The following is a 72,089-nucleotide window of genomic DNA, read 5'->3' on the forward strand; positions in this document are numbered from 1 at the left end:
GCTTAGGGCTATGATAAGCCACCTGGGTAAGCTCACTCAGATGGGAGACCCCTCGGTCCACTTTATGGAGGTGGAACAGGCAGGGGATATTAACGGGTGAGATGATGCCCAATATCGCACGACTCCAACCTGCCTCAGCTCATCTGCTACTGAAACTCTCATCCATGCCTTTATTACCTCTGGACTTGACTATCCCAATGCATTCCTGGCCGTCCATCACGTTCTACGCTCTGTAAAATTAAGGTCATCCAAAGCTCTGCTGCCTATGTCCTAACTCGCACCACGTGCTGGAGGAGGAGAAGGAGAGCTCCTGTCATCACTGAAGGAGGTGGTCACCTGTCCTTATCGCACAGCGAGGATGTAACTAGTAGAGAAGACAAGGGAGAACCAGTGGATGTGGTGTATTTGGACTTTCAAAAGGCTTTTGGCAAGGTCCCACGCAAGAGATTGGTGTGCAAAATTAAAGTACATGGTATTGATGGTAATGTACTGACGTGGATAGAGAACTGGTTGGCAGACAGGAAGCAAAGAGTAGGAATAAACAGGTCCTTTTCAGAATGGCAGACAATGACTAGTGGGGTACCGCAAGGTTCAGTGCTGGGATCCCAGCTATTTACAATATACATTAATGATTTGGACGAGGGAATTGAATGTAATATCTCCAAGTTTGCAGATGACACTAAGCTAGGTGGCAGTGTGAGCTGTGAGGAGGATGCTAAGAGGCTGCAGGATGACTGGACAGGTTAAGTGAGTGGGCAAATACATGGCAGATGCGATATAATGTAGATAAATGTGAGGTTATCCACTTTGGTGGCAAAAACACAAAGGCAGAATATTATCTGAATGGTGACAGATTAGGAAAAGGGGAGGTGCAATGAGACCTGGGTGTCATGGTACATCAGTCATTGAAAGTTGGCATACAGGTACAGCAGGCGGTGAAGAAGGCAAATGGCATGTTGGCCTTCATAGCTAGGGGTTTTGAGTATAGGAGCAGGGAGGTCTTCCTGCAGTTGTACAGGGCCTTGGTGAATATTGTGTTCAGTTTTGGTCTCCTAATCTGAGGAAGGACATTCTTGCTATTGAGGGAGTGCAGCAAAGGTTCACCAGACTGATTCCCGGGATGGCAGGACTAACAGGATCCTAGACAGGATCGACTAGGCTTATATTCACTGGAATTTAGAAAAATGAGAGGGGATCTCATAGAAACATATAAAATTCTGACGGGATTGGACAGGTTAGATGCAGGAAGAATGTTCCTGATGTTGGGGAAGTCCAGAACCAGCGGTCACAGTCTAAGGATAAGGGGTAAGCCATTTAGGACCGAGATGAGGAGAAACTTCTTCACTCAGAGAATTATGAACCTGTGGAATTCTCTACCACAGAAAGTTGTTGAGGCTAGTTCATTAGATATATTGAAAAGGGAGTTAGATGTGGCCCTTACGGCTAAAGGGATCAAGGGTATGGAGAGAAAGCAGGAATAGGGTAATGAAGTTTCCTGATCAGTCGTGATCATATTGAATGGTGGTGCAAGCTCGAAGGGCCGAATGGCCTACTTCTGCATCTATTTACTATGTTTCTATGTTTGTATGTTTCCAGCACTGTCCCCAAGTCAGTGCAGCATTCGACCGCCTGAGAAAAACAATGTTTGAAGACCAGGCCCTCAAAACTGCCACCAAGCTCATGGTCTACAGGGCTGTAGTGATACCTGTCCTCCTGTATGGCTCAGAAACATGGACCATGTACAGTAGACACCTCAAGTCGCTGGAGAAATACCACCAACGATGTCTCCGCAAGATCCTACAAATCCCCTGGGAAGACAGACGCACCAACATTAGCGTCCTCGACCAGGCTAACATCCCCAGCATCGAAGCACTGACCACACTTGATCAGCTCTGCTGGGCAGGCCATGTTGTTCACATGCCAGACACGAGACTCCCAAAGCAAGCACTCTACTTGGATCTCCTTCACGGCAAATGAGCCAAAGATGGTCAACGGAAATGTTACAAGGACACGCTCAAAGCCTTGCTTGATAAAGTAACATCCCCACTAACACCTGGGAGACCCTGGCCAAAGACCTCCTTAATAGAAGAAAGCGCATCCAGGAGGGCGCTGAGCACCTCGTGTCTCATCGCCGAGAGTGTGCAGAAATCATGCGCAGGTAGCAGAAAGAGCTTGTGGCAACTCAGTCCCACCCACCCCTTCCCTCAGCAACTATCTGCCCCACCTGTGGCAGAGACTGTGGTTCTCATACTGGACTGTACAGCCACCTAAGAACTCATGTTAAGAGTGGAAGCAAGTCTTCCTCGATTCCGAGGGACTGCCTATGATGATGAACTCGCACCAAGGCCTGTTCACCCATCACCCTGTGCTCGCTGACTTAAATTGACTCCCGATTAAGCAATGCCTCGATTTTTAAATTCCCATCCTTGTTTTTAAATCCCTCCATGGTCTTGCCCCCTCCCTATCTCTGTAATCTCCTCCAGCCCCACTACCATCCGGGATATTGGAATTCCTCTAATTCTGGCCTCTTGTGCATCACTGATTTTAATCACTCCATCATTGGCTGCTGTGGCTCCAGCTGCCTTGTCATTAAGCTCTGAAATTTCCTCCCTAAACTTCTCCACCTCTCTACCTCTCTTTGATCAAGCTTTTGGACATCATCCCTAATATCTCCTTATGTGGCTCAGTGTAAAATTTTCCTTTTAACGGTCCTGTGAGATGCCATGGGATGTCCATTATTAAGGAAACAGTAGCGGTACATTTGGAAAAGCATAATTCAATCAAGCAGAGTCAGCAAGGTTTTATGAAAGGGTAAATCATGTTTGACAAGTTTGCTGGAGTTCTTTGAAGTAAGATGGATTAGGGGAAACCAGTGGATGTGGTGTATTTGGATTTCCAGAACGCATTCGATAAGGTGCCACATAAAAGGTTACTGCACAAGATAAAATTCATGGGGTTGGGGATAATATATTAGCATGGAGAGAAGATTGGCTAACGAATAGAAAACAGAGAGTCGGGATAAATGGGTCATTTTCCGGTTGGCAAACAGTAACTAGTGGGGTGCCGCAGGGATCGGTGCTGGGTCCTCAACTATTTACAATCTATATTTAATGACTTGGATGAAGGGACAGAGTGTAATGTAGCCAAGTTTGTTGATGATACAAAGATGGGTGGGAAAGCAAATTGTGAGGAGGACACAAAGAATCTGCAAAGGGATATAGACAGGCTAAGTGAGTGGGCAAAAATTTGGCAGATGCAGTATAATGTGGGAAAATGTGAGGTTAGTCACCTTGGCAGAAAAAATAGAAAAGCAAATTATAATTTAAATGGAGAAAAATTGCAAAGTGCTGCATTACAGAGGGACCGAGAGGTCCTTGTGTATGAAACACAAAAGGTTAGTATACAGGTACAGCAAGTAATCAGGAAGGCAAATGGAATGTTGGCCTTTATTGCAAGGGGGATAGAGAAGTCCTGCTACAACTGTATAGGGTATTGGTGAGGCCACACCTAGATACTGCATACAGTTTTGGTCTCCGTATTTAACAGGTGGCCATTTTGTGGCCATTAGCGCCAAAATTTTTTCGTGGCTGGCCCACCCCATATTCAGCTCCAAAAGTGAACAAATGGGTTCCAGCGCTAATGAACCTTTCCAAAGTGAATTTTTCAGCGGCTTGGCTGTCTTAATTTGAGCGTTATCACCACTGAGAAATTCAGCATGCAGGTAAGGGTTTCTAATGAGCCAGCTGCACCCTGGCCTTTTTGAAGACCATGGTTTGCAGCAAGGCCCTGAGGGGGGAAGAAGTTTGGACCCAGTCTAGAAGGATGGCTGGTGAAAGAGGTGCAAGGAGAGCCAACAGGTTCACTGATATGGAGCTGGAGACACTGATGAACGGTGTGGAGGGCAGAAGAAGAATACTGTTTCCTGACATGGAGAGATCTGGCAGACTGCCAGTACATAATGCATGGATAGAGATTGCAAGGGAGGTGTCGGTCACCTCCATATATTTGAGGACGCACCCTCCCAGGAGGGTACTGGCCATTCTGCACCCGGCCCTTCCAGGCCCAGAGGTGTTCCAGGGCATCCTAGAAGGATATCTTTAGGTCCCAAACAGCAACCACAGCAGTCTTCCCGGACCTATGATACAGGCACAGGGATGACAGTTAGGCATAGTGTTCGGGTCGTCACACGTAACAGGTGTTATAGTGAGATGCACAGGGGTAAAAAATGATAACAGTATTATTGTATTGTTCTTTATGGTCTGTTTTTGCTGTGATTTGGATAATTGGATAAATCTTTATTTTTGGTACATATATCTGGCCAGATGTTTCACCTGGGAGTGGGCAATTCTGCGTTAAAGCACTCAATGCGATGGCCATTGAAAATGGGAGTTGAAGGGTCATGTATGGATGGGATTATCTGAAGCGAGCAGCTATGAGACACAGCTGCATCTCCCTTCCAGGGTTGAGATGGGGATGATGCCTCCTAGTTCTGGGGTGACAGGGCTCCTCCTCCTCCTGCTCCTGCTGTGCCTCTTGCTCCTCCTCCTCTTTCTCCTCCTCCTCAGGTGGTACTGCTGGATCGACGTCCAGCGGCTGTCCCCTGATGATGGCCAGCATGCAGCAGACCACGATGATTATGGAGACCCACTGAGGCGAGTACTGCAAGGTGTCACCAGTGTGGTCCAGGCACTGGAACCTGGAACCTCTGCTTAAGGATGCCTATGCACTGCTCGATGATGCACCTGGGTGGCACAATGAGCGTCATTGTATGCATGCTCTGGCACTTTCCTGGGGTCCCGTAGTGGAGCGAGCAGCCAAGTAGACAGGAGATATCCCTTGTCCCCAAGCAGCCAACCGCATCCTGATTCAGGCCGGTGAAGACAACGGGCACACTGGTCTGGCACAGAATGAACGAATCATGGCTGCTGCCTGAGTACCTCCGCATCAACTGCCAGGATCTGACACTCGTGGTCACACACGAGCTGCACATTAGCAAGTGGAAGCCTTTGCGGTTAACAAAGATCTCTGGGTGATGATGTGGTGCTCTCAGCCCAACGTGTGTGCAGTCAATGGCACCCTGCACCAGGGAGCCTGCTGTTCAGGCAAATCTGGCCTGCCAGTCCACCTGTTTGTCCCTTGTCATCGGGAAGGAGATGTACTGGACCCTTCTCCTGTACAGTGCATCTGTGACCTGCCAGATGCACCGATGTGCCGAGAATTGGGAGATGCTGCCAACGTCTGCAGTGGCAGATTGGAAAGATCCCGTGGCATAAAAATTCACGGTGAGGGCAATCCTGAGGCATGTTTGATGAGACTGCAGATCTTCTCACAGGACAATGCAGAGCTCCCTCAGTACTTCCGTCCAAACAAAATCATAGCCTTCGCCGGCATTGCTCATCAGTGAGCTGGAGGAAGGAGAACTGAGGTCTGTAGACTCTTTGAGGGTATAGCCTCTGTTGTTTATGCAGATTATGGATGTACTCTCTGTGTAGTCACTGTGTGATTGCATAAGATGGAGACTGGTTTACCTGATGTACTATCAATAAGGTTTACACTGCGTACATACATGTTGGTACCACTAAAGGGTGCAACTGGTAGAGACCAGGGGTTTCCTGCCCTGGTGGCAGGGCCCTGTATAAAAGGCTGCACATCATGCTTGTACAGCACTCTGGAGTTCGAAATAAAGGACCAAGGTCACTACAGTTTGAGTACAACACATTGCCTCGTGGAATCATTCATAAGTACATTATAGACATAACAGCCTCCTTCCCCCACATTTGCATTGGCCACCTCCCCTGGCAGCTGCCTGCTGGCCATCTCCCTCGACCTCCTCATTCTTGGGCTCCTGTGGAGGCTCTTCTCCCAGTATTTGGAGGGGTGGCGGATGGGGGCAGCATCCCTCCCTCACCCTCCTCCTGATGCCGTCTCCCTCTTGGCCACCCTCTCTCGCTGCAGGTCTCCGCACATCTACATACCCTTCTCTCGGTTGTGCAGCCATGGCTGCTGCCTCCCTTGCGCGCTGCCTCTCTGCACAGTGCTGATGGCGACGCCTCCCCCTGCGTGACGCCCTGCTTCTGACCAGGTGTACGAGGTGTTGTCCTCCCAACACTCCTCCCATCTTCAGGGTGAACCCTGCCAAGCAGGTCTCTGCAGCCCATAATGAGGCCCACGGGCCTCCACTAAACAGTCAGAAGTGAAAGTTCTACAAAAGTCTGTCAAAACCTCTGAGCAGCACTCAGCAGGTTTAATGAAGCCACATCAATTACTACAACTTATTTCACTTTAAATTCAAATCAAAACTTTATGAAACTAATTTCTTACCAAAGGGCCCCAATCGCGGCAACACTCCAGCGGTGTCGCGTTCGAGCACCGACTCAAGTCTTAAATACCAGGCAGGACGCTGCCTGAAGAACTCCTACCTTTTTATAGGTGAAAATCCAGGTGGTGTCCATTTTCCAGTGGCCCGCCCACTGCTCCCCTCGCCGCACAAAACGTCTCCTTTACTCCGGCTTCACCGCACCGTTTCCGCCGGAAGTGAGACCGCTGAAACCCCCTCCCCCAAGCTGAATATGGCTCGGGGAGAGGAAAGTAGCCGACCGCGGCAGCCAATCAATTTGTTTGATCGGCCGCCCAAACCCAGTTGCAGCCATCTCTTTGGGGACGGTGAATTTCGGCCTTAGTATATGAGTAATTGGAGACATGACATGTGGCAAGCGTAGCAGGCTTGGGAGGAACAGGTTCCCAAAGCTTTCCACCACTGGAGGTTTTTCTCACCTCATGTCTGGGTCTGTTGTGCTTGAATGGGTAGAGATGAATTGCTATAATTAGTCAACAACTCAATTATCATTGCATCATGCAACTACTGGGATGGTAAAAGGCGAACTAGATGGACCTCCTGCAATTCCTATTTTCTGGTCATATTTTTCTTGTATAATAAACTTTGGAGCTGCAAGATTAGGATCACAGGTCACACAAGATTGCCCAAAGGGTCTTAGGAATTATAAGGCGTTTTACTAAGGAGCGGCCGTTATAAGCATAATCAGATACAACACGCGATTAAGATAGATATAGTAGAACATACAACCCGTGTCAGATGAGAACGATCTATGGCCCCAGGACAGATGGGCGGGCGGACATTGAGGCAGAATGGTAGTCTTGGAACGGCTTCTGAGCTGGGGGAGGTGTTAGGCCGAAGCCAGCATGAGGGGTCCACCTCAGAGGTTTGAGCTTGAACAAGGTGTTAGGCTGAAGCCAGTATAATATCCACCTCCGAGGAAACTCTCTGCTCAGTCTGCCTGTTCCTCTCTCGCGGCCGCCTGCTTTTATATTTAATTTTGATGGGCCGGTGGATACCTCCCGTCAATTATTTTTCCCAATCCATGGGCCAGTTACAGGGTTGTATCTATGACAGCCCCCTCTCATCCTCATGAGGTAATCGTCTTCGTTATCTCCATTCTAAATGCCTTGTTGCCCTTCCATGGACAGTTTATTCTACGGCTCCTTGCTACCTTCCTTATTACTTTAGTTGTGACTTGTTTTTCTTTTCTGATCTCGCAACTCAGCTCTCTGTACAACTCTTTTCCTGACATGATTGGAATCCTTCTGTGTCCTCAACTTCGGCAAACTGCTGAGCGAGGGAACCCATAACAGACTATTATTTCTTCCAATCCACGATTTCTTACAGAGCCCAAAACAAGTAGCAGTGAAATAGGATGCCTTACTCAAAACATCTGGAGCCCATTTACAATGAGAGATTCGGTATGTTCTTTTGTTTCTCATGAAAACAAGAATAATTTGTGTCTCTGATTCTCTCTCTCTCTCTCTCTCTCTCTCCCTCCCTCCCACTCTTCACAGGATACCATTTCAGTTATGCTCAATATTACGGGAATTCGCACTTGGAATTTTTGGGTTTCCAGATGCTGCCCAGGAACAATATCTCGATTCGATTCCAAACTTACAACTCACATGGAACACTCATCTACGTACAACAGAGCTATGGAGCAGCTGAACTTTTCTTCATTAAGCTCTTTATTGAGCGAAGCTTCTTGCAGGTACAGTGTAAAGTGATTGATTGTGATCCTTTCTGTCGCTTCTTTGAGTTCTGCCTCAAGTACACCTCAAGCTTCCTGTCTGTAATTAATTCTATTCATGTATGCCCACGTGGAAGGCTTTCCTGTACAGGTTGTGTAAAGTCCAGTGTCTGTTGCGAATGGGCACTTAAGATTTTGAAAAATAAAACGACAGTCAGATTTTTGATTTGATGGAATGGTTAAACAACGTCTGTGGGTCTCGTTTGAAGATCTGCATTGAGTTAGTCAATGTTAGAGGTGGTGGGGGGAGGGGGTGGCTAGGGTTCTGGGATGGGGGGGGGGGTTGCTGAGATATGAGGCAAGGCTTTGGAATTGGCCTTTCTGACCCTGGTCTAGTTACAGGGTAAATCAGTTCGGGTTAAGCTACTGCCTTTTGCTGAGTTCTAAACATCACAGGGAAATGGATCAAGATAAGTTGTTGGGGTTTATAAATACAACAACAACTTGCATTTATACAGTACCTTTAATGTAGTAAAAGTCCCAAGACGCTTCATAGGGGCGATTATACCTTCGTCTGGAAAGGGAAACCAGAAGATGAACTCCGCCTCCAAGGAGGCAGCTTCGCCATCAAAAACGAGCTGGTTGGCCACCTCAAAGACTCCCCCTGCGGGACTAACAAATGCCTCATGACTCTTCGACTCACCCTATCCCGGAACCAGTGCGCCACAGTCATCAGTGCATACGCCCCGACAATTAATGCAACTGATGAGGCCAAAGAGGGTTTTTACGCCAACCTCGAAAAATCCCTGTACTGCGTTCCCGCGGGCGACAAACTGATCCTCCTCGGTGATTTCAACGCCAGGGTCGGCAAGGACACAGACCTCTGGGGGGGGCGTGATTGGCAGAGAGCGGGCAGGGAAAGCCAACTCCAGTGGTACCCGACTCCTGACAAAATGCCTAGAGCATGAACTTGTCATCACCAACACCTTGTTCCGCCAGAGAGACAAATACAAGGCATCGTGGCAACATCCTCGCTCCAATCATTGGCACCTGCTCGACTATGTCATCGTCTGAGCCAGGGATCGCAAGGATAGGCGCATCACCTGTGCCATGACAGGAGCTGACGACTGCTGGATGGACCACCACCGAATCCGATCCATCATCGACATCAACATAGCCCCAAAGCAGAGTGGGCAGCAGAAGCAGTGCCATAAAAAAGTCAATTCCAGAGCACTTAAGGACCCAGGTAAGAGAGCCCAATACACCCAATGCCTCACAGCTAGCCTGGCATGCTTTGATGGCCCTGAGACGCAAAATGCCCACAGCGCTTGGTCTGCCCTCCAGGCCTCCATAACCAGTGCCTGCAAAGAGACACTCGGTTACTCAACCAGGAAACACCAGGACTGGTTTGATGAGAATGATCAGGAGATCCAAGAGCTAATAGATCGCAAGCGCAGGGCATTTCTGAGCCTTAAACAACAATCTAATGCGGGAACAGCAAAGCAGCATTACAGACGGCTCAAGGCTGAGGTCCAACAAAAAACCCAGCACCTAAAGAACAGGTAGTGGATGAAGAAAGCACAGGAGCTACAGCAGCTGGCCGACAACCATGATGTGTGAGGATTCTTCATCGCAGTCAAGGCCTATGGGCCAAACACCCAAGGTCCCACCCCACTGCTGGCCAAGAACGGGGAAACACTCATCAAGGACACCGAGGCAGTCAGGGCCCACTAGAAGGAGCACTTCGAAGATCTCCTCAATCGAGACTCTGCCTTTGACTCGAGTGTTCTCGACTCCATCCCGCAGCATGCTACCTGCCACCACCTCAGTGAGACCCCAACACTGCACGAGGTAGAAAAAGCCATAAGACAGTTAAAAAACAACAAGGCTACGGGTGCGGATGGAATCTCTGCTGAGGGATTGAAGTATGGCAGAGAGGCACTGCTGGCGCGAATACATGACCTCATCTCTCTCATCTGGAGGGAAGAGAGCATGCCACGGGATCTTAGAGATGTGGTAATCGTGACCATCTTCAAAAAAGGGGACAAGTCTGACTGCGGCAACTACAGAGGAATCTTCCTGTTATCAGCCACTGGGAAAGTCGTTGCTAGAGTCCTCCCCAACCGTCTTCTTCCCGTGGCCGAGGAGCTCCTCCTGGAGTCACAGTGCGGATTTCGTCCCCTACGGGGCACAACGGACATGATTTTTGCAGCGCGACAACTACAGGAAAAATGCAGAGTTCAGCGCCAGCCCTTATACATGGCCTTCTTCGACCTTACAAAAGCCTTTGACACTGTCAACCGAGAGGGTCTTCCTCCGTTTCAGATGCTCCAAAAGTTTGTCACCATCCTCCGCCTGCTCCACGACAACATGCAGGCCATGATCCTTACCAACGGATCCATTACAGACCCAATTCACGTCTGGACCAGGGTCAAACAGGGCTGCGTCATCGCCCCAACCCTCTTCTCAATTTTTCTCATCGCCATGCCCCACCTCACAGTCAACAAGCACCCCACTGGAGTGGAACTAAACTACAGAACCAGTGGGAACCTGTTCAATCTGCGCCGTCTCCAGGCCAGATCCAAGACCACCCCAACCTCTGTCGTCGAGCTACAGTACACGGACGACGCCTGCGTCTGCGCACATACAGAGGCCGCACTCCAGGACATAGTCGACATATTTACTGAGGCGTACGAAAGCATGGGCCTCACACTAAACATCCATAAGACAAAGGTCCTCCACCAGCCTGTCCTCACCGCACAGCACTGCCCCCCAGTCATCAAGATCCACAGCGCGGCCCTGGACACCGTGGACCACTTCCCATATCTCGGGAGCCTCCTATCAACAAGAACAAGCATCGACGACGAGATCCAACACCGCCTCCAGTGCGCCAATGCAGCCTTCGGCCACCTGAGGAAAAGAGTGTTTGAAGACCAGGCCCTCAAAACTGGCACCAAGCTCATGGTCTACAGGGCTGTAGTAATACCTGCCCTCCCGTATGGCTCAGAGACATGGACCATGTACCGTAGACACCTCAAGTTGCTGGAGAAATATCACCAACAATGTCTCCGCAAGATCCTCCAAATCCCCTGGGAGGACAGGCGCACTAACATCAGCGTCCTCACTTAGGCTAACATCCCCAGCATTGAAGCACTGACCACACTCGATCAGCTCCGCAGAGCAGGCCACATAGTCTGCATGCCAGACATGAGATTCCCAAAGCAAGTGCTCTATTTGGAGCTCCTTCATGGCAAACGAGCCAAAGGTGGGCAGTGGAAACGCTACAAGGACACCCTCAAAGCCTCCCTGATAAACTGCAACATCCCCACTGACACCTGGGAGTCCCTGGCCTAAGACCTCCCTAATTGGAGGAAGTGCATCCGAGAGGGCGTTGAGCACCTCGAGTCTCAAAGCCGAGAGCATGCAGAAATCAAGCGCAGGCAGCGGAAGGAGGGTGCGGCAAACCAGTCCCACCCTCCCTTTCCCTCAACGACTATCTGTCCCACCTGTGACAGGGACTGTGGCTCTCGTATTGGAGTGTTCAGCCACCTAAGAACTCACCTCAGGAGTGGAAGCAAGTCTTCCTCGATTCCGAGGGACTGCCTATGATGATGATGATGATCAAACAAAATGTGACAGTGAGCTACATGAGATATTAGGACAGGTGACCAAGAGGTAATTAAAAAATAATAAAGAGAGAGAAGATAGATTTTGAGACTAAACTAGCAAGAAATATAAAAACAGATAGTAAGAGTTTATACAGGTATATCAAAAGGAAGACAGTGGCTGAAGTAAATGTTGGTCCCTTAGAGGATGAGACTGGGGAATTAATAATGGGAAATAGAGAAATGGCAGAGATGTAGAACAAATATTTTGTATCGGTCTTCACGGTAGAAGACACTAAAAGTATCCCAATAATAATTAATCAAAGGGCTACAGGTAGGCGTAAAACCAATCACTTTCAGTAGAGAAAAAGTACTAGACAAACTAATGGGACTAAAGGTGGACCTGATGGCCTGCATCCTAGGGTTGTAAAAGAAGTAGCTGCAGAGATAGTGGATGCATTGGTTGTAATCTACCAAAATTCCCTGGATTCTGGAGAGGTCCCAGCGATTGGAAAATTGGAAATGTAATGCCCCTGTTCAACAAAGGAGGGAGACAGAAAGCAGGAAACTATAGACCAGTAAGCCTATCATTGGGAAAATACTAGAGTCCATTATTAAGGAAGCAGCAGCAGGACATTTCAAAAATCATAAAACAGTCAAGCAGAGTCAGCATGGTCTCATGAAAAGGAAGACATGTTTGACAAATTTGTTGGAGTTCTTTGAGGATGTAATGAGCAGGGTGGATAAAGGGGGAATCAGTGGATGTGGTGTATTTGGATTTCCAGAAGGCATTCGATAAGATGCCACATTAAAGGTTACTGCACAAGATAAGAGCTGACAGGGTTGGGGGTAATATATTAGCATGGATAGAGGATTGGCCAACAGAAAACAGAGAGTCGGGATAAATGGGTCCTTTTCAGGTTGGCAAACAGTAACTAGAGGGGTGCCACGATGATCAGCGCTGGTGCCTTAACGATTTACAATCTATATTAATGACTGGGATGAAGGAACCAAGTGTAATGTAGCCAAATTTGCTGATGATATTAAGATAGATGGGGAAGCGCATTGTGAGGAGAATACAAAGAATCCATAAAGGAATATAAATAGACTAAGTGAGTGGGCAAAAATTTTGCAGATGGAGTATAATGTGGGAAATTGTGAGGTTATCCACTTTGGTAGGAAAAATAAAAAAGCAAATTATTCTTTAAATGGAAAGATTACAAAATGCTGTGGTACAGCGAGATGTGAGGTTCTTGTGCATGAAACACAAAAGGTTAGCATGCAAGCACAGCAAGTAATGAGGAAGGTAAATGGAATGTTGGCCTTTATTGCAAGGGGGATGGAGTATAAAAGCAGAGAAGTCCTGCTACAACTGTACAGGGTATTGGTGAGACCACACCTGGAATACTGCGTACAGTTTTGGTCTCCTTATTTAAGGAGGGATGTACTTGCATTGGAGGCAGTTCAGAGAAAGTTCACTAGGTTGATTCCTGAGATGAATGAGTTGTCTTATAAAGAAAGGTTGAGTAGGTTGGGCCTATTCTCATTGGCATTTAGAAGAATGAGAGGTGATCTTATTGAAACATGCAAGATTCTGAAGGGGCTTGACAGAGTAGATGCAGAGAGGATGTTTCCCCTCATGGGGATATGTAGAACTAGGGGGCATCATTTCAGAATAAGGGGTCGCCCATTTAAAACGGAGATGAGGAGGAATTTCTTCTCTTAGAGGGTCATGAATCTTTGGAATTCTCTACCCAGATAGCTGTGGAGGCTGGGTCATTGAATATATTTAAGGCAGAGATAGACAGATTTTTCAACAATAATGGAGTCAAGGGTTATGGGGAGCGGGCTGGGAAGTGGAGTTGATGCCAAGATCAGATCAGCCGTGATCTTATTGAACGGCGGAGCAGGCTCGAGGGGACAAATGGCCTACTCCTGCTCCTATTTCTTATATTTTTATGTAGTGTTTAAGGAGCGTCTTAAAGGGAGGAGAGTAGTAGAGAGAAGGAGAGTTTTAAGGAGGGAATTCCAGAACTTAGGGCCGAGGCAGCTGAAGGCACGGCCACCAGTGGTGGAGCGATTAAAATCAGTGATGTGCGAGAGGCCAGAATTGGATGAGTACAGAGATCTCGGAGGATTGTAGGGCTGAAGGGGGTTACAAAGATAAGGAGGGGTGAGACCATGGTGGAATTTTAGGTCAAGGCTGAGAATTTTAAAATCGAGCCATTGTGGGACCGGGAGTCAATGTAGGTCAGCGCGCATGATGGGTAAACGGGATACCACGTTTGGTGGTGAGTGATATCCGCTCTGTTTCACGTTTTATTTCACGCTCTGCAGAATTGCTGTTGTAGCTATTCCAATCTATATTCAATAAAAGCCCCTGCTCTCATTTGTGTTTTTCTGACAACCTTGCACCTGTGCTTAGGACACTCATACGTATATTGGTTCGCATGGTGGGATTCAGTGAGGTCCTACAGTCAAATAAAAATGAAAATAAATTAGAAGGGGATCTGTTTGTCATGAACAATTGTGCTAATAAAATTATTTCTATTCAGTTCTCACTAAGGGAGTTCTAAATAACTGCAAATCTCCCTATCGGTCTGCAATTGAGATTTGCACTTTAAACTAAATTTCCAAACAATTGCACTACCTCCATCCGGCTAATTCGTTGGAAATCATCTCCCACTCATCTCTCTCCATCCCTCCCCTCTCCCTCCCCTCTCTCTCCCTCCCTCTCCCTCCTTCCCCTCTACTCTCTCCCTCTCTCCTCTCCCCTCTCCCCCTCTCTCTCCCCTCCCTCACCCTGTCCCTTCCTCATCCTCTCTCACTCCCTTTCTCTCCCTCCCCCCTCTTCCTCCCCCCTCTCCCTGCCCTCTCTCTTCCTCCTACTCTCCCTCCCACCCTTCTCGCCCCTCTTTCTCCCTCCCTCTCTCTATCTCCCTCCCCTCACTCTCCCTCCCTCCCCTCTCTATCTCCCCCTCTCTCTATTTCCCTCTCTCACCCCCTCCCCCTCTTTCTCTCCCCTGCCTCACTTTGTCCCTCCCTCACCCTCTCCCTCTCTCACCCTCTCACTCTCTCCTTCCCTCTCGCCCTCCCGTCTATCTCGCCCTCCCCTCTCTCTTGCCCTCCCCTCTCTCTCGCCCAACCCCTCTCTCGCTATGCCCTCCCTCCCTCTCCCTCTGTTCCCTCTCTTCCTCTCTCTCCCTCCCCTCTCTCTCTCCCTCGCTCCCTCCCTCCCCCCTCTCCCTCCCTCCCATCTTTCTCTCTCCCTCCCCTACCTCCCCTCTCTCCTTCCCCTACCTGCTTCTCTCCTCTCCTTTTCCCCCCGTTTCTCTCCTTCCCATCTCTCTCTCTCTCCCTCGCCTCCCTCTCTCCTTCCCCTCTCTCTCCCTCCCTCTCCTCTCCCTCCCCTCTCTTTCCCTCCCTCCCCTTTCCCTCCCTCCCCTCTCTCTCTCCCTCCCTCCCTCTCCCTCTCTCCCTCCCTTCCCTCTCTCTCCCTCCCTTCCCTCTCTCTCTCCCTCTCCCTTCCCTCTCCCTCGCCTCTCTCCTCCCTCCTCTCCCTCCCCTCTCTCCTTCCTTCACCCTCTCCCCATCTCTCTCTCTCCCTCCGTTCTCTCTCTTTCTCTATCTGTCTACCTCCACAACATCACATTCCTTCTTCTCCCCTAGGAAGGAGTCAAGTTCGACAATGGAATAAATGCTTCACAGTAGTTTTTCTCCACAATGTGGTCCTGGGAAAAGTTTTACTCTTTGAAACAAAAGTTGGATTTGACAAGTAGTGACCCACTTTACCAGCAAACACTCGATGTAACAAATAACATCCAATTGGGATATCATTTCACTGTTTTGTCTTTAGAATCGCATAAAAATAGATGTGATAAAACTAGCATGTAGCTTCCCTTTTTAACTGCGAGCATTTTGTTTGCATAGAAAGCGCCTGCACTCCCCAATGATATCACTCGGTCAATCCTTCTGAAGTGGAGGGCTTCTAATGGTTGTGAGTTAGCATTCTTGAAGGAATTGAACTGAAAGTATCAGGCTTTTAATGAGTCCATCAAGAGAGAGGCTGAGTGAAACACATCATCTTTCATTACACCAGAGACTTTTATTCAGTGCTGAGTTCCGTATATTTTCTAAAACGTTCACTGTAAGCCTGATCAACAACGTCATTCCAGTATTTAAAAACTCTCTCCGGGAGTTGTAGCTCAGCACTACTCTCAATTGTGTAACAGATCTGAGTTTTATAAACTTCGTAATCTTTTAACAACTTTGCAAGGGAACATGAGGTAATCACCCAGCGCCCCTAATAAGGACAATCCATTGCCCGGTGTAATACTTTGAAATGCCAAACAAGAAGGCAGGAGATTCAATACCGAGTCTATGAGGAGTAAGCTCGTGTAAGCTGGCAAGGCAGTTGGGTCATCATAATTACCTTCACAACCGCTGAATGGTCGGTGGATAGAAATGCTTAGTATTCTCACTACTATCCGTCACATTTCAGGATTTATTTCTTGGAGCATTGTTCCACAGAAAGGATTTGGGAGGGAGGTAAAAAAAGAGTTACCTTTAACTGTGCTCGCTGACCTACATTGGCTCATAGTCGGGCAACACCACAATTTAAAAAAAAATCATCCTTGTGTTCAAATCCCTCCATGGCCTTGCCCCTCCCTATCTCTGTAACTACCTCCAGCCCCACAACCCTCTGAGATCTCTGCGTTCCTCCACTTCTGACCTATTGCCCATCCCCAATGCAGGAGACTTGCAGGAGACAGGCAAGTGAGGCACTCGAGAGCTGTGAAATAAAGGCGCAGGTCCAGAGTGACCTTGACTTCAGCATGTGCCTCGTGTAAGTCTGTACTGCAGGGTCAGGACTTTACACCCTCCATAAACCTCGCCACCTCTCTTTCTCTCTCTCCTCCTTTATGGCCAGGGATGTGGCTCGGTGTCAAATTTTGTCTGATTACACGCCTGTGAGTTTTACCACATTAAGGGCATTAGATAAATGTAAGTTGTTATTGTTGTCAGGGTATTGAAGCAAATTGTCGTCACGGCACGTTTTTGAAAAAAATACTGGGATGAAAGACGGTAGTTTACTCATTGTCTCTCATAGGATAAACAGTAAGCACTCTTTAGCTTGACTTCAACAATGGAAAATAAACACCTCATAGCCATTGTGTTGGGAAATCTCTGCTCCTGGGAGCAGGTCATGGGCTGTATCACAAGCTTCTCCACAGGCCTTTCATTCGGGCTTTGAACACAGGAGATTTAAAAATCGAAGCGGAGACTCAGGTGGTCAGTCTGGCCCATCAAAGGCGACAAAGTCGGTCAGGCTTTTTCAAACAGAAATCTGTGAGAGCAAGCTTTGAACAGGCTCAGAAAGACAATTCAGGAGGCTAGTTAGGAGTTATTTTGTTCAAATTAAGCAAGGCAGCACAGTGATGTAGGAAAATATAAGGGCCGACATTGCCCATAAACTCCATAGCCGCCTCTATGAGGCAGGAATGGAGTGGAGAGGCCTTTCCGACTGGGGGCAGACGGGTGGGCTGACCCGACGGAAATTGCCCCCGGGCCGGAAGCGGCTGGAAGGGGTTACCGCACCGCCTGTTTTCCTGTCGTGTCAGGCACGTGCCGACTCCTTACCGACCGGCGGCGAACTGCTTTCTGACCCCTGCGGGAAATTGACTCACGGGGGCGGCACCTGCCACCAGTCGGTGCCACTGACGGCTTTCGCCAGCGGAGAGCTGTCTGTGGCTGGGTAGCGCGTCTGCCCTTAAAGGGGTGGTCGTGCTGCCGGCGACTCCATTTTATTTTGTATTGTCAGCCGGCTGCCCACGGGTTCGGCTGGGCCGCCAACAGGCAGCCTGGCATCCTCTCTTGGACGCCAGGCTGCTGGCCCGGCCAAAACCCTCCCTGGTGGCCCAGTGTTTGCCACTAAAGTGGCTGCAGAGGTCGCAGTGGCCCTCCCCTTTAACTGAAGGGGAGGAACTTTGTGACACGTCAGCGTGGCACTGATGACTTGCAGCGACGGCTGCTCTAACCCGCCCGCACTTCTGACCCGCACTGAAAAAACATTTGAAGTCCTAGATTGGGGTGGAGAAATACTTTAAAAAAAATGCTAGGTACACCCCGTTTGGGGCGGGGCTCAATTTTGGCCTTGTAGTATCTTTTTTAAATGTTATTAAGCAAAGGTAAGTGGCACTGATGTGAGTCTGATCATGACTATTGCTCTGTGTGTTCACTTATTGTGAAATAAAGCAGATGAACAAGTTATATCTGGCCTTATGTCACCAGCTTATATCTTGGAACGCCTTCAACAAGCTTGGGAGAAGCTTGTGAGGCCATGTGCAAAAGAGACAAATATACAACTGAAATGGTTGGGGTTGGTGCTCACGAGTTTGTAGTCAGGTTTAATGTTAGTGGATAGGATTAGGGTTGGTGGTTCAGTTAGGATAGGGTTAGGGTTATGGGTTAGGGCTAGTGTTACTAGTTAGGAGTTTGTGGTTAGGTTTAGTGTTAGTGGTTAGGGTTGGAGCTCGGATTAGTGAATGGGTTAGTGGTTAGGAATGGGGTTAGTGGCTAGTGTTGAGGGTTAGGGTTAGAGTTAGTAGATAAGAGATAGTAGTTAGGGTTAGAGCTAAAGTTAGAGGTTTGGAGTCTGTGGTTAGCTTTAATGTTTGTGGTTGGAGTTAGAGTTACTGGTTAGAAATAAGAACATAAGAACATAATAAATAGGAACAGGAGTAGGCCATATGGCCCCTCGAGCCTGCTCCACCATTCAATAAGATCATGGCTGATCTGATCATGGACTCAGCTCCACTTCCCACCCGCTCCCCATAACCCCTTATCGTTTACGAAACTGTCTATTTCTGTCTTAAATTTAGTCAATATCCCAGCTTCCACAGCTTTCTGAGGCAGCGAATTCCACAGATTTACAACCTTCTGAGAGAAGAAATTTCTCTTCATCTCTGTTTTAAATGGGCGGCCCCTTATTCTAAGATCAGGCCCTTAGTTCTAGTCTCCCCCATCAGTGGAAACATCCTCTCTGCATCCACCTTGTCAAGCCCCCTCATAATCTTATACGTTTTGAGAAGATCATCTCTCATTCTTCTGAATTCCAATGAGTAGAGGCCCAACCTACTCAACCTTTCCTCATAAGTCAACCCCCTCATCCCTGAAATCAACCTAGTGAACCTTCTCTGAACTGCCTCCAAAGCAAGTATATCCTTTCATAAATATGAAAACCAAAACTGTACACAGTATTCCAGGTGTGGCTTCACCAATAGCTTATATAGCTGTAGCAAGACTTCCCTGCTTTTATACTCCATCCCTTTGAAATAAAGATCAAGATACCATTGGCCTTTCTGATCACTTGCTGTACCTGCATACTATCCTTTTGTGTTTCATGCACAAGTACCCCCAGGTCCCGCTGTACTGCGGCACTTTGCAATCTTTCTCCATTTAAATAACAATGTGCTCTTTGATTTTTTCTGCCAAAGTGCATGACCTCACACTTTCGGACATTATACTCCATCTGCCAAATGTTTGCTCACTCATTTAGCCTGACTATGTCCTTTTGCAGATTTTTTGTGTCCTCCTCACACATTGTTTTTCCTCCCATCTTTGTATCATCAGCAAACTTGGCTACGTTACACTCAGTCCCTTCTTCCAAGTCATTAATATAGATTGTAAATAGTTGGGGACCCAGCACTGATCCCTGTGGCACCCCACTAGTTACTGGTTGCCAACCCGATAATGAATCATTTATCCCGACTCTCTGTTCTCTGTTAATTAGCCAATCCTCTATCCATGCTAATATATTACCCCCAACCCCGTGAATTTTTATCTTGTGGCACCTTTTATGTGGCACCTTGTCAAATACCTTCTTGAAGTCCACATCCACTGGTTCCCCTTCATCCACCCTGTTGTTACATCCTCAAAGAACTCCAGCAAATTTGTCAAACATGATTTCCCCTTCATAAATCCATGCTGACTCTGCCTGCACGAATTATGCTTTTCCAAATGTCCTGCTACTGCTTCTTTAATATTGGACTCCAACATTTTTCCCAACCACAGATGTTAGGCTAATTGGTCTATAGTTTCCTGCTTTTTGTCTGCTTCCTTTTTTAAATAGGGGCGTTACATTTGCAGTTTTCCAATCTGTGGGACCTTCCCAGAATCCAGGGAATTTTGGTAAATTACAACCAATGCATCCATAATCCCTGCTGCTATTTCTCTTGAGACCCTAGGATGCAAGCCATCAGGTCCAGGGGATTTATCTGCCTTTAGGGTTAGTGTAGCATTAAGGGTTAGCGGTAATGGCTAGCGTTAAGTGATACGCTCACAATAAATGGTCAGACCGAGTACTGTGTGTAATGAGCAAGTGTGACCTTAGCTCCCTTATTAAGGTACCAGAGTGTAGGTACTTCGTGCGTGGCCTGCTTATATACTGTGCTCCCAAGGGATGCTGGGATCCCTTGGGACTCCAACAGGTAGGCCCTCTGGTGGTCAGGTGTGATGCAGGTTACACAGGGTTAAATACATAACATCACTCCCCCGTGAAGTCAACAATACACTTATTTACAAGGTGAGATGATCTGGGGCTTTTCGTTCCCTTGTCGATCGTCTTGATACAAATGCTGGGGTGGTTGGGTTGGTCAGTTCTTCATTGAGCTGTTGGGCAACCGCCCTTGCCCGGCTGCTGGAGATGATTAGTTCGGTTTCCTGGTCAATTGTAATGTCAGTTGCCACTTGTGTGTGTGTGTTAGAAGGTCAAAGTTGCTGGTGTCCTTTTCAGGTTGTTCGTAGCTGTTGGTGAAACGCAATTTGATTTGGTCCCAGTGTTTTTTGTGCATTTGTCCATTGGTCAGTTTTACCTGAAATACCCTACTCCCCTCTTTGGCTGTGGCCGTGACAGCGAGTCATTTGGGACCATATCCATAATTGAGCACAAACACAGGATCATTGATCTCAATATCGCAAGACAAATTTGCGTGGTCATGGTACACACTTTGTTGATGCCGCTTGCTCGCCACATAATCATGTAGATCAGAGTGGACCAGAGAGAGCCTTGTTTTAAGTGCCCTTTTCATGAGCAGCTCAGCTAGGGGAATCTCGGTGAGTGAGTGGGGTCTGGAGCGATAGCTGAGCAGTACTCGGGACAACTGAGTCTGCAGGGAGCCTTCTGACATGCGTTTCAAGCTTTGCTTGATGGTCTGAACTGCCCGTTCTTCCTAGCCGTTGGATGCGGTCTTGAACGGGGCAGATGTGACACATTTGATCATGTTGCGGGTCATGAATTCTTTGAATTCAGCACTGGTGAAGCACGGCCCATTGTCGCTGACTAGGACATCAGGCAGGCCATGCGTGGCAAACATAGCTCATAGACTTTTAATGGTGGCCGTGGATGTGCTTACAGACATTATTGCACATTCAATCCACTTTGAGTCAGCATCCACGACAACCAAAAACATTTTGCCTAGGAATGGGCCCGCATAGTCTATATGGATTCTCGACCACGGTTTGGATGGTCAGGACCACTAACTTAGCAGTGCCTCTCTGGGTGCATTGCTCAACTGAGAGCAAGTGTTGCACTGGCGCACACATGACTCTAAATCTGAGTCGATGCCAGGCCACCACACGTGGGATCTGGCTATGGCTTTCATCATTATGATGCCTGGGTGGGTGCTGTGCAGTTCGCAAATGAATGTGTCTCTACCTTTCTTGGTCAAGACTACACGATTGCCCCACAAAAGACAGTCCATCTGCAGGGACAACTCATCTTTGCGTCTGTGGAACGGTTTAACCGTTTCCTGTATCTCCACTGGGACACTGGACCAGCTCCTATGAAGGACACAGTTTTTTTACCAGGGACAGTAAAGGATCCTGGCTGGTCCAGGTCCTGATCTGGTGGGCCGTAATGGAGGATTTCTCATTCTCAAATGTCTCCATGACCATGAGCAAGTCCGCTGGCTGTGCCATTTCCACCCCGGTGGTGGGCAATTGTAGCCGACTGAGAGCATCTGCGCAGTTCTCTGTGCCTGGTCTGTGGCAGATTACATAGTTGTATGCCGACAATGTGAGCGCCCATCTTTGGATGCGGGCAGAGGCAATATTATTAATCCCTTTGCTCTCCGAGAATAACGATATGAGCGGCTTGTGGTCAGTTTCAAGCTCGAACTTGAGGCCAAATAAGTACTGGTGCATTTTATACCCCGTAAACGCACGCCAGAGCCTCTTTTTCAACCGTGCTGTAGGCCCTTTCGGCCTTGGACAAACTCCTGGATGTATACACAAGTGGTTGCAAAATTCCCTATTCATTAGCCTGTTGTAACACTCACCCGACCCCGTATGACGATGCATCGCAAGCTAACACCAATCATTTACATGGGTTATACAGGGCAAGCAGTTTGTTGGAATACAATAAATTTCTGGCTTTCTTAAAGGCAGTCTCTTGTGAAATCTCCCATACCCAGTGGTCTCCCTTGCGCAGTAGCACATGCAGGGGTTCTAGCAGGGTGCTTAACCCAGGTAGGAAATTACCGAAGCAGTTAAGGAGTCCCAGGAATGACCGCATCTCCATCATGTTCTGTGGTCGCGGCATGTTCTAGATGACCTTCGCCTTGGCGCGGTGGGTCTGATGCCGTCTGCTGCGATTCTCCTTCCTAAGAATTCGATGCCCTGTGCCAGGAAAACACACTTCGAGCGTTTCAACCTGGGTCCCACGCGATCCAACCGACTAAGAACCTCCTCCGGATTCTTCAATTGCTCCATGGTGTCCTGACCTGCAACCAATATATCATCCTGGAAGACCACAGTGCAAGGAACCGACTTTAGCAGGCTCTCCATGTTCCGCTGGAAGATCGCTGCGGCCGACCGAATCCTGAACAGGCACCAGCTGTAGATAAACAGACCTTTGTGCGTGTTGATGCAGGTGAGGTCTTTCGAAGACTCCTCCAGTTCCTGCATCATTTAGGCCGAGGTCAGGTCCAGCTTGGTGAATGTCTTCCCTCCAGCCAGGGTCGCTAATAGGTCGTCTGCCTTGGGTTGCGGTTACTGGTCCTGTAGTGAAAAATGGTTAATCGTTACTTTATAGTCCCCGCAAATTCTAACCGTACCATCCTCCTTAAGTACTGGAACAATCGGACTGGCCTAGTTGTTGAATTCCACCGGCGCGATGATGCCTTCACGTTGCAGCCTGTCTAGCTTGATTTCCACTTTTTCACGTATCATTTACGGTACTGCCCATTCAACACAATCTCTCATCATAAGACAGCCCTCTCATCCCAGGAATCAATCTAGTGAACCTTTGTTGCACCGCCTCCAAGGCAAGTATATCCTTTCTTAGATAAGGAGACCAAAACTGTGCACAGTACTCCAGGTGTGGTCTCATCAAGGCCCTGTACAATTGTAGCAAGACTTCCTTGCTCTTATACTCCAACTCCCTTGCAATAAAGGACAACATGCCATTTGCTTTCCTTATTGCTTGCTGTACCTGCATGCTAGCTTTCTGTGTTTCTGGCACAAGGACACCCAAACCTCTCTGAACACCAACATTTAAAAGTTTCTCATAATTTTAAAAATATTCAGTTTTTTTACTCTTTCTACCAAAGTGAATAACCTCACATTTCCCCACATTGTACTCCATCTGCCACCTTACTGCCCATTCACTAAGTCTATCTATATCCCTTTGCAGATGCTTTGTGTTCTCCTCACAGCTTAGTCCCACCTAGCTTTGTATCGTCAGCAAGCTTAGATACATTACACTCGGTCCCTTCATCTAGGTCATTGATATAGATTGTAAATAGTTGAGGCCCTAGCACTGATCACTGTGACACGCCACTAGTTACCGTTTGCCAACCTGAAAAAGACCCATTTATCCCTACTCTCTGTTTTCTGTCCGTTAACCAATCCTCTATCCATGCTAATACATTACCTCCAATCCCATGAGCCCTTATCTTGTGTGGCATCTTATTGAATGTTTTTTGGGAATCCAAATATATTACATCTACTGGTTCCCCTTTATCTACCCTGCTAATTACATCCTTAAAAACTCCAATAAATTTGTCAAACATGATTTCCCTTTCATAAAACCATGTTGACTCTGCCTAATCATGTTATGATTATCTAAGTGCTCTGATACCACTTCCTTAATAATGGATTCCAAGAGATGGTGATTTGGAGTGTATTACTGACCTGCATTTCAAATGTAGGCTATCCATTATTTTTGCATTAAATGTTAGTGGTCAATTTGATTAAAGTTTAAAAAAATATATATGCTTTGTACTTTTTAAATTCTGAGACGGTGAGGTCCCGTCTGCCCTCCCGTGACACTATTCCGTAAAAAAGCAGGGGAGCTCTGACCAGTGTCCTGGCCAAAATTTATCCCGTAACCTACATCACTAAATCAGATTATCTGGCCATTGATTACATTGCTGTTCATTGGACCTAGCTGTGTGCAAATTAGCTGCTGCTTTTCTACATTACAAAAAATGTCCTACACTTCAAAAAATACTTCATTGGCTGAGGTTGTGAAAGGCGCTACATAAATGCAAGTTATTTCTTGTTTCTTCAGACCAAAGAGGCTCAAGTTTTCTTCTCACAGCAACAACTTACATTAATATAGCAGCTTTAATGTAGTAAAGCATACCAAGGCGCTTCACAGGAACATTAGGGAAAAAATGTTGACACCGAGCCACATAAAGAGATATTAGGACAAGGTGACCAAAAGCTTGGTCACAGAGGTTGGTTTTAAGGAGCGTCTTAAAAGAGGAGAGGGCTGTAGAGAGGAGGAGAGGCTCAGTGAGGGAATTCCAGAACTCTGGGCCTAGGCAGCTTAAGGCACGACCGCAATGGTGGGATATCAAAATTGGGGATGTGCGAGAGGCAAGAATTGGATGAGCACAGAGATCTAGGCCCCAAGTTTCCACATGATTTGCGCCTGATTTTTAGGAGCAACTGGTGGAGAACGGACTATCTTAGAAATCGCAATTCTCCACATTTTTTTTTCTGCAGTTCTAGTCAGTTAGAACAGTTTCACTTTGGAACAGAATTTTTTCTTCAAAAGGCCACTGACGCCTGATTTCAAAGTTTCCACAGTGAAAACGTACTCCAAACTAACTTAGAATGGAGCAAGTGAAGATTTTTCTAGAACTGAAAAAACCTGTTCTACACATTAAAAAATCAGGCGCAGGTTACACATTAGGCGTCCAGAACGAGGTGGGGGGGGAGGGGAAGGGAAGTCATTAAATTCTATAATAAATCCTTATTTATACTTATACAAATATTATACAAATAAATCCAACCTGAATAAAAATTTAGAAGCAAAGAAAAGATTAAATAAACCATCTTCCTACCTGTGTGAAAGTGCTTCAGCCAGGGAGAATGCTGCAGGAAGCCTCACAAGTTGAGGCAGCCGTTCCCGCGGGGTGGGCGGGGGGAGAGGGAGAGAGTGCGGGCCCGACCGACCGACCGAACGAACGCAGCGGGGGGGGAGGAAGCCGTTCCAGACGGCGGCGGGGGGGGGGGGGGGGGGGAAGGAGACAGTGAGAAGGCTGCAGGAAGCCTCACAAGTTCAACAGCCATTCCCGACGGCAGTGGGGGGAGGCCATCGGGAAACGGCTGCCTCAACTTTCTGAGGCTTCCTGCAGCCTTCTCAGTGCTGATGTGCTGATGGCAATGTGCTTTTATTAAAAAATGTTCAAAAATTAAACAGCTACAAAGAACTACAAAAATGGCCGAGTGCCAATGTTTCCTTCACACTGCGCGTGCGCGAACGCTCCAACGCGCACGCGCAGGGTTGCCGGCAGGAAAAAAACTAATTTAAATGGTACCCGCCCCCTCCCACTTACAAAATCGGCGCGAGTGATAGACTCCGCCCCCTGGGCGCCGCGCCAAGCAGACATGGAGCTGCAGGGCGCTCCAGAATCGCGCGGTTTTTTTTCGGCGCAGAAAACGGACGCCCAGCTCGGAGGGGCGCCCGTTTTGTAGCGTGTGGAAACTTGGGGCCATAGAAGGGTTGTAGGGCTGGAGGAGTTTACAGAGATAGGGAGGGCCAAGGTAATACAGGGATTTGAAAACAAGGACGAGAGTTTTAAATTTGAGGCATTGCCGGACCGGGAGACATTGTCGGCCAGTGAGCACAAGGGGTATTGGGTGAACAGAACTTGGTGTGAGTTAGGATACAGGCGGCAGCACTTTGGATGAGCTGTAGTTTACAGAGGGTTCCCGGGATGTCGGCCAGGAGAGCATTGGAATAGTCAAGGCTGGAGGTAAAAAGGCACGGATGAGGATTTCAGCAGCAGATAGGCTGAAGCAGGGGTGGAAATGATTCAGGCACATTCATTGGTCGGCAAATATATAATCAGTACCTATGTCACCTTTGTACAAAAGTAAAATACTACGGATGTTGGAAATCTGAAATAAAAACAGAAAATGCTGGAAATGCTCAGCAGGTCAGGCAGCATCTGTGGAGAGAGAATCAGAGTTAGTGTTTCAGGTTGATGACCTTTCGTCAGAACTGGAAAGTGTTAGCGATGTAACAGGTTTTTAAGTAAGTGCAAAGTCAGGGAAGGGAGGAAGGGAGGAAAGAAAACATGTGTCACCTTTATTTGTACTGATTCTTTATCATCTATTTATAACTTAATATAGATCCAATGAATATTGATTGAGCAATGCTGATTATTTAGACCATAGACTACATTTTGTTCTGTATGGCATCCTGGCTTTTATAAATGAAAAGTTATCCTCTACCCATGAGGGCTTTACGATGAAGTAAAATGCTCTCCACCATAACAACCGGAACACTTAAAAATCTTGGCATTTTTATGAAATTAATACTCAATGCATCACCTCTTGTCTGTGCTGAATCTACCTCCAGTTTTATTAACCTTTTCCCATACATATAATTCATCCCATCTTTTTAAACTTCTGTGTCTACACTTACTTAGTATTAACTAACATACATTGACACCAACGGGATAAGTGTTTCTCCAAAAGCTGGGCCCAAGCTATGATAGTTATAAATATATAGAAAGAAAGACTTCCATTTATATAGCACCATTCACAACCTCCAATGAAGTACCTTTTGAAGTGTAGTCACTGTTGTAATGTACGCAGCAAATTTGCGCTCAGCAAGTTCCTACAAACAACAATGTGATAAAGACCAGATAATCTGTTTTTTTTAGTGATGTTGATTGAGGTATAAATATTGGCCAGGACACAGGGGAGAACTCCCCTCCTCTTCTTCAAAATAGTGCCATGGGATATTTTATGTCCACCTGAGAGAGGAGACTGGCCTCAATTTAACATCTCATCTCACTGGAGTGTCAGCCGAGATTTTTGTGCTCAAGTCTCTGGAGTGGGACTTAAACCCGCAGCCTTCCGCGGAGCTCAGACGCAAGCGTGCTACCCACTGAGCCACAGCTGACATTACTATAAATTAGCTAGCAATGCTCAATCAATATTCATTGGTTCTATGTTTAATCATGAAATTAATTCATAAAATTCTGACTATATTATAAAGAATTGAGATAAGTACATGAGGGAGAAATTAATAGAAGGGTATGTTGATAGGGTCAGATGAAGAGGGGTGGGAGGAGGCTGGTGTGGAACATAAACACTGGCATAGACCAGTTAGGACGAATGGCCTGTTTCTGGGCTGTACATTCTATATAATTCTGTGTAATAGGACAATAGAATACCATGTTCTCTCTCTTGGTATTTGTGCACTCTGTCGCGTACATAGAAGGAATTTTAATGTCCTGACGTGCTGGGAGCGGGGGGGGGGTGGCCCCAGCCGCCCGTGGGAAATCCGGAAGGCTGGGTTTCCCCGGAAGCTGTGGAGGTTTAATTGCACAGCGTGTGTGTGACGTCACTGACAGGTTCCTGCCCGCACTCGACCATGTTGGCAGGCTGGCTTTCAGTCGGTCAGGGAACGTTGGGGAAGAGGCCTCAGTCACAGGTAGGTGTAGCCCTCGAGCCCGTGGGGACCGATCCCGGTGATGGCAGTTGTATGGTGGGGGTGGGGGGTGAGGGGGGGCGGGGGCAGGCGGTGCTGATGGTTTGATAGTTGGGGAGCTTAGGGGGCCGGAAGGAAGCCACTTGCTCCTCCCGGCCTAAAACCACTGCATCCCAAGGTTGCCTTCACCTCACTGCTGCCGCCAGGAATCCCACGGCCCGGGAATACTGGCCGGCTGCGGTTACACCGGAAAATCAGTATAAAACCGGAGGCTTCCAGCCTCTTTGTCAAATTTGAAGTGTTAACTTGCTTCCTAGGATCAGATTGACTACTTGTCCCTCCCTCTCCATCCCTCCCTCCCCCTCCCTCCCTCCCTCTCCCTCCCTCCCTCTCCCTCTCCCTTCCCCCCTCCCTCCCTCTCCCTTCCCCTCCCTCCTCCCTCCCTCCCTCTCCCTCCCTTCCTCTCCCTCTCCTCCCTCCCGCCCTCCCTCTCCCCCTCCCTCTCCTCCCTCCCTCCCTCTCCCTCCTTCCCTCTCCACCTCCCTCCCTCTCCCCCCCTCCCTCCCTCTCCCTTCCCCCCCTCCCTCCCTCTCCCTTCCCCCCTCCCTCCCTCTCTCTTCCCCTCCCCCTCCCTCCTCCCTCCCTCGCCCTCCCTCTCCCTCCCTCTCCCTCTCCCTTCCCCTCCCTCCCCCCTATCTCCCTCTCCCTCCTTCCCTCCCCCCCACCTCTTCCCTCTCCCTCCCTCTCACTCCCTCCCTTTCCTGCCCCTCCTCTCCCTCTTCGCCCGCCCCTCCCTCTCGCCCTCTGCCCCCTCCCCCCCCAGCTACCCACCCCTCCCTCTCCCTCTCCCCGCTCTCTCCCTCCCTCCCTCCCCCCGCTCACTATCCCGGCTACCTGCACCTCCCTCTTCCTCCCGCCCCTCTCTCCCCCCACTTCCCCCCCAAACCCGACCCAAACCCACCCATTTTTGGGGATTAAAATTCCTCCATAGTATGTCTTGCAGGTCCCAAATGTGTGTTAGAAATGTTAACATTTTCTGTTCATGATAAATAACCGCCGTTTCTTGCGAACTTCCCTTATCTTGTAGCATTGCTTCATTAAAAGTGGAAAATTATTCTTTCAACAGTTCCAGTTTTTATGTGCGTCTCCTGGAGAAGTCAACAATATTAACACCACAGTGAGAGTCGATGATGGGAGGATGTATGTTATTCATATCAGGTGAGAAGCTGCTCATTTCTGTTCGCCACTGTAGGCAGAATCGAAACCCATTCAAGTTAACTGCGAAGTGGTGCCCTGGGGATCATTGTTGTTGTAGCTCGGGAATTAGTTCTGGTTCCTTTCCCTCTCTTGCTCTCCCGCAGGGGTGCTGTGCTGCCTTCTTGGTGTCCATATCCACAGCGAGCAGTCTGCTTGGAAAATCTCCCCAACATGGACTAAATCCGCGAGGTCACCATGCAAGGACACCCCAAGGGGCGACCACTTGGGGGGCAGACCCGAGGGTAGCGCTCCTGCTCAGGATTGCGGCCCTCTACGTGACCTCCCTGTTCAACTGGGGGGGCCATGGGCAGATACTTGATCCAACGCGGTGCGATAACTAAGTCACTATGCAGCGCACGAGAGCAGCCTGAAGCGATGCTCTTCGGTCAGTCTGCCTCTTTGCGAGGAAGCCGTGTGTTGCTGCTTGTGGCCTTCCCAAAGTTGGCTGAGATCGCGAGTCACCGAGCGGGAATCATGATCACGAATCACCAGCCCTACCGCTGCCTGACATAGCATGTCTGAGCTCCGTGCCACCCTATGATTGCCGCACAGTATATCACAAGAACCTGTACAACATGTGCGTGTTACATAGGACCACAGAATCGCACAGCACACAAGCTGACCATTCATCCCATCGTGCCCGTGCTGGCTCTTTGAAAGAGCTATCCAATTAGTCCCACTCCCCCGCCACCGCCCCCGATCTTTCCCCTGAGCCCTGCAATTTTTTTCCTCCTCAAATATTTATCCAATTCCCTTTTGAAAATTACTAATGGCCATGAAGTTGCAGTTTGCACTTTAAAAATAAAATAAAATAATAGAAGCGCAGAACATAAATTCATGTTAATCTAACAAGTACCAATTATAAAAATATGAAGTGTCTCAAAATGCAGATTGTATTTGTTGAATTTGTAAATCCATGCTTGTTCCACAATATTATCATTGTTTCTGTGATCTGGATTGCAACAACAACTTGTATTTATATAACGCCTTAAGTGTAGTGAAACGTCCCAAGGCGCCTCACAGGAGTATTATGAGATAAACAATTTGACACCGAGCCGCCTAAGTAGAAATTAACGCAGGTGACCAAAAGCTTGGTCAAAGAGGTATGTTTTAAGAATCATAGAATCATAGAAATTTACAGCACGGAAGGAGGCCATTTCAGCCCATTGTGTCCGTGCCGGCCGACCAAGAGCTAGCCAGCCTAATCCCACTTTACAATTCTTGGTCCGTAGTCCTGTAATATACGGTACTTTAAGTGCACATCCAAGTATCTTTTAAATGTGGTGAGGGTTCCAGCCTCCACCACCCTTTCAGGCAGTTGGTTCCAGACCCCCACACCCTCTGGGTGAAGAAAGTTCCCCTCATATCACTTCTAAACCTCCCCTCAATTACTTTAAATCTGTGCCCCCTGGTTGTTAACCCCTCTGCCAAGGGAAACAGGTCCTTCCTATCCATTCTATCCAGGCCCCTCATAATGTTATATACCTCAATCAGGTCTCCCCTTGACCTCCTCTCTTCCAAAGAAAACAGACCCAGCATCTCCAATCTTTCCTCATAGCCAAAATTCTCCAGTCCAGGCAACATTCTTGTAAGTCTCCTCTGCACCCTTTCCAGTGCAATCACATATTTCCTGTAATATGGTGACCAGAACTGCACACAGTACTCCACTGTGGCCTAACCAGTGTTTTATATAGTTATAACATAACGTCCTTGCTCTTGTATTCCATGCCTCAACTAATAAAGGCAAGTATTCCATATGCTTTCTTAACCACCTTATCTACCTGGCCTGCTACCTTCAGGGATCTGTGGACCTGCACGGCAAGATTCCTTTGTTCCTCTACACTTTTCAGTGTCGTACCATTTAATGTGTAATATTACCATGTGTAATGTTTAAGGAGCGTCTTGAAGGAGGAAAGAGAGGTAGAGAGGCGGAGATGTTTAGGCAGGGAGTTCCAGAGCTTGGGGCATAGGCAACAGAAGGCATGGCCACCAATAGTTGAGCGATTATAATCAGAGATGCTTAGGAGGGCAGACTTAGAGAAACGCAGATATCTCAGGGGGTTGTGAGGCTGGAGGAGATTTAGAGATAGGGAGGGGTGAGGCCATAGAGGATTTGAAAATAAGGATGAGAATTTTGAAATCGAGGCGTTGCTTAGCCGGAAGCCAATATGGGTTAGCGAGCACAGGGGTGATGGGTGAGCAGGACTTGGTGCAAGTTAGGACACGGGCAGTCGAGCTTTGGATCACCTCTAGTTTAGGTAGGGTAGAATGTGGGAGGCCAGCCAGGAGTGCGTTGGAATAGTGAAGTCTAGAGGTAACAAAGACATGGATGAGGGCTTCAGCAGCGGATGAGCTGAGGCAAGGGCGGTGATGGGCGATGTTAGGGAGGTGGGAATAGTTATGCTGCGGATATGTGGTCGAAAGCTCATTTCAGGGTGAAATATGACACCAAGGTTGCGAACAGTCTGGTTCAGCCTCAGACAGAGGAGTTGGGGCGAGGGATGGAGTCAGTGGCTAGGGGATCAGAGTTTGTGGCGGGGACCGAAAACAATGGCTTCGGTCTTCCCAATATTCAATAGGAGAAAGTTTCTGCTCATTCAGAACTAGATGTCGGATAAGCAGTCTGACAATTTAGAAACAATGGCAGGGTTGAGAGAAGTGGTAGTGAGGTAGAGCTGGGTGTCATCAGCGCACATGTGGAAACTGATACTGTGCTTCCGGATGATGTCGCCAAGGGGCAGCATGTAGATGAGAAATAGGAGGGGACCACCAGAGGTAACAATGCGGCAGCGGGAAGAGAAGCAGGAGATTCTTTGTTTCCGATTAGATAGATAAGAAGAGGAAGTGAGAGCCACTGAGGATTGCAGCTCAAGTTGACGTTTGCCAAATGCATATCAAGATTCAAAAGGTAGTGCGAGGAGGGGTGAGAATGAATAGGGGACTAGAGTGTCCGCACTGCCTGAATGCAGAGGGCATGGCTGGTGTGATGTATGTAGCACACAAATCACTAACTCCACATGGTCTGGTGTTGATCTAACTGCTGTGACCTTAGTCCTTTATTGAACAGCTCCAGAGTGACTCTCAGGTGTGGTGGTCAGCCTTTTATACTGCCTCTTGCAGGTACTTTCAGGTCTCACACCACTGCGCTCTCTGTGGTGTACCATTGTGCTTATTATACATTTAAGGTACCAGGACGATACACACATCAATACATAACATCTCACTTCCCCCCCCCCCCCCCAGGACGCAGGATGATACACACATCGATACATAACAGCTGGTGAACTGAGCCTCCAGCTTTCAGGTGACTTCAACAACCCACACCATGGCCTGGAACACATAGAGAACGGGCAGCTTCATGAAAGACTTTACATTGCGTGAGACAGTGATCTTGCAACCATGGCAGGGGTGCATTAATGTAAAGGGCGCTCACCCCGACGACCCTCGTGAGGTCGTTAAACTTCTTGTGACATTGGGTAGCAGTTCGAGGCACTGTGTATGTCACTGAAATCTCCCTCCAAATCCCTCTGAAGACCCTCAGCACAGGCCTCCTTACTACAGTAAGATGCAGTGCAGGCCACCTCCGCTCTGTGGCCTGTATTAGTGCCTCAGCGGCTGTGGCTGAGAAGTGGCATGCTCTCTGGCATCCTTTCTGCTCCTCCATTTTCTCGCTCTGTTCAAAGTGCACAGGTGGATCTGCGCATGCGCAAAAGTATATTGCCGCACCCTAAACATTCGGCTGGTCTCGGGAACTATAGCGGGCCTCTGCGCACGTGGTAGTAAAGTTGCGATTTTTTGCACAGCGGTTTTTGGTTGGGGCATCCGAGCACAGGTGCATAACGCCTGATTTAGCGCCCCCACCGATCATTGCAGCTGAGATTGTGGTGAACTTCCCGGACAGAGGCGCAAACTTTTATAGGGTGTAAAATTTACCGCCACGCCACCGTTAGCGCCCTAAGAAGCCTCCAACCGAAAATCCAGTCCATTGACTTATCTGAAAGAACGATCTATATTGACTGCAGCCATGACTTTTGAAATGAATAAGTTCATCATTTTGTGAATAAAGTCAACATTTTTAACACTCGGATCTCTGGTGTGCAAACGTAATATCTCACACCTTTTAAAGTACAGTAAAGCTGTCGGTTGACTTTGAACTTAATTTTATTGACAGGTGCATTTTAAATATTGAAATGTATCACAATTTATGTTATAACTTTTCACGCAGGCAAGAGCTGGTACCTTGCGATGCTGTGGTCACGGTATTGGGGGTTACCACGGTGACCAGCACACCCAGCAATATCTGGTCTCGTCTCGTCAATCAAAGCACCGGACCGCTCTTTTTTGGCGGATTACCAACCACCTATAGGCCAAATCAGGTATGGCAACAGGTCTTCATGGAGATGTCATTGTTATTTCTTGTTTCCTTGAGGCGCGCTTCTAATTTACAATCGTAGAATCCTGCCGCACTGAAGGAGGCCATTTGGCCCGTAATCACTGCCGGCTCTTTCAAAGAGACATCCAATTAGTTCCACATCCCTGCTCTTCCTCCACAGCTTTGCAAATTTTACCTTTTCAAGTATCTGTCCAACACCCTTTTGAAAGTTACTATTGAATCTGCTTCCACCGCCCACTCAAGCAGTGCATTCCAGATCACAACAAAATGCTATTTCTTCTCATCTCCTCCCTGGTTCTTTTGCTGATTATTATAAATCTGTGTCTATTGGTTACCTGCTGGTGGAAACAGTTTCTCTCTATCTACTCAAACAAAACCCTTCATAACTTTGAACACTTCCATTAAATCTCCTCCTAAACTTCTCGGCTCTAAGGTGAAGGCAATGTATTTGCTTCTTGGGTTCTTTGCTTAAGAATTCATAGCAACACATTGCCATTAAGAACTAGTTGGTTTATTCGCAAAGGTTTAACAATCACACTAGACATTACCAGTTCATCCACCTGCCTCATCATGGATCCCCCGAACCCAACTGTCTGGGGTTTTATTGAATATTGTGAACATCATATGTCTGGCTAAGTCACTCCCAACTCAACAGCTCTACAACCTTGTGAGCATACTCACAGGTACATACATTAACAGAGAACAATCAACGATCCCAGTTTCTCGAGTCTCTTTGCATAACTGAACAACCTCATCCCTTTTTGCATTCCAGTAAATCACCATTGCTCCCTCTCAATGTCCTTGGCATCTTTCCTAAAGTGTGATGCCCAGAATTAGACATAATACTCCAGCTGAGGCCTAGCCAGTGGTTAATAAATAGCAGTGATTTGATACAGAATTAAATTTGAGGCTATGAAATACTTGGGTCGACTGTAAGAATGGGGGAACATTAGTTGTAAGGTTGTAATTGCAGGGTCCCCGCAGGCCGCTCGCTGGCTTTTGTATTGCGGATGGCGTTGCAGCGCGGAAGTTTGAATGGGGGGAGGCGGATCGCGCAGGGGGCGTTGTGGCTTACAGGGGAAATTGTCTGCCACCTGACATCAGTGAATGGAATTCAGAGGACGATTTTCTATGTAAAAGATGCCCTGTTGCTATTTCAAAGAAACATAGAAACATAGAACATAGGTGCAGGAGTAGGCCATTTGGCCCTTCTAGCCTGCACCGCCATTCAATGAGTTCATGGCTGAACATGCAACTTCAGTACCCCATTCCTGTCTTCTCACCTTACCCCTTGATCCCCCTAGTAGTAAGGATTAAATCTTACTCTTTTTTGAATATATTTAGTGAATTGGCCTCAACAACTTTCTGTGGTAGAGAATTCCGCAGGTTCACCACTCTCTGGTGAAGAAGTTCCTCCTTATCTCGGTCCTAAATGGCTTACCCCTTATCCTTAGACTGTGACCCCTGGTTCTGGACTTCCCCAACATTAGGAACATTCTTTCTGCATCTAACCTGTCTAAACCCATCAGAATTTTAAACGTTTCTATGAGGTCCCCTCTCATTCTTCTGAACTCCAGTGAATACAAGCCCAGTTGATCCAGTCTTTCTTGATAGGTCAGTCCCGCCATCCCGGGAATCAGTCTGGTGAACCTTCGCTGCACTCCCTCAATAGCAAGAATGTCCTTCCTCAGGTTAGGAGACCAAAACTGTACACAATACTCCAGGTGTGGCCTCACCAAGGCCCTGTACAACTGTAGCAACACCTCCCTGCCCCTGTACTCAAATCCCCTCGCTACGAAGGCCAACACGCCATTTGCTTTCTTAACCGCCTGCTGTACCTGCATGCCAACCTTCAATGACTGATGTATCATGACACCCAGGTCTCGTTGCACCTCCACTTTTCCTAATCTGTCACCATTCAGATAATAGTCTGTCTCTCTGTTTTTACCACCAAAGTGGATAACCTCACATTTATCCACATTATACTTCATCTGCCATGCATTTGCCCTCTCACCTAACCTATCCAAGTCGCTCTGCAGCCTCATAGCATTCTCCTCGCAGCTCACACTGCCACCTAACTTAGTGTCATCCGCAAATTTGGAGATACTACATTTAATCCCCTCGTCTAAATCATTAATGTACAATGTAAACAGCTGGGGCCCCAGCACAGAACCTTGCGGTACCCCACTAGTCACTGCCTGCCATTCTGAAAAGTACCCATTTACTCCTACTCTTTGCTTCCTGTCTGACAACCAGTTCTCAATCCATGTCAGCACACTACCCCCAATCCCATATGCTTTAACTTTGCACATTAATCTCTTGTGTGGGACCTTGTCGAAAGCCTTCTGAAAGTCCAAATATACCACATCAACTGGTTCTCCCTTGTCCATTCTACAAGAAACATCCTCAAAAAATTCCAGAAGATTTGTCAAGCATGATTTCCCTTTTACAAATCTATGCTGACTTGGACCTATCATGTCACCTCTTTCCAAATGCGCTGCTATGACATCCTTAATAATTGATTCCATCAGCTTACCCACTACCGATGTCAGGCTTACCTGTCTATAATTCCCTGTTTTCTCTCTCCCTCCTTTTTAAAAAGTGGGGTTACATTGGCTACCCTCACTCCATAGGAACTGACCCAGAGTCAATGAAATGTTGGAAAATGACTGTCAATGCATCCGCTATTTCCAAGGCCACCTCCTTAAGTACTCTGGGATGTATCAGGCCCTGGGGAATTATCGGCCTTCAATCCCATTAATTTTCCCAACACAATTTCCCGACTAGTAAGGATTTCCCTCAGTTTCTCCTCCTTACTGGACCCTCTGACCCCTCTTATATCCGGAAGGTTGTTAGTGTCCTCCTTAGTGAATACCGAACCAAAGTACTTGTTCAATTGGTCCGCTAATATGCCTCAAACAACATCACTAAAACAAATGATCTGCTCACTATCTCATTGCTGTCTGTGGGTGCCAGCCGTGGGAAAATTGGCTCCCGCTTTGTAACAGTGACTCCACTTCAAAATGTCTTCACTGGCTGTAAAGTGCTTTGGGATGTCCTGAGGACGTAAAAGGCCCTATATAAATGTAAGAAACACTGAAATGATACCTGATGACCGCATCGAGCACCTATGCTTGGATGCCTTGTCTGTTCCTCGGAATATAGGAACAGGAGGAGGCCATTCAGCCACTTAAGCCTGTTCCGCCATGCAATCATATCATGGCTGAGCTGCATCTTAACTCCATCTACCCACCTTGTTTCCGTAACCATTCATACTCTTGCCTAAAAAAAATCTATCAATCTCAATTTTGAAATTTCCAATTGATCCCCGGCCTCAACAGCCTTTTGGGGAAGAGAGTTCCAGATTTCCACTACCCTCTGTATGAAGAAGTGCTTCCTGACATCACCCTTGAATGACTTAGCTCTAATTTTAAGGTTTGCCCCCTTGTTGTGAATTCCCCCGCCAGAGGAAATAATTTCTCTCTATCTACCCTATCAAGTCCTTCAATCGTGTTGAACACCTCAATTAGATCATCCCTTAGTGTTTTATATTAAGGGAAATACAAGCCTCGTCTATGCAACCTGTCCTCATAATTTAACCTTCTAGCCCTGGTATTATTCTGGTGAATCTGTGCTGCAACCCCTCCAAGGAAAATATATCCTTCCTGAGGTGTGGTGCTCAGAACCAATCGCAGTATTCAAAATGGGGTCGAGACTCCAGGATGGCATGTTGCCTCCCTGGTGCAAGGATCAAGGATGTCTCGGAGCGGGTGCAGGACATTCTGAAATGGGAGGGAGAACAGCCAGTTGTCGTGGTGCACATTGGTACCAACGACATAGGTAAAAAAAGGGATGAGGTCCTACGAAAAGAATTTAAGGAGCTAGGAGCTAAATTAAAAAGTAGGACCTCAAAAGTAGTAATCTCGGGATTGCTACCAGTGCCACGTGCTAGTCAGAGTAGGAATCGCAGGATGGCGCAGATGAATACATGGCTTGAGCAGTGGTGCAGCAGGGAGGGATTCAAATTCTTGGGGCATTGGAACCGGTTCTGGGGGAGGTGGGACCAGTACAAACCGGACGGTCTGCACCTGGGCAGGACCGGAACCAATGTCCTAGGGGGAGTGTTTGCGAGTGCTGTTGGGGAGGAGTTAAACTAATATTGCAGGGGGATGGGAACCTATGCAGGGAGACAGAGGGAGACAAAAATGAGGCAAAAGCAAAAGACAGAAAGGAGATGAGGAAAAGTGGAGGGCAGAGAAACCCAAGGCAAAGAACAAAAAGGGCCACTGTACAGCAAAATTCTAAAAGGACAAAGGGTGTTAAAAAAGCAAGCCTGAAGGCTTTGTGTCTTAATGCAAGGAGTATCCGCAATAAGGTGGATGAATTAACTGTGCAAATAGATGTTAGCAAATATGATGTGATTGGGATTACGGAGACGTGGCTCCAAGATGATCAGGGCTGGGAACTCAACATCCAGGGGTATTCAACATTCAGGAAGGAGAGAATAAAAGGAAAAGGAGGTGAGGTAGCATTGCTGGATAAAGAGGAGATCAACGCAATAGTTAGGAAAGACATTAGCTTGGATGATGTGGAATCTATATGGGTAGAGCTGCAGAACACTAAAGGGCAAAAATCGTTCGTGGGAGTTGTGTACAGACCTCCAAACAGTAGTAGTGATGTTGGGAGGGCATCAAACAGGAAATTAGGAGTGCATGCAATAAAGGTGCAGCAGTTATAATGGGTGACTTTGATATGCACATAGATTGGGCTAGCCAAACTGGAAGCAATACGGTGGAGGAGGATTTCCTGGAGTGCATAAGGGATGGTTTTCTAGACCAATATGTCGAGGAACCAACTAGGGGGGAGGCCATCTTAGACTGGGTGTTGTGTAATGAGAGAGGATTAATTAGCAATCTCATTGTGCGAGGCCCCTTGGGGAAGAGTGACCATAATATGGTGGAATTCTGCATTAGGATGGAGAATGAAACAGTTAATTCAGAGACCATGGTCCAGAACTTAAAGAAGGGTAACTTTGAAGGTATGAGGCATGAATTGGCTAAGATAGATTGGCTAATGATACTTAAGGGGTTGACTGTGGATGGGCAATGGCAGACATTTTGAGATCACATGGATGAATTACAACAATTGTACATTCCTGTCTGGCGTAAAAATAAAAAAGGGAAGGTGGCTCAACCGTGGCTATCTAGGGAAATCAGGGATAGTATTAAAGCCAAGGAAATGGCATACAAATTGGCCAGAAATAGCAGCGAACCCGGGGACTGGGAGAAATTTAGAACTCAGCAGAGGAGGACAAAGGGTTTGATTAGGGCAGGGAAAATGGAGTACGAGAAGAAGCTTGCAGGGAACATTAAGGCGGATTGCAAAAGTTTCTATAGGTATGTAAAGAGAAAAAGGTTAGTTAGGACAAACGTAGGTCCCCTGCAGTCAGAATCAGGGGAAGTCATAACGGGGAACAAAGAAATGGCAGACCAATTGAACAAGTACTTTGGTTCAGTATTCACTAAGGAGGACACAAACAACCTTCCGGATATAAAAGGGGTCGGAGGGTCCAGTAAGGAGGAGGAACTGAGGGAAATCTTTATTAGTCGGGAAATTGTGTTGGGGAAATTGATGGGATTGAAGGCCGATAATTCCCCAGGGCCTGATGGACTACATCCCAGAGTACTTAAGGAGGTGGCCTTGGAAATAGCGGATGCATTGACAGTCATTTTCCAACATTCCATTGACTCTGGAGCAGTTCCTATTGAGTGGAGGGTAGCCAATGTAACCCCACTTTTTAAAAAAGGAGGGAGAGAGAAAGCAGGGAATTATAGACCGGTCAGCCTGACTCAGTAGTGGGTAAAATGATGGAATCAATTATTAAGGAAGTCATAGCAGCGCATTTGGAAAATGGTGACATGATAGGTCCAAGTCAGCATGGATTTGTGAAAGGGAGATCATGCTTGACAAATCTTCTGGAATTTTTTGAGGATGTTTCCAATAAAGTGGACAAGGGAGTACCAGTTGATGTGGTGTATTTGGACTTTCAGAAGGCTTTCGACAAGGTCCCACATAGGAGATTAATGTGCAAAGTTAAAGCACATGGGATTGGGGGTAGTGTGCTGACGTGGATTGAGAACTGGTTGTCAGACAGGAAGCAAAGAGTAGGAGTAAATGGGTACTTTTCGGAATGGCAGGCAGTGACTAGTGGGGTACCGCAGGGTTCTGTGCTGGGGCCCCAGCTGTTTACATTGTACATTAATGATTTAGATGAGGGGATTAAATGTAGTATCTCCAAATTTGCGGATGACACTAAGTTGGGTGGCAGTGTGAGCTGCGAGGAGGATGCTATGAGGCTGCAGAGTGACTTGGATAGGTTAGGTGAGTGGGCAAATGCGTGGCAGATGAAGTATAATGTGGATAAATGTGAGGTTATCCACTTTGGTGGTAAAAACAGAGAGACAGACTATTATCTGAATGGTGACAGATTAGGAAAAGGGAAGGTGCAACGAGACCTGGGTGTCATGGTACATCAGTCATTGAAGGTTGGCATGCAGGTACAGCAGGCGGTTAAGAAAGCAAATGGCATGTTGGCCTTCATAGCGAGGGGATTTGAGTACAGGGGCAGGGAGGTGTTGCTACAGTTGTACAGGTCACACCTGGAGTATTGTGTGCAGTTTTGGTCTCCTAACTTGAGGAAGGACATTCTTGCTATTGAGGGAGTGCAGCGAAGATTCACCAGACTGATTCCCGGGATGGTGGGACTGACCTATCAAGAAAGACTGGATCAACTGGGCTTGTAGTCACTGGAGTTCAGAAGAGTGAGAGGGGACCTCATAGAAACGTTTAAAATTCTGACGGGTTTGGACAGGTTGGATGCAAGAAGAATGTTCCCAATGTTGGGGAAGTCCAGAACCAGGGGTCACAGTCTAAGGATAAGGGGTAAGCCATTTAGGACCGAGATAAGGAGAAACTTCTTCACCCAGAGAGTAGTGAACCTGTGGAATTCTCTACCACAGTTGAGGCCAATTCACTAAATATATTCAAAAGGGAGTTAGATGAAGTCCTTACTACTCGGGGGATCAAGGGGTATGGCGTGAAAGCAGGAAGGGGGTACTGAAGTTTCATGTTCAGCCATGAACTCGTTGGATGGCGGTGCAGGCTGGAAGGGCTGAATGGCCTGCTCCTGCACCTATTTTCTATGTTTCTATGAACTAGTGGTGTGTACAGCTGTAACATAACTTCCACCCATTTTATTCCAGCTGCCATGCCATCCACAAAAAAAATGTGCCCTGCAACTTAAATGTTAACATATGCACCTTCAGCGTAATTCTGCAGCTGTGGAATGTTCCATGACCTCATCATTAGTTACTGTAACAAAGCATCAACATACAAAAGAAAAAAAGACTAGTATTTATATCACGCCTTTCACGACTTCAAGAGATCTCAAAGCCCTTTACAGCCATTTAAGTACTTTTGAAGCTTAGTTGCTGTTGCAATATGGGAAACGCGGCAGCCAATTTGCACACAGCAAGCTCCCACGAACAGCAATGTGATAATGACCAAATAATCTGTTTTTGTTACGTTGATTGAGGGATAAGTATTGGCCAGAACACTGGAGATAACTCCCCTGCTCTTTATCGAAATTGTGCCATGGGATTTTTTACATTCAACTGAGAGAGCAGGCTCTGTTTGGCATCTCAACCAACAGACAGCACCTCCAACAGTGCAGCGCTCCGTCAGTATTGCACTGAAGTGTCGGCCTGGATTTTTGTGCTCAAGTCTCTGGAGTGGGACTTAAACTCACAACCTTCGGACTACAGAGGCGAGAGTGCTACACACTGAGCCACGGCTGACATTCAATGCAGCAATCGCTTATTTTCTCCTCACATTTTTCGTTAGTTCAGCTATTTCTCAAGGGCTAGGACTCCTGAGAGCAGAACATGGGGCAAGTAATTTTAGATCCTGCTGCTGAGGCAATGCCAAAGTTGAGACAAGACTGGAAAAACTTACCCATTGTTAGCACTGCTAATTGGCCTATTAGTTCTTCATTTCTAAAGAAAAAAGATGCTGAAGTTTCATCAGTCACTGATGGATTTTAACTGGCTCTTGACATTTGGTAAAAACGCTGCAGCTGTATTTTAACAGTTACACAAAACCTTCCTTGAAGTCGTTCCCTTCCTATCATTTTGTCTAAAATTTTACAGTATTGAATCATTTACTTCACAATTCAGACTAAGTCTGAACTAACAGCTTTTCTTTGCAAGAAAGCTTCCCCCCCAGCCCCCCACCGCCCCCCCCCCCCACGACCTCCCCCACCCTCCCCCGATAGAACACCCAGACATTTCAAGGGCATTGTGCTGATCAGACGATGTGAAATCTAGTCATGTTTTGTGCTAAAAAAATTAAGAGCATCCTAAATGGCATTAGTCATGTCTTCATTATGAGGCGCTAATCTTGGAAGGAAGGGTTGGCAGAACTGTGAATATTAAATTGGTCGAAAGCTTGTTAGGCATGGCTACTAAATCTCGTAAACTGTCAGGGCAAAGGATGAGTTTTTAATAAAGTTGAAACCTACTACTTAGGATGCTGCAGTGGAAATAAAAAGATTTCCATTTATCAGGTCATCTCTATAATCAAAATTTAGATACATTGGAAATCAATTAGCTCGAGAAAAATGTCCCCTTTAAAGTAATGTCTTTATTAGCCGTACTCCTATTAACTAGTGTCAGCCATAATGTATTTGCATTGGATAATTAAAGTTTAAAGCTAATGGGGAAAACGTGAGAGCACCTTAACAAGCAGGTCTATTCTAACACTCTTCTGGTCGGCCGCCCATCTTCCACCCTCCGTAAATTTGAGCTCATCCAAAACTCTGCTGCCTGCATTCTAACTCACACCAAGTCCTGTTCACCCATCACCCCTGTGCTTACTGACCTACATTGGCTCCCGGTCAGGCAATGCATCAATTTAAAAATTCTCATCCTCGTCTTAAAATCCCTCTGTGGCCTCGCCCCTCCCTATCTTTGTAACCTCCTCCAGCCCTACAACCTGCCAAGATCTATGTGCTCCTCCAATTCTGGCCTATTGTCCCCGATTGTTATCATTCCACCATCGGCGGCAGAGCCTTCAGCTGCCTCGGCCCTAAGCTCTGGAATTCCAGACGGATTCCACTAAATTTCACTTAAGAAGGAGACGAGGAGGAATTTCTTCTCTCAGAGGGTTGTGAACCTTTGGAATTCGCTACCCCCAGAGAGCTGTGGCGGCTTGGTCATTGAATATATCGGGGAGTCAAGGGTTATGGGGACCAGGCAGGAAAGTGGGAGTTGAGGCCAAGATCAGATCAGCCATGAAAGGTGGAGCATGCTCGAGGGGCCGTTTAGCCTACCCCTGCTCCTATTTCTTATGTTTTTATGGTTTAACTCCCTCCCTAAACCTCTCCGCCACTCTACCTCTTTCTCCTCCTTTAAGACGCTGCTTAAAACCTACCTCTTTGTCCAAACTTTTGGTCGCCTGTCCTAATATCTCCTCATGTGGCAAAAATGTTGTTTGATAATCACTCCTGCGAAATGCCTAATCGCGACTTACTACATTAAAGACGCTATATAAATGCAAGTTATAGCCAAAAGTAGGATTAACTGAAAGAATAATATTGCAACTATTATGATAGTGCTGATTATCATTATTATTGCTATTATTTTACACGTTGCAACAATATCGCTGCTGTTTTTGCATCGGAAATGTTGCATAAATCATCTTTGTGGAATGGAGAAACCCAGCGAGTTTCTTTCTCTTACTGATGCACCATTTTGCTTCAGACACATATCTTCCTCCATACTCAATATCCTCTGCTTAGCAGAACATTTCTGCTCTGTTCGTGGATCTGAGCAGTAACCATTATGCCTGTTGCAAATAATAATCATTTAATACACAAAATTTCTGCCACAACCATGTCGTGTGGTGATCAGGAAGTCATGCTGCATCATTTCCTTCCCTGCCCAAATTCCCACCAAATTGCTAAAATTTGTTTTTGCAGGCAAGCATGAAAAATACAATTTAGAGATATAAAAGTACTGAACTTTGAGCTAAGAATATCCATAATGGAAGAGCATTCTGTTTTCAACCCTGAAATCCATCACCTTGATGAACAAATCTATTTATTTTAAAAATAGCTTTAGTTATCTTTTAAGTTGCAGCGATTCTGCAGATGGTGCAGTGAGGCTTTGCATCCAGTATGCTGTGTTATTGAGTGATAGAACCTGAATTCGTGCCTATAATTGCTTCTCACTGAGAGTTTCTGAGCAGGGACAGGGATGACTTCAGGTGCCTTTATGTCGGAGGACAGGGAAATCAGGGTGTTGGATGCTGCCCCATGCCCCTTAATGACTATGTGCAAAGACCAACAAAGTCAGGACAGACCCTAATTTCTATGTCCCCTCTCATTGAAAGAATGCTTGATTCGGGTGGACTTAGAGACAGGGAGAGAGGAAGAGGGAATAAATTTAAAATTGATAATAATGACTGAATACAAATTGTGACCTTTCGTTACTGCTGTGCTGACTCTACATTCCGCAACTTGAGAGAATCACAAAGCTGTGAAGGCCTGAGTTTGAAACTGCGGGTTGGAGTTTCCGCTTTGAGCACAATTGGGAAATTGCATCCAAAATGTGCTTGAAATTGCGCTGGTTAGGTTAGACTTTCATGTTTTCGCAAAATTCATTTGCATAATGACAAACGTAAATTCTTCAATGAAGCAGCGCAATTGGGCAGCATAATAGAATGTAATGGTTTCTGTTGTGTATGAAATGTTACAATGAACTCCGTACTGTGAGCCAGTGACCAGGTGTAAACTGGTCAGTCTTTAATGGCTTCCAGAAGTGACAATACAAAGGTGAAGTTCAGCCTATATACCGGGCCCAGCACGAGTGTACCTATGACCATCGGACATCTGACAGTAGTGCCCTCTGGTGGTGGGCAGACCTTATGTACATACATTACAGTTTCTTTTTCTTTTTTTCCCAGTAAAAGGTATTCCCTGATGTATTTAAGAGCGCCAACCTGATGCAGTTCTATTAATACAGCTGAAAATGGGTTTATCATCAAAATAAGCATTTTTAATAAGGCTGTTCAGTCCTCCATCTGAATGCAACCTGATTTAAAATCACTGAAAATGACTTAAACAAATTCTACTGAACTATTTACTAGTTTCATTGGTGTACACTGATCAGTTTCTTAGTAAATTAAATATTTTGGATCTGCAAAAACGTGCCAGCTAATGCCTTTGTGCCGAAGAAAATGATCGCAATTTGACGTGTCTTCCTGTACCAGCGCAGTGGTCGGAATTTCGCAGTTCCAATCTGAGAATGTGGCCGTAACTCAAGTTGAACGATCCCCGATCTTTTATGCTGGTTCGGCCCATTCTGCCCGGATTGCATGACTATAACTAGCGGAAACTCGACCATTGCAAGCCTGCCGTAGACCCAGGGACACAGGATCGGGAAGTAAAATGAAGCTTTCCCGCCTGCGACACCTGCATTGCATTTGGGCCAAAATGTCCATAACTGGCTTTGCAACTGCTTATTGTCACTCACAGTGCTCATTTAATCAATAGCCTGTGTGCCTGTAAGAGATACTAGTTCACGGGGAATTCGAAATTCATGGCATTTCCAAGAAAATTTGACGTAACTGAGCAGCAAATGTTAGACAACTTATTTTGAAGTGTTAATCCTTGTTTTGCAGATTGCTGAGCCTTTCAACAGTTTTACTGGCTGCCTGGAAGTAATGGAAATCAATGGCTTGGGCCCTTTAGTCCTTTCAAATGCTGTCGACAGACGCAATATTGACTACTGCAGGTAGAAAAAGATCACTTTGTATTTTGAAGCTGCAGTACATAACGCAAAAATCCTTTCATTTTTTTGTGTTCTGATTAAGAAGGGAAAAATCTCCTTTTCATTTACATAGAGAATTACATCAAGTGTACAGCACAGAAACAGGCCCAACTGGTCTATTGCTGATATTTATGCTCCACACAAGCCTCCTCTCACCCCTCTTTATCTCACCCTATCAGCATATCCTTCTATTCCTTTCTCCCTCATGTACTTATCCAGCTTCCCCTTAAATACCTCTAATACTGTTCAACTCAACGACTCCATGTGGTAGCAAGTTCCATATTCTAACCACTCTTTGGGTAAAGAAATTTCTCCACAATTCCCTATTGGATTTATTGGTGACTGTTTTATCGATTGATGGCCCCTAATTTTGGTCTCCGCCACAAGTGAAATCTACGTCTACCCTATCAAACCCTTTCATAATCTTAAAGACATCTGTCTATCAGGTCATCCCCTCAGCCTTCTCTTTTCTACAAAAGAACCTATTCAGTCTTCCCTGTTAAGTATATCCTCTCAGTTCTGCTATCATCCAATTATAAAAGTTCTTTCAAGCTTGAAAAATGCAACCACTTTTATGCCAACTTTCTGGAATATTCCTGAGGTGTATCTCAGTGTGAGTAAAAATACTGCGGTAGAGAATGCCGATTTTGTTTATTCATGGCCATGGGATTGTATAATGCTGTCTGGTTCACAAGATGAAGTGCATAGTTAGATTAAGTAGTTAATGAGTTGGAAAGCCAAGATTTCATAAAGTACTCTTCTCATCGCCATATCTCAAATATTCATTACGACATGTATCTTCGATTTTAATTGCACAATCTTGCCTGAGAATGATGGGGGCTGCATTGCAAGACACTGCTGTGAAACAAAAATTTAATCTCCATGTGTATGTTCCTTTCGTATGCAAATTAAGTAGAGATTTAAACAGCACGCTTTCATGAGAAGAAGATTGAAAACAAATAGGGGCCAAAAAAAAAATGAGAATAACATAAAATTCGGTGAATCCCCTGGTGCACAATGAGAGTTTTGCACTGTATTTGTTACGGCAATTTAAAAAAGAGTTAACAGCGAGAATAATGCTGTGATCCATCAGATCAAATGTTGAACAGATCAGTTTCCCTTTGGCGTTATTGTCAGCTATTTGCCAGTGTGTTCATGAAAAGAAAGATCAAGGGGCAGATCGAGCATCCCACCGTTCTGCTCCACTTCCTGTGCAAAAGGCAGCTCATCCCCCATCGGCTTCTGTGGCTTAAAAGGAATACAATTTGCAAGTTGAGAGGAAATGGCCTTTCTTCCCCACGAGCCCGCAGAATAAAATAAAATGCTGCAAAGCAGAAGTGCAACTTTTTAATTCTTTTTTAAAAGTTATTAATTTACGGGATGTTTGCGTCACTGGGAAGGCCAGCATTTGCCACCCTTTCCTACTTGCCCTTGTAAAGGTGGTGGTGAGCCGTCTTCTTGAACCACTGCAGTCGGTGAGGTGAAGGTCCTCCCACAGTGCTGTTAGGAAGGGGGCTCCAGGATTTTTTCCCAGTGATGATGAAGGAACGACGATGTATTTCCAGGGTGGTGTGTGACTTGGAGGAGAACTTGGGAGGTGATGGTGTTCCCACATGCCTGCTGCGCTTGTCCTTCTAGGTGTAGGCTTCGCGGGTTCAGGAGAAGCTGACGAAGAAGCCTTGGCGAGCTGCTGCAGTGCATCTTGTAGCTGGTACACACTGCAGCCACGATGCACTGGTGGAAGGAGTGACTGTTTAAGGTGGTGGATAGGCTGCTAATCAAGCGGACGATGGTAATGCAATTGAAGATCATGGGGAGGTGGTTCGACCCTGTCTTGTCTGGAAATGGTCATTGTATGCTACTTGTGTGGTGCCAATATTACTACATGCCATCAGAGGAATGGGCTGGAGCTTCCTGGAGAGGGGAATCTCACGGCATTAGTTAGGCCTTCTCCTGCATCCTATACCTCTCAATCTTTTTTACGCCGTAGCTTGCTGGGGATATGAGCTGATAACGACACACTGAGGGAAACGGCCATCAGTGACCTTAGTGAACAACGGGACCAACAGTCCATCTCCTCAAACATTGAGATTTAAAGATTCAGAAAGAAAAGCGGAACGGCAGAGAAGGAAATCGGGTCAATTAGTGTCAAATCTGGTGCAGAAAGAGAAATAAAGAGAGGGAAAGAAAGATTAAGAGAGAAAAAAAAATTCAGAAAGGATAAGTAAGAAAATGTAAACATTTTAAATATATCACCTGTAGCAATAAGAGTCCACAGTTTTAATTGTTCCCTTTCTGGGTTGGAGAGTTTGAGTGGTATTGCAGGAACATAAATCTCGTTATTATAAAGGTAGTTGTGCTGTTAGGTACCAGCTCTAACTTTCCACGACAAGTTTCATTGCTAGTTAATGCACAACTGCAGCAATTTCTTGAAACTCACAGGGAAGTTAAGGGCGAGCTGCCATTTTTGCAAGGCGACCGGCCACGCCGTGCAAATTGACCAGCAACCTGTAGCAATTCTCAACTCATGAGTGTAGGGGGTAGTGTGTGGGGTCAGGTTCACTTCTGATCTTCTGAGCAGTTCGAATCGCTTCCACTCCCTGGGCTCTAGACTTTGGATTTATTTGGGGGATGTGACAAAGTACAAGCGACAACTGGTTTGGTGCAAAGAACTTCAATTTTATTAAGGACAAGAAAATACCATGTCAAACTTAAAATCACTTGAATACAGAACACTATATCACACATTCAAAGGGGTTACAGAAATAATACACCTCCCACCTCCCAATGCCTAACTCTGACTAGGTTAAACTCCAGGGCAAACAGGGACTATGCTCACCGATCCTTCACTGGTAGTTGGCAGTGGTTCGCGGATTTCGGGGTTCGCTGGATTCTGTAGGTTCTGCTTGCCGTACCCCGAACGTCGTAGAAGACTTCTTACTGCGCAATCTTCAGTTGGGTGATGTCCGCTGATGCAGTAGGGCGCGTTTTGGACTTATGGGGTAAGTACCCACTTTCTTTCGTTAGAAATAGGTTTCAAAGTCTCTTTAGGTAATGTTTTCACCTGTTGGTAGTCAGGCCTAGATTGTAGAGTGGAAACTTTCGAATCTTCGGTTTCTTCTTTGAGGAGTTTTGTTTCGGAGTTGTTCGATCACGGTGTTTTCAATGGTACCACATTGGCTGTCGCGATGGTGATGTTCTTCCTTCCTTTTTGGTAGCAGGGTAATGTGGCCCCAGTAGTGTCGTTGAGGCTGGAGAGGCTTGTTACAACTGCTGCGGTGGTCTCTCTCTCCTCCTTGCTTGATGCTCTATGATGCTGATACTATGTTCTCAAGCAAAAGCAGTGTTCTGCTAAGCATACCTTCGTTAAAACAGGGCATCAGTTATACTTTTGGAGCTGCTCTAATCTTCGCACCAAATCAGCCCCGATTCTTTGTTTAATTTTTGGCGGGCTTGATATCCCTTTGTCATATTTTGACAGGCTCATTAAATGTTAACCTGTCTCAGATGTGTCGATCTTCTGAATCTGTTTCTTGATGGAAAAATTAGTTTTGGTATTTGCAATGGCTGCCTAGGTTTTGGTTTTTCATGTGGGCTGGATATGCCATTGTCATTATGCATGTGCTGGAATGGATTTTCTGCTCACGGTGGTGGCTGGCTATCTCTGGGTTGATTGTTGCTATGTTAATGTCTCCTGGGGAGAAAGGTTTTCGAGTTTACATAATTTCCCCAGACAATTTGTTTTAGCTTCAATACCCCAGATAGTTTCAATACTCAAACTGGTTTCTTTGAAGGATAGTTCTCCTTTAGTTCTTAGCCCTTCCCACATGGACCCAGTCTGCCTTGTAAAATCCCAAATTCCATTAAAACCCGTAGTTTCTTCCATGTGCACTTTAGGATCTCAAACTTTCTGATAGATAGTTCCAAATTAAATTTCCTTTCCAATGAGTCCAAACACTGGGGGGATTTTCCCACGAATTTTGCAACTCTACATGAGGTATCTCTTCCTCGCTACAAGTTGCTGGGTTATTTACAATCTCTAACAACAATTTACTACTTGCAGGAATGAGATTAAACAGTTTAAATTGTTCCCTTTCTGAGCCAGAGAGGTTGATTGGCCTTGCACTATTAACACTTTACTAAAAAGGACCTTACGCTCTTTATTACTAGACTTAACTTTCAGCGGCGAGTTTAAGGAACAAGTTCTTATCACGGGCAAATTGCGGGCGAGATGCTGGTTGTACATTGCAAATTGACCAGCAGGTTCTGGAGATTTGCAAATCAAGGCGTAGTTCTTAATCCCCTGAAGTTACCGGCCGATTTGTGCATTAATAAATGTGTGCATCATTAATACACCATTATTTTTCCAGCAAGATTTGACCCACTGTTTATTTCATTTTACTCCATTCAGAAGAAGTTAAGCAGCAATTTGTTTAACCTGCCCTCAAGAGTGCTGAGCCTAAAGTTTGCGTGTTTTGATTGACGGTGGATCATGTTCTGTGGGTTTCTTTTTCGAGAAGTTTGCACTTCCCTTTAGAATGAGACAGATGACCACAGGGAATGGGTGGGCGGTGATTGTGGTCAATTGGAGCCTTATTGATCCAATCATATCATCCCAGTAGCATTTTTTTCCCCTTTGATTGATTGATAACAAAATCCTATTCGACTAAGAAAATTCTGCCATTTTGGAGGAAGCTGTGCGTGAAGCATAACCCGGCTACAGATTGCTGCTGCAAACAGCAAAAGATAACATATTTTCCTTATCATAAAGGGACAGGCTCTCCACTCCAGAGACTTGAGCACATAATCCAGGCTGACACTCCAGTGCAGTACTATGGGAGTGCTGCACTGTCAGAGGAGCCATCTTTCAGACGAGATGTTAAACGGAGGCTCCGTCTGCCCTTACAGGTGGACTTAAACGATCCCACGGTACTATTGGAAGAAGAGCAAGGGAGATCGACCCGGTGTCCTACCTAATATTTATCCCTAAAGCAAAATCACTTAAAATAGATTGTCTGGCGATTATCATATTGCTGTTTGTGGGACCTTGCTGTGCGCAGATTGGCTGCTGTGTTTCCTACATTACAACAGTGACTAGACTTCAAAAATATTTCATTGTATGCAAAGCGTTTGGGATGTCCCGAGGTCGTGAAAGGCACTACATAAATGCATCTTTTTAAAGCACTTTTCAGATTTAAGCCAATGTTAAGCTCGCCTTTCACAGTTAAGACCACAGGAACAGGAGTACGCCATTCAGCCCCTCGAGCCTGTTCCACCATTCAATTAGATCACGGCAGATCTATGGGCTCAATTTTCCCCAATTATCTGCGCCGTTTTTTTTGGCGTGTACTGTTTCTTTTGGAGTAAATTAAAATCTCCAAGTTTACCCAAAATTTCTGCGCCAGCGTAATTCACTTAGCTACGATTTTTTTTTTAGGCTGTACTGATGTCTGTGTCAGTTTTTGACATTTAAGCAAGTTTGGCCAACTTAAATGTTTTTCTACGACAGGGTATGTGACCACTCCTAAAAAAACATTCTGGGCACTTAACAAAAATCAGCTCACATTACAAAATCGGCGCCGAAAAACGCCATTGTTTTTAGCCAAAGTTTTGGAGGGAGTGAAGAAGGCATTATTTAGACATCAGAAATCTTCATTTTTTGAAAGAAATGATATCTATTGGGAAGTGTAATGGAATTCTTGAATTTTTGAATATTTTTGAAAGTATCACCCCACCACCGAACCTCTCCTCACCAGGCTCGAGGGTTGGAGTGCCAGCCGACAGAATTGTTCCCTTGCCCAGACACAGGACCTCAGGGCTCGACTTCAAAAGAAGCCCGGGGGGGGGGAGGGTGGAAACCGAATCCTGAGCCCGTCCGAGGGAGCGATGCTGCCGGCCAGCGCTCCAAACCTGTGTGCCTCGAGCCCGGTGAGCAGTGGAGATGGCACAAACATTTCCTTACTCAGACACAGTGTAAAACTAATAAATATTGCATCCAGTAATAATAGCAATGCGTGTTTGTTGCCCCAAATGTCTTCATTGAATGCCTAGCTTCCAGTAGTAAGCAAGCCTATTGTGCATGCGCAGACCAGGATGTTGTCCATACTAGGGCTTCCACCTTGGGGAGAGAGAGAGAGGGAAGAAGAGGTGTGAGTGCTTTGAGGTTGTTGCAAAGCTACAATTTCATTATGGGGGCAATATTGACAATGCCATACCTCGTGCAAGCTTTCTGCATGATGGTGCTGCGGAGGAGACGATTGATTAGACAGCATCACCTGAGGGACCTCAGAGCACGTAGGATGATGGGCAGGAGGTCTTACCCACATTGGGTATATCGCGACAGGCATTCATACTTGCACCTGAGTGAGGCAGACTGTGTGAGAAGGCTGTGCTTCCACAAAGAAGTTGTAACCGAGATCTGTGAGTTAATAAAAGCAGACCTGCACCCTAGAAGCATCAGGAGGACTGCTTTGTCAGTTGAAGTAAAGGTTAGAGCTGCGCTTTCATTCTATGCATCTGGATCATTCCAGGCCACAACTGGGGATGTGTGCACCACTTCCCAACATGCAACACATATCTGCATTCGGCAGGTGACTGCTGCACTATATGCCCAGAGGAATGACTACATAAAGTTCCCCATGACCACCCAAGCAATGCGTGAAAGGGCTGTGGGCTTCTCCAGGATTGCTGGCTTCTCAAAGGTACAGGGCTGCATTGATCCTACCCACATCGCCTTACGAGCACCTTTGGAGGATTTCGAGATGTACAGGGACAGAAAAGGCTTCCACTCCGTGAACGTGCAGCTCGTATGTGACGACATGCATCGCATCATGTCAGTTGATGCGAGATACCCTGGGAGCACCCATGATGCTATCATTTTACGTGAGAGCGCTATATCTGCCATGTTTCAGCAGCAGCCACAAGGGCAGAGCTGGCTGCTGGGGAACAAAGGGTACAGCTTCACCACTTGGCTTATGATACCCCCCTCACGTGTAACACGGATGGAAGCTGAGCAGGAATACAACATGTCACACATTACGATGCACAGCATAATAGAGAAGACCATTGGCATCTTGAAGCAGCGTTTCCGATGCCTGGACCATTCCGGAGGCTACTTGCAATATTCCCCTGAGACTGTCTGTCGGTTCACTGTTGTGTGTTGCATGCTGCATAACTTAGCCATCATGAGGCAACAGCAGTTGGTAATAGAAGATCCACCTGAGGCTGATGAGGAGGAAGAGGCAGATGACGAGGAGGAGGACGAGGAAGCCATGCAACTACCTCAACCTGGAGCACGACGGCAGATGAGGATGGGTTAGGGTTAGGGTGCCCCTTTAACGATTGCTCGAGCCCCGTTAAGGATTGCTCGAGCCTTATGCCAGCAGTTCATCAGTGAATGTTTTTCTGCATGAAGGCTCAGCGGCAACTATTCCACATGGACCATGTTTACTGTTTGAACCTGTTCCGTAATGTTATGTTGTGTTAATGGAACAAATTATTTAAATGATTCAGTTATAATTTAAAATATATAATGAGGTTTATTCAAAATGTTAACACTTGTTTGTACTTAACTTTAATAAAAATATTCTTGTATCAAACATTCAGTTAAGATCACATATAAACTTTTAAACTTGTAAATTTACATCACTTATAAAAAAACTTTTTATTTGAGAACAGTTAAATAATAATAACATAAAAACAACAGTAACAATAATAACAACAACAGCAGCAGCAAAGAAAGGCTGCACCCATCTCTCCTCCACCTTATTCTAAGACCACTTGCTGCGCTTGGTCTTGGTGACTCCACACCTGCCCGCAGGCGGTGGCGCAGGTTGGTACCAAGCTTATTCTTTCGAACATCTCGGGTATGTGCACTTCTTGCTGGGGACGTGGGCAGACGGTAATGTGGAAGGACGATTAAGGCCTCTTCAGCCTCTTCCTCAGCCTGTGGAGGAACCGGCGGCACAGTACCAGAGGCTGGTCTGGGGATTGGAGTGGGAGTGGCAGTTGATTCCATCAATCGTCATGGATTCTGGGCATGTTCCCTTATTGCAGCAACTACCTCCGACATACGCTCCCTCGTGTGCCCTGACAGTGTCTCAACTACCTGTAACATTCCCTCCCTCGTGTGCCCCGACAGTGTATCAGCTACCTGCGACATTCCCTTGCTCATGTTCACCGACAGTGTATCAGCTGCCTGCGACATTCCCTTCCTCATGTTCACCGTCAGTGTATCAACTACCTGCAACATTCCCTCTCTAATGTTCACCGATAGTGTATCAGCTACCTGCGACATTCCCTCCCTCATGTGCCCGACAGTGTCTCAACTACCTGCAACATTCCCTCCCTCATGTGCCCTGACAGTGTCTCAACTACCTGCAACATTCCCTCCCTCATGTGCCCTGACAGTGTCTCAACTACCTGCAACATTCCCTCCCTCATGTGCCCTGACAGTGTATCAGCTGCCTGCAACATTCCCTCCCTCATGTTCACCGACAGTGTATCAACTACCTGCAACATTCCCTCCCTAATGTTCACCGATAGTGTATCAGCTACCTGCGACATTCCCTCCCTCGTGTGCCCTGACAGTGTCTCAACTACCTGCAACATTCCCTCCCTCATGTGCTCTGACAGTGTATCAGCTGCCTGCGACATTCCCTCCCTCATGTTCACCGACAGTGTATCAACTACCTGCAACATTCCCTCCCTAATGTTCACCGATAGTGTATCAGCTACCTGCGACAGTCCCTCCGTCATGTGCCCGGACAGTGTTCCCATTTCTCGAGAGAGTGTTGTTACTTCTCCCGACAGTCCCGATACCTCATCACCCACCCCACTGATGGTGTCCAGGAGTGATCGAGTAAGGTCAATGCTCTCCTCACTTATTGCCATCATCTGAACCACATTTGTTACATCCTGCCTCTCAAGAGAGCACTGTCGAGCTCTCCTTCTCCTCCTCACCCTGGATGTGGCTTGCTGCATCCCACTGGAATCCCCAGCCTCGAACTGTGGGAAACCATGGAATGTCCCACCAACAATCAAACCACTACTCAGGGAAGGGGCTGGAACCTCAATGGGTGGCACCAGCGTCTCCTCCAGAGTGAGTACAACAGTGGGGACTTCATCCATCACCTCACCCTCATGCTCTTGGTCTGTAAGGTGGGATTGGAAGATGTTCTCCTCTTCAGGCTCGTCCGCGTCTGAATCTTCTTCTGCATCAGCTTCAGCCTTGTCAGGGTTGCCCTCAAGTTCTGCAAAATATAACAGAACAGACAAATGGTTAGCAGCAGAGGAGGGACAGGGTGGGTGGCATGAGTAGGCTCACACAGCGCAGGCAGCAGGCTCATTTGAAGGACCACGATGAATGATAGCGATCAACCGAGGCGTAGCTGACGGAGACATCCCCATGAACCGAAGCATGGCTAGCCCGCGCAGTACTTAACATTTAGCAAAGCCAGAGTGTGGAATTTGTAGGACTTACCCTCTCCCTCGAGTGTGAGCCCAGCTTGTGCAGTGGTGGTTGCTTTTCTCCAGGCAGGGCCCATCAAAGCAGCGACCCTGTTTTCCTAGGGTTTCAGTGGGTGCAGATTTGCCAGGCCTCCTCCTGTTCGAGTTCTCTCTCTTTTATTGTGTGCCACCTTCCTCTGCAAAGATGAAACTATAACTTTTTAGAGAGGGTGTCTTTCTGCTGGGTGGGACATACAGATGGTCACATTTACCATTGCAATTCCAGTGAATAAATGAAAATATTACTTACACTAACTATTTGACCAAAGTCCTGTCACTTCTTTTTGCTCTAGCCTCCGTACCTCGGGGTGGTGACCATTGCACAGTAATTTTATGAAAGTTGGTTCCAGCGTTTCTTCATTTCTTTTGGTTTAACTTTCATTTGACCTCTGCTAGTATCTAGCTCGTGTCATCTGGCCTCAATAACAGTAACTAGTGCATCCACTTTGTTCTGTGAGAAATTCTTGGTCCTTGAGCCGCATTGCATATTGTAGCTCTGATTTTTTTCCACTCAGAAGAAAAGTTCTCACACACAACAGGCTCTTTAAAAATGGCTGTATGCAGACCGGGAAGTGCACTGAGCATGTGCGCCTATACCAGTCACGTAGAAAACATCATTTTTTTCCCCCTGCATGCGCAGAAGGGGGGGGGGGCACCTCCATTTTTTGGTGCAGACCTTAGGCTCCACCCCCAAAGTTAAAGAACAGGCTGCACTTTAATTCAATTCAAAAATTAAAAGGGGGAAAGTTGCAAGTTTTTTCGGGGCGTAATCGGGCCCCAAAAAATGGGAGTAACTCTTCAACTATGCCAACAAACGGCATTGGGGAATATTGACCCATATATACCTTAGCTCCATCTACCCGCCTTGGTTCCGTATCCCTTAATACTCTTACCCAACAAAAATAAACTATCAATCTCAGTTTTGAAATTGTCAATTGACCCCCGGCCTCAACAGCTTTTTGGGGGAGAGCGTTCCAGATTTTCATGACCCTTTGTGTGAGGGAGGAGCCAATATTAAAACATCAGCTGCAGTGCTAAAGCAACATCACTCTTCAGATGAATAAAGGAGCATTAATTCCTAATTTCACATTGTTGATGGCAGAATCACTGATATTTTCATTCCACTATGCAAACAATGTGCAAAATGAAGTTATTTAAAGCAAAATTCAAGCGGAGTACCATTTTATATGTCGGCACATTGATCAGACTGCAACTAGGTTTCTGTACCAGTCAGCAGCTGCCTATCTGTCGATGGCATTCATCAATTCAACGACTCACTGTCACGTCCTTTGGGCCGAAATTCAGCCTCCCATTGAGGCTTGTTACCGCCAGAAAGCGGCGGCCACGCGGAGGTGTTGAATGGCCGCTGCTTGTGAAATTCACCGTGGTGGTTTTTCCAGCGGTCCCCACTTCTGATCCGCTGTTGCTGAACACTCCTAAGTGCGTCATCAAAGCGCGCACCGCCAATGTCCTGCCCCGAGGCAAAATTTACCTTGAAAAATCTTTCGCCAGCTGCTCGGTGCCCCCGACAGTTTTTTCTGTCAGTGCGCTGTGTTTGCAGTGTGCGTAAAATGGCATTGCGGCCACCATTAAAGGGGAGGGCACATTGCTACGCTGGCCATCTTATTTTTTATTGTCAGCCGACTGCCAGGTCAGCCCGACAATTATGCCACCGGGTTTGGCCGGGCCGCCAACAGGCAGTCTCGCGCTCCCTCTTGGGTGCCAGGCCGCTGGCCTGGCCAAAACCCTCCCTGGTGACCCAGTGAGACCTAACTAAAATAATCGCAGACCTCGGGTGGCTCTCCCCTTTAAGTGGTGACGTGCCAGCGTGATGATGTCATCAGCGCCACACTGATGACTGATGACTGACAGCAGCGGAGACCCGCCCCCCCCCACTTCCGCCCCCAGTTTGACGGACACTCCGCGCCCGCCCCACTTCTTCCCCCATTATGACCGACTTCCGCCCCGCTGGAAAAAAAAGAAAAAGAGCTGAATTTCGCGCAAGAGGCCACTGCATCCACCGCAATCGTGAGAATAGCTGAAACATGGTAAGTGCACACCATTTCCAGCGGGGTGTGAATTTCAGGCCCCTTGTCTTTGAAGGGAGGTGGGTCCAGCTCTATTGGGAGATCGATTCACTAACTCATGCTGTAAAAGCGAATATTACTTTTCTTTGTTTCTATTTTAGGCTAGGCTTCGTGCCCAGCTTGACCCCAGCATTTGGGCTCATCGTAACCCTTTAACCCTGCATTATCCCGCTCCGATGAAGCATAGGACACAGAGATTAATGTGACCAAGAGTAGTATATTGAATGAGACGGAAAGTGACTATTTGAGTCAACATGGAGCACCAGACATAATTGTACAATCAGCTGGCCAGTCATACCATGTTATACACTATCCTAACAATTCCCATTCTTGCCCTATTTCATCCAGCTATATATTGGTAAATATGATTTGAAGTATTGTGTTATTTTACAGTATCATGATCCATGACAGCTCATACTTGGATCATCTTTGACCCCTCATGATTAGCAGGGGAAGAGTTAAAATAAATACTCCACATGCCTCCATTTTTTTTTAAATGACACTTTCTATATGCTTAACATTTGCCCTCAGACTGAACTAAAACTGAAGCTTTTGGTTTTACTGTTGATAAATTTCAACTAACACAGCTCCCCTGGCAGTCAGCTGGGAAATGCAAAGTGCAACTGAGTTACATAGAGCAAAAGGTCCCAGGTTTTATTAATAAGATTACAGAGAGAGAGAGAGAGATACATAGCTCGAGACATAAGACAGAAATAGACAGTTTCTTAAACAATAAGGGGATAAGGGGTCATGGGGAGCGGGCGGGGAAGTGGAGCTGAGTCCATGATCGGATCAGCCATGATCTTATTGAATAGTGAAGCAGGCTCGAGGGGCCATATGGCCTACTCCTGTTCCTTGTTCTTATGTTCTTATGAGAGAAAAATAAAAAAAAAATGTATGTATACGTTCGTTTGTCTGTCTACATTGACATTCATGTAAGGACAGCATCCATGCTGGGTGGTGATTCTCGCCCCCATAACTTACTAGACTTACTGTCTAACTATATACAGAAAGAACAAGGAAATAAAAGAACTTGTATTTATATACCACCTGTCACGATCTCAGTATGTCCCAAAGCACTTTAGTCAATGAGGTCATTTTTGAAGTGTGGTCACTGTTGTAATTTAGGAAGCACGGTAGCCAATTTTCGCACATCCCACAAAGAGCAATGTGATAATAATCAGATAATCTGTTTTAATGAAGTTTGTTAAGGAATAAATATTGGCCAGGGAGAAATCACCTGCTCTTCTTCCAATAATACTACAGGATCTTTTACATCCACTTTAGAGGGCTGACAGGGCCTCGGATTAATGTCTCATCCAAAAGACAACACCTCCGTTAGTGCAGCACTCCCTCAGTGCTGCACTGGAGTGTCAACCTAGATATATATATTTATACACATCATGGCGGAGGTGCGGCGAATGAGGGTACGGGGTCCAGAAGAGCCTAGGGCCCAGGGGCAGCACGGACCTGCCCACACTGCAGTATGTGCGCACACTAGGTCCGTGCAGCAGAGTAGATCTCCAGTCGTCCTGGTTAATCCTTGCCACTGGATAAAGGCTCTGTCAAGCCCGTGTGGTGGCTGGTGTGCAATGGTCACCACACGTTAAAAAAAAACCTCACGTACAGGCATCTTCCACCCCCTCAACTGGAGTTCAGGACTGGAACATCGGGTCCTTCATTGAAACATCTGTGAACTCTCGTGGAAGCAAGTCTTCCCCGTTCGAGAGACCGCCTATGATGATGATGATATATATATATATAAAAAAAGAGCAGTAGTCCTAATACCAACCCCTGGGGGGCACCACTGTACACATCCCTTCAGTCTGAAAAACAACCATTCACAAGTATTCTCTGCTTTCTATCCCTTAACCAATTTTGTATGCCCCTTTATTCCCATGGGCTTCAATTTTGCAAACTAGTATATGATGTGGTACATTCTCAAATGCTTCTGAAAATCCATATACACAACATCAACCACACTACCCTCTCTCTGACTTTGCCGAAGAACTCGATCAAGTTAGTCAGAAATCCTTTCACAAATCCATGTTGACTCTCATTTATACATAGCAATACAATTGCTGTTCCACCAAGTGTAAGAGTTAGTTATAAGCCTGCCTTTGAATCTGTACCATTCAGCACCACCCGATTTCCTCATTCTCCAGATCTAAATCAAACAGATAAACTTTAACCCAGCTGTTTTCCTTTTGCATGATGGACTCTGTCTTTCCAGGCATATTATTGATTACAATCTGCCTGGAACTTAGGAGCCAGTATGCAATGGCACGTTTCCAATTGACTGCGCATATTAAGCAGGTGGTTACTTCATGTTAAATCCCGCCAATGCTGTGCGGGTCAGTTTCAGTTCAGTGAATCACCCTCTTAGAATTCGTGTACACTTGTAACTATTTTAAGTTATATTACGGTTTAAGAATCATACTTCCCTACCTAATAAACAAAGGTTGAAAGTTAACGTTACAACAATATCAGGGCAGATCAATAGCAAGAGTACATCAGCACACTCCACATCAGTCTGATTAACCATTTCATTACAATACATCCTAGATCCAAAGGAAGAATATTGCTGAGGCCCTAGAAATTATTTTTCAAATCTCGGATATTCACCAGAGGACTGGAGTCTTTTTTTAAATTTATTCGTTCATGGGTTATGGGCATCGCTGGCAAGGCCAGCATTTATTGCCCGTCCCTAATTGCCCTTGGGAAGGTGGTGGTGAGCCACCTTCTTGAACTGCTGTTCTTATTAGCAGTTTGGTGCAACTGAGTGGCTTGTGAGGCCGTTTCAGAGGATAGTTAAGAATCAGCCACATTGCTGTGGGTCTGGAGTCACATATAGGCCTGACCAGGTAAGAACAGCAGATTTCCTTCCCAAAAGAACATTAGAGAAATGGGTTTTTACGGATATTAGCTTTTTATTCCAGATTTATTTAATGAATTGAATTTAAATTCCCCAATTGCCGTGGTGGAATTTGAATTCATGTCTCCAGATTAGTCCAGGCCTCTGGATTATTATTCCAGTAACGTAACCACTATGCTACCATTCCCGACTGACCAATATAATACCCATATTTGAAAAGGAAGACTGCTAATCTGGGTAATTATTGGTCAGTTACCTTAACGTTTGTGATAGGGAAAGTTTTGAGTGGGGATTAAATTACCACGTATATAGATAAAGAGAAACTAGTCAGAAGTAGCCAGCACAGATTTCAAAAAGGACGGTCGTGCTTTACAATCTTCATAGGATTCTTGGAGGATGTCGCACGCATGGGGGAAAATGCAGTGGATGCAGTGTACATGGACTTCAGGAAAGCCTTTGATAAGGCACCACTTGGGAGATTATTAAAGAAAATTAATTGGAATTAATTCGGGGGGTGGGCGGGGGAATGACAAAACTGGTTTGAAGGGAGGGGGAGTTAGGGGCAGTTTTTCAGAATGGTTGGGAGTGGGTAATGTTGTCTCACAGGATTCTGTTCTGGAGCCACATCTGTTCACTGTGTATACACTGATTTAGATATAGGCTAAATTTGTTGAAATTTGCAGATGATACTGAGACAGGATGTATAGATAATTACTTAGTAGACCAAAAGAAACTGCAAAGGGATAGTAATGAAATGAAAGGATGGGCAAAAAAGTGGCAGATGGAATTCAGTGTTAGTATGTGTGAGGTGATGCATTTTGGTGAAAAAATTTAACAGCCATAAGTATACTCTGATGACATTCAGGTTCGGGCTGATAAGTGGCAAGTAACATTTGCGCCTCAAAAGTGCCAGGCAATGATCGTCTCCAACAAGCAAGAGTCTTACCACCTCCCCTTGATATTCAACGGCATTACCATCACTGAATCCCCCACCATCAACATTATGGGGGTCACCATTGACCAGAAACTTAACTGGACCAGCCACAGAAATACTGTGGCAACAAGAGCATATCAGAGGCTGGGTATTCTGCGGCGAGTGTCCTGACTCCCCAAAGGCTTTCCACCATCTGCAAGGCACAAGTCAGGAGTGTGATGGAATACTCTCCACTTGCCTGGATGAATGCAGCTCCAACAACACTCAAGAAGCTCAACACTATCCAGGACAAAGCAGCCTGCTTGATTGGCACCCCATCCACCACCTTAAACATTCACTCCCTTCACCACCGGCGCACCGTGACTGCAGTGTATACCATCTATAAGATGCATTGCAGCAACTCACCAAGGCTTTTTCGGCAGCATCTCCTAAACCCTGGACCTCTACCACCTAGAAGAACAAGGGCAGCAGGCGCATGGGAACACCATCACCTGCAAGTTCCCCTCCTAGTTACACACCATCCTGACTTGGAAATATATCAGCGTTCCTTCATCATCGCTGGGTTAAAATCCTGGAACTCCCTCCCTAACAGCACTATAGGTGTACCATCACCATACAGACTGCAGCGCTTCAAGAAGGCAGCTCACCACCACCTTCTCAAGGGCAATTAGGGATGGGCAATAAATGCTGGCCTTGCCAGTGATGTCTACATCTCGGAACGAATTTTTCAAAAATTAAGTATTCTTGGTATTGTTGGAAGAGCAGAAAGATCTGGCGGGTATAGGTTCACAAGACATATTATAGTACCTTAGATTGATAAAACTATCAAAAATGCAAGTGTATTTCACAATCTCAGGACTTCCGAAAACACAAAACCGCCATTAAAGCACTTTTTGAAGTCTAGTCACAATTGTAATGTAAGGACATGCAGCAATCAATTTGTGTACAACAAGGTCCTACAAGCGGCAATGAAATGCTCGACCAGATAATTTGATTTTTTTGTGTTGTTGGTTGAGGGATTAATATTGGCCATTTAGGGTGTTCGCTTTCTACTCTACTTTGATTCATAGACCTCAGGAATTACAGAAAGTACTCAACGTAACGCAAGGTTTAGGTTTAAACCCAACTGTTAGTTTATTACACAAAAAACAACTAAAAATTACAGAACAAGACTTCTTAGAGATTGATTGAAGACATACAATCACCCATCCAGCCAGTTGCTGCTGTTGTTGATTGTAGGCTCATGGAGCTAGGGAAGGTATTGGATCCTGGCTGCTTGCTTCGTGGTTGTTGTTCCTTTGACCTGCTCCCCTGAGCTGTTGTTTCTTCCTTCTTCCTGTTGTTCCTCTCTGAGATATTGTTCTCAGCTCTTACATATATATCAATTTGATTATACACATCTCCATTACGGAGCTTTCCATGGAAACACGGCTGGAAATGCTGTCCCTGCAGCTCCTCACTGCTCCATTCACCTCCTGCAGCTCACTCTGATGTTCTGCTGCGACAGTTTGCAAGACCTCCCCAAGGGAAGGGAAGCACCCCATATCATCCTTTGTTGTCCTGGGTTTTCGCAGATTTGTAGTCTCCATAGGGAACTGGTTTTTCCCCTCTGGCCAATTAATCCATGGGCTCCTCTGCTTGATTGTATCAAAACCATTTGTCCCGATGTTAATTGGGTCTCGCTCCTGACCCCAGAAATCGCATTAATCAGTTATGAGTCACCACCTGCCTCGGGCTGGCGCCCTTTTTCCAGCCCAACAGTCCCAAAGGTTTTTCTTTTTAAACCATTTTAGTCCATGGCCTCTTGCTGTGCCTCGATCATGAAATGTGTAAACTTTACAGCCAAGACAATTTGAAGAAGAGCAGGATGAACTTCCCTCTCTTCAAAATATGTCCACCTAAGATGGAACCTCCGACAGTGCAGCACTCCCTCAGCAGTGCCTAAATGATGTGCTCAAGTCTCTAGAATGGAACTTGAACCCACAACCTTCTGACTCAGAGGCGAGAGTGCTACCCACTGAGGCAAGACTGGCATCTTGGAATTCTAAGTTTTATCGCAATTGGTGTAGAATATAGAAGCCAAGAGCCGATTTCAAACCTTATTAAGACCCAAATTAAAGTATTGTCGGCAATATTGGGCTCCACTCTATAGGAAGGATATTGATTCTTTAGCGAGGGTACAATATTGCGTGATATAATGAAATATAAATATGAGCAGAGACTTGTAAAATTGAGACTTTTTCCTTACAACAACACAAATTACAGGGGAATATGATAGAAGTGTTTAACATTTTAAATGGAAGGATGGGTCAGGGTAGAGAGGGGAACTGTTTGCAATTGTTGAAGTTTCAAGAACGAGGGTCAGGGATACAAGATTAAATGCAAGAGATTTAGAACTGAGGGCAAGAGAAACATTCATACAGTGTTGTGAGGCTGTGGAATTCACTACCGAGGTTAGTGGTTGAGGGAGAAACTGTGTCAACTTAGATAAGATAAGGTAAGATTCGATAGGTGGGTGAAGGGAAAGGGGTTGAGGTGATATGGCAAAAGCCTGTTTAAATCTAATTAGGACTAAGTGCTTGCATGAAGGGTGGGGTCGAAATTTGTTTTTTAACGCCACCCATTAGCGCCGGAGAGGGGCGGCTAACGGCGGCTAAGGACTTTCCGACGCAGCGGAGCGGTTTGCTCACTTCCCGAAAACGTTTGTTGGGCGGTGGGAGCGGCGCTAAGAGGTAGCGCTGCGTACTCTACTGCCACCCACGTGGTGATGTCATTGAGCGTGCAATGCCCCCTTGGCGCCGCGGCAGCAAACTTCAGTTGCATCGCCTACTTTACCGGCAGGAGCTTTGCCCGACTGGGCAAAGCTGTCGCTACATCAGGGATCCCGGGGCGGTACCGTCCGGAGAGCAAGGAAAGTTTTAAAGTTTAATTTGTTTAGCTTCTATTTATTTATGGCAGCAGTGGGGAAGTGTGGGTGTGGGTCACTGAAATATTCGCACATATTTTTTTTTTTCATTTTCAGGCGCGAGGATGCCTAGCCTCCTGAGCTACTGCTCCACTGGGGCCCGAGGGCGAATGTGCAATGCCTCTATTAGCGCTGCACTCTCATCTTTGGGGGAAAAAAATGAATTTTGCAATTTTGAGGCAGTAATTACCACCTGGTGGTAAAATCACCACCCAAACAGTGTCCCCGCTTCAAAATCGGCCATACCAAATTTTGCCCCCTAACAAAGGCTGATGAGGCCAAATGGCCTGTTTCTGCATTGTAGACATTATGTATTTCTTTGTATATTTGTGTGTCTGTGTATGTGTATGTATCATTGGTATGTATGTCTTGTGATTTAACTTTTTAGTTAACTTTTTCAATTACTGATGTTCTGATTTCAACTTTATTTATAATTATTCTATATTTATTTAATTTTGTTTTAATGTAATTAATCTTGATTATACTGATTCTACTATTGTAGAATCCCTATTGTAGTATTTACTATGTAAATTGAATGTTTTTTCTTCTTCCCCTGTGTCTATTTGCATGGGCATTTTGGCTTCTGCTTCGGACCCATACCATTGACTTCTATTTTCACTTTCTTTTCCGCTTTTTCTCTCCATCCCTCCCTGGTCAGTCTCTCCTGTCGTCATGCCGCCTCTCATCTCTCCTTTCTCAGATACTCGGTCCTCCCAAATCCCTACCCCAACCCTTCATTACTCTTTGACCTTCCTACTCTCCTGCTGCTGGCCCAGGCTTGACTCCCTCTTAGACAAGCCTACAGCTTCCCTCTGTGCATCCTCCGAAGGGCCCAGCATGGCACTCGTCACTGTCGCCTCACAAGCAGCAACCCCAACTGTCCCATCTTACTCTCTCACTGACCTTGCCGCCCAGTTTGCCGGGGGTGGGGGCTAACCTTGCCAATCTCCTCCCCGCCCAACTCATCCCTCCAAGCACTGACCCTGTGCATGCTGGCAGTGGATCAGCCATCACGGATCCTCTCCAGATCTCCTTGCAGAATGTCCGTTCACTTGCGAACAAGGCCCTTGCCATCCATGACCTTATTGTGGATGATTGCATCGACATCATGGCACTAACGGAAACTTGGCTGAGGGATAATGACATATTACCTTTAATCAAAGCCTCCCCGCCTGGCTATACCTTCCACCATTTGCCCCGCCCAGACCGCCGTGGTGGCGATGTGGCTCTCATCACCAAATCATGCCTTGGTCTGTCCCCCTACTCCTCCTGCACTTTCTCCTCCTTTGAATATCTCACTTTATTCCAGCCCTTACACCTCTCATTTAAAATTCTCGTTCTCTATCACCCACCCAAGTATGATAATTTTATCACGGATATATCCTCACTGCTTTCATCCCTCAGCCTCTGCACCGAGCGACATAGAAACATAGAAAATAGATGCAGGAGTAGGCCATTCGGCCCTTCGAGCCTGCACCGCCATTCAATAAGATCATGGCTGATCATTCCCTCAGTACCCCTTTCCTGCTTACTCTCCATACCCCTTAATCCCCTTAGCCGTAAGAGCCATATCTAACTCCATCTTGAATATATCCAATGAACTGGCATCAACAACTCTCTGCAGCAGGGAATTCCACAGGTTAACAGCTCTCTGAGTGAAGAAGTTTCTCCTCATCTCAGTCCTAAATGGCCTATCCCTTATCCTAAGACTATGTCCCCTGGTTCTGGACTTCTCATTCATGGTGATTTCAACCTCCATCTCCTCTGAGTTCACTACCCTCCTATCATCCCTTAATCTCTTCCTCCATGTGAATCCCTCAAACCATATTCACGCCTACCCACTTGACCCTGCCATCTCTCGTGGCCTAGCTTTTCCAACCGTGTCAATTAAAGATAAGGCCACCTCTGACCGTTCCCCTGTATCGCTCTCGACCCACATCCTCCTTCCCCCAATCCAAACCTACTTCCTACTGCATCCGCCCCTGGAAAAAACTCTCTCCAAACTCTCTTACAACTGCTCTTATCAACTCCCAACTGTCCAACCTTTAGCCCTCCTTTCACCATGACATTTCTACAGCCACTGATCTGCTCAACCACACCCTCACCGCCAAGCTCTGATGCCCTAGTCCCTATTAAAACCCTTACTCTTTCCCACCCTGGCCGTTCCGCCTGGTACAGCCCTCACCTTTGCTCTCTTAAGTCCAAAGGGCGCAAACTTGAAAGGATGTGGCGGACAACTGGTTTGTCCATTCACCGTCAGATCTGGCTCGAACACATGAGGCATTATCGGGTCCTACTCTTGTCTACAAAAGCTGCTCACTATTGCAGGATTATTCTGGAATGCAAAGCTAACCACTATTCTCTACTGCTAACCATCGTCTTAAACCCCCTCTCCCCTGTCTCCACCACACTCACCACCATCAACAAGTGTGAGGAGCTCATGGACTTCATTGTCTCAAAGATTGAGACCATCCAATCAGCTGCCTCTGCGAGTTCCCTTCCTTCCCCTAGCCCACTGGGCCAAACTTCAGCTGAGGCTCCCACCTGCCCTAGCCCTAAACTCAGATCATTCTCTAGTTTCTCTTTGATCTCCCCTCTTGACCTCTCCAAGCTCATCTTGTCCATAAGACCCACTTCCTGCTCCCTTGACCCTATTCCCACCAAACTGCTGACTACCCAACTTTGTTTTTGGGCTCCCATGTTAGTCGACATTGTTAACGGTTCTCTCTCCTCGGGTACTGCCCCTCTCCCCTTCAAATCTGCGGTCATCACCCCTCTCCTCAAAAAGCCAACCCTTGACCCCACTGTGCTTGCTAGCTACCGCCCCATCTCCAACCTCCCTTTCCTGTCCAAAGTACTTGAACGTGTTGTTGCCTCCCAAATCCGTGATCATCGTTCCATGAATTCAATGTTTGAATCCCTTCAATCTGGTTTTCGCCCCTGCCACAGTACCGAAACAACTCTCATCAAAGTCACAAATAACATCCTTTGTGACTTTGACAAAGGTAAACTAACCCTCCTCGTCCTTCTCGACCGGTCTGCAGCCTTTGACACGGTTGACCTCTCCATCCTCCCCCAACGCCGCTCCATCATCATTCAGCTGGGTGGGACTGCACTCGCCTGGTTCCATTCTTATCTATCTAATTGTAGCCAGAAAATCTCCTGCAATGGCTGCTTTTCCCACTCCCGCTTCGTTACCTCAGGTATCCCCCAAGGATCTACCCTTGGGCCCTTCCTATTTCTCATCTGTATGTTGCCCCTTGGCGATATCATCCGAAAACACGGAGTCAGTTTCCACATGTACGCCGATGACACCCAGCTCTATCTCTCCACCACTTCTCTCGACCCCTGCTTGGTATCTAAATTGTCAGATTGCTTGTCTGACATCTAGTACTGGATGAGCATAAATTTTCTCCAGTTAAATATTGGGAAGACCGAATTCATTATCTTTGGTCCCTGCCACGAACTATGTTCCTAAACACTGACTCCATTCCTCTCCCTAGCATCTATCTGAGGCTGAACCAGACTGTTTGCAACTGAGGAGTCATATTTGACCCTAAAATGAGTTTCTGGCCACATATCCGTGGCATAACTAAACCACCTTTCTCCACCTCCGTAACATTGTCTGCCTCCGCCCCTGTCTCAGCTCTTCTGCTGTTGAAACCCTCATTCATGCCTTTGTTACCTCTAGACTTGACTATTCCTGCGCACTCCTGGCTGGTCTCCCATATTTTACACTATGTAAACTTGAGGTCATCCAAAACTTGGCAGCTCGTGTCCTAACTCGCACCAAGTCACGATTACCCATCACCCCTGTGCTCGCTGACCTACATTGGCTCCCAGTTAAACAACGCCTTGATTTCAAAATTCTCATCCTTGTTCACAAATCCCTCCATGGCCTTGCCCTGCCCTATCTCTGTAATCTTTTTCAGTCTCACAACCCCACAAGATGTCTGCGCTCCTCAAATTCTGCCCTCTTGAGCATCCCTCATTATAACTGCTCAGCCTTCAGCTGTTTGGGCCCAAAGCTCTGGAACTCACTCCCTAAACCTTTACGCCTCTCTACCTCTCTTTCCTCCTTTAAGACGCTCCTTAAAACCTACCTCTTTAACCAAGCTTTTGGTCATCTACAGTAATTTCTTCTTACGTGGCTCGGTGTCAAATCTATCTGTTTTGTCTTGTAACGCTGCTGTGAGGCACCTTGGGACATTTCACTATGTTAAAGGTGCTATAGAAATAAAAGTTGGTGTTGTTGTTGTTGTGTGGAGTTAAAGACTGTGAGTATACTTTAGATGTATAAGCACCTTTCTTGACCCCTTGCCAACTTCTTCCAATGCGTGCATTATTTCTTCCAGCCACAACACTTTGCAAAGATTGAAGTTTGCTTGAGTGCCCACCTGGCAGCCCAGAACTTTGTCCTAAAGCTTGTGTGCTCTGACTGAAAAAAGGGGATTGCTGTGATTTTCAGTTTTCAGAGATGCTTGTAAATGAAAAATAAATGAGAATGCTCTCTTGTTAGGCACATGTCAGTAGACCAAGAAATTGGAAATTTAAAGATGTATGAACAGGTAATTTCCTATCAGAACTAGCACCGCAAGAGATAGGCCCAGAAGGCAAGGTTTGAGAGCTCTTGTACAAATGAGAGTAGAATTTATCCAGAGATGAGATCCTCTGTCTAATGTTGATTATTGGTACAGGATTGCCTGTGGGGAAAAGGAATTTGGCATAATGAAAGGAGGCCAGGAAGTGGGTGCAGCGCAGATTCACTCTAATTATATTGGGGCTAATAGGGTTAAATTATGAGGACAGGTTGCACAGACTAGGCTTGTATTCCCTTAGGCGTCGAAGATTATGAAGTGCTATAATTGAGGTGTGTAAGATGATTAAAGGAATTGATAGGGTAGATAGAGAGAAACCATTTCCTCGGGTTGGGGAGTCCAGAACAAGGGAGCATAACCGTATGATTAGAGCCGCTCAGGAGTGATGTCAGGAAGCACTTCTTCACACAGAGGTGGTAGAACTCTCTCTCCCAAAAAGCTGTTGAGGCTGGGGGGGTGCGCCAATTGAAAATGTCAAAATTGAGAATGATAGATTTTTGTTTGGCAACGGTATTAAGGGTGATGGAACCAAGCAGGGTAGATGGAGTTAAGATACAGATCAGCCATGATCTAACTGAATGGCGCAACAGACTCGTGGGGCGGAATGGCCTACTCCTGTTCTGATGTTCCTAAGAAAACAATATTGACTATAGCCCACAGTTTAAAAAGTTAAATGTCTGACAGGCTGTCTAGGGAAGTTAATAATACAGACAGTGGAGCAATGTAAATGATTTTTTTTAAGTAAATGCCAGTACATTAAATCACAGTCATTGAAAGTATATTATGTAAGGACAGCATTATGGTTTTATTGATCTTATTGATTTCTCAATTAAGACCAAACAGATTTGAAGAGGGCAGATAATTTCACTGCAGTCCAAATCTATAGGACAGTCAACCCTATCAATTACAGTATGTTCAATACTTTGCAACATGAATGTACTGTTGATACCCAGCTCCAAGCCCACCTCCCCTAACATATGGCACGGAGACAAAGTCAGCAATGACATCCTTAGTGACTAAGGCTATCCCTCCTTCAGCTCTTTGCACCATCTCTCAAGTGTTGCTCACCTTTAGTGGATTGCCCTCGACCATTTCCACTCCTACTTGTGCCACCAGATTCACCGTATCTTCAGCAAAAGCTGCCCCTCCTGCCTTCTCACGGTCACCTCTGAAGTAAACAAAGTTGCACCCTGGCCAACTTCTTGAAATGCTGCTGCTCAGAAACATTACCTGTCGACAGAGGTCAGTGTCTTTACGCAACAAAAGCAAGAAACAACTTGCATTTATATAGACTTATTAAACATAATTTGACACCGAGCCACATAAGGAGCTATTAGGACAGATGCTTGATCAAAGAGGTGGGTTACAAGGTGTCATGCATGTATGCTTGGATTTACTAGCCACCAGGTGGCGCCACTGTCGGAGGTCATTGGGCTGTGCGCACGGGTGTGCGGCCCAGGTATAAAAGTCCAGCCATCTTGTAATGTAATCACTTCGGACCCTAATAAAGTAGAGCCAGGTTGTACCTGTTCTGAGTTTACAGTATTCAGTCTACTGAGTTGTTGCATACACAACATTTGGCGACGAGCTAACAAGAACCTTCACATGCAAAAATGAGCACAATTGGAATTCTGGAGCGATTCGTGGAGGGAGAAGATTGGGCAGACTTTGTAGCCAGCTTGAACCAGTACTTCATGGTCAACAAAATGGAGAAAGAGGCAGACGCAGTTCGTCGCCATGTGGTCCTCCTCATTGCTTGCAGTCCAAAAATCTATGGACTCAAAGAATCTCCTCTCACCCTTAAGTCCAACGGACAAGGACTATGAAACATTGTGTGCTCTGGTACATGACCATTTCAAACCAGATGAAGGCACCATCATCTCAAGATATTGATTCTATACGCACGTTCGTTCTGAGGGCCAGGATGTATTGGAATTCATTGCCGACCTAAGACGTCTAGCTGGACCGTGTAAGTTCGAAACTGCGTTGGCAGACATGCTGCGGAACTTCTTTGTAATCGGCATCAACCACGAGGTGATCCTGCGTAAGCTACTGGCGGCGGAGACGCTGGATTTGAGCAAGGCCATCACGATTGCCCAATCATGCACGACGACGGACAAAAGCTTAAAACAGATATCATCGAAAAATCGGAACTCAGCAGGTACTGTAAACAAGATAGTATCGTCGTTTGGCAGAACTGCATATGGTAGGGCCTACTCGACTGTGTACGCGAAACCTGTGGCTGCTCAAAGTCCACCAACGGGAATGAATCCATGTTGGCATTGTGGGGGAAATCATCAGCATCATCAGCGTCGGTTTAAACAATATATTTGTAAAGGCTGTTCGAGAGCGGGATATCTCCAGCGCATGTGTCCGCAACTGAGCAAGCGTGCTGCGACACACCACGTGGAGGATGATGACCAATCTAGCACGGATCTGGATATGCAATCCAAGATACCAGAGGAGGAAGTGTATGGACTGTATTCGTTCCTAACAAAGAGCCAACCGATAATGATTAATGTAAAACTTAATGGTGTGCCGGTATCGATGGAGTTGGACACGGGTGCAAGTCAATCAATAATGAGCCAGAGGACATTGGACAGGCTATGGGACACTAAGGCTGTGAGACCTAAGCTGAGACCAGTCAATGCCAAGTTGCATACGTACACTAAAGAACTCATAACGGTGATTGGCAGAGCAGTAATCAAGGTGCATATGATGGTGCGGTTCACAATTTACCACTATGGATTGTTCCAGGCAATGGTCCAACGCTGTTCGGCAGGAACTGGTTAGAAAAAATCAAATGGAATTGGAATGAGATCAAAGCGTTGTCATCGTTGGAAGATACTCCATGTGCTCAAGTGCTGAGCAAATTCCCCTCGCTGTTTGAACCAGGCATCGGCAATTTCACGGGAGCCAAGGTGCACATCCATGTGGACTGAGATGCAAGATCCGTCCATCATAAAGCTAGGGCAGTTCCGTACATGATGAGGGAGAAAGTCGAAATCGAACTGGATGGACTCCAGAGTGAAGGGGTCATATCACCGGTCGAATTTAACGAATGGACCAGCCCCATTGTTCCTGTGTTGAAAAGTGATGTCACTGTCAAGATTTGTGGAGACTACAAGGTTACGATCAACCGAGTTTTGAAACAGGATCAATACCCGTTACCGAAGGCTAATGATCTTTTTCAATGTTAGCCGGGGGGGAAGTCGTTCACAAAACTGGATCTGATGTCAGCCTACATGATACAGGAGCTGGTCGACACATTGAAGAATCTTACGTTCATCAACACTCATAAAGGACTGTTTATCTACAACAGGTGCCCTTTTGGAATTCGCTCGGCTACAGCCGTATTTGAGAGGAACATGGAGAGTCTACTGAAGTCCATCCCCAGAACCGTCATGCAAAAGATGACATACTGGTCACAGGTCGTGACTCCGCCGAACATCTGAACAAACTTGAGGAGGTTCTACATCGTCTGGACAAAGTGTGACTCAGACTGAAACGCTCGAAGTGCATCCTCATGGCACCGGAAGTCAAATTCCTGGGGAGGAAAATTGTTGCTGACGGTATCAGGCCTATGGACTCGAAAACCAAGGCCATCAATAATGCACCTAAGCCTCAGAATGTGACGGAGCTGCATTCATTCTTTGGTGTACTCAACTACTTCGGTAATTTCTTACCTAGATTGAGCACCTTATTAGAGCCACTGCACATGCTGCCAAAAAAAGACAACAACTGGGTTTGGGGTGCGTCTCAAGATAGAGCTTTTGAGAAAGCTACCAATCTGCTTTGCTCTAAAAAGCTGCTAATACATTATGATCCATGTAAGCGTCTAGTATTGGCCTGTGATGCTTCGTCATATGGAGTTGGTTGCGTGCTCCAACAAGCTAATGAGTCGGGCAAATTACAAACTGTTGCATATGCTTCAAAAAGTTTGTCAAAGGTGGAAAGAGCCTACAGCATGGTAGAGAAAGAAGCACTAGCCTGTG

The 72,089-nt window shown here is 46.3% G+C and overlaps 1 protein-coding gene and 1 long non-coding RNA gene across 2 annotated transcripts in view; both read left to right on the forward strand.

The window, feature by feature from the left end:
- Positions 1–7,965: 7,965 nt before the first annotated feature.
- On the forward strand, positions 7,966–33,153 carry LOC139267087 (uncharacterized). The gene is made up of 3 exons (XR_011593828.1): positions 7,966–8,051; positions 28,717–28,808; positions 33,073–33,153. It is a non-coding gene; the product is annotated as an uncharacterized lncRNA (long non-coding RNA).
- A 37,488-nt stretch (positions 33,154–70,641) lies between these two features.
- Positions 70,642–72,089, forward strand: part of LOC139266570 (protein eyes shut homolog) — a 262,566-nt gene continuing 261,118 nt past the window's right edge. Inside the window, exons 1-2 of the mRNA XM_070884165.1 lie at positions 70,642–70,851; positions 71,295–71,416. Of these exons, the coding sequence (XP_070740266.1) occupies positions 70,642–70,851; positions 71,295–71,416 (332 nt within the window). The remainder of the gene's footprint in view (positions 70,852–71,294; positions 71,417–72,089) is intronic.

Source organism: Pristiophorus japonicus, chromosome 7 (genome assembly GCF_044704955.1).
Source record: "Pristiophorus japonicus isolate sPriJap1 chromosome 7, sPriJap1.hap1, whole genome shotgun sequence".
In the NCBI taxonomy this organism is placed as follows: Eukaryota; Metazoa; Chordata; class Chondrichthyes; family Pristiophoridae; genus Pristiophorus; species Pristiophorus japonicus.